Raw genomic sequence first — 72089 nt, forward strand, 5'->3', positions numbered from 1 at the left:
GAAGCATCTGTCTATTCTGCCATCTTGGCTCCGCCTCCTTGAGCTTGAATTTTGTTCATCATTTTTCACCAGTTCTGTCCAGGACCTTCTATTGTGATCCCTGTCAGAGCAGTCAATGTGGTAACTGGGCACCATCTAATTGTCCCGTGCTCAGTCTGGTGGAGGCCATGGTAGATGTGGTCCATTAGTCCTTCGGACCAATCTTTCCCTCATATCTTTAGTTTTCTTCATTCTTCCTTGCTCCCTAAGGGGTGCAACCAGTAGAGTATCCTAGATGGTCACTCACAGGCTTTTAGGGCCCCAGACACTACTCACCATAGTAGAATGTAGAATATTTTCTTTATAAACTATGTTATGCCAATTGAGCTAGATGTTAACATTTTTCATTTTCTGACTTTTTTAAAAAAATTATTGCCAGCAATTTGGAGTGAGGTGGTATCTCACTGTAGTTTTGATTTACATCTCTCTAATTGCTAATGATCACAAGCACTTCGTCATCTGTCAGCAGCCTGAATGTCTTAAGTGAAGTAGTGTACGTTCATATCCTTTGCCCATTTTAAAATTGGATTGAGATGTTGAAGTTTTCTATAAATTTTAGAGATTAATCCATTGTTGGAAATGTAGCCAAAAAATTTCCCCAATCAGTAGGCTCTCTTTTGACTCGATAATATAAATTATTAAAAGACATTTAAGAAACTCACAAATATAGTTACACACCATGTTCATAGACAGGAAAATTCATTATTATAAAGATGAATTTGATATAGTTGCATTAAAAATCTCTAAAGTTTTTCTTTTTTGTTCTTAGAAACTTGACTGGCTAATTCTACATTTTATATGGAAGAGAAAGGGCCCATATATATTTTTAATTTTTATCATGCTTTAAGTGAAAGTTTACAGATTAAGTCAGTCTCTCACACAAAAATTTATGTATACCTTACTATATACTCCTAGTTGCTTTCCCCCTAGTGAGACAGCATACTCCTTCCCTCCACTCTCTATTTTTGTGTACATTTGGTCTGCTTCTGACTCCCTCTGCCCCTTCTTCTCCCCTCCAGATAGGAGCTGCCCAATAGTCTCATGTGTCTACTTGATCCAAGAAGCTCACTCTTCACCAGTATCGTTTTCTATCCAGTCCAATCCCTGTCTGAAGGGATGGCGTTGGGAATGGTTCCTGTCTTGGGCTAACAGAAGGTCTGGGCACCGTGACCTCGGGGGGTCCTTCTAGTCTCAGTCAGACCATTAAGTCTGGCCTTTTTATGAGAATTTGAGGTCTGCATCCCACTGTTCTCCTGCTCCTTCAGGGGTTCTCTGTTTTGATTCCTGCCAGGGCAGTCATCGGTTGTAGCCAGGCACCATCTAGTTCTTCTGGTATCAGGATTATGTGGTTTCTGGTTTATGTGGCTTCTGTCTCTTGGGCTCATAGTTACCTTGTGTCTTTGGTGTTCATTCTCCTTTGTGCCTGGTGGGTTGAGACTCATTGATGCATCTTAGACGGCTGCTTGGTTGCGTTTAAGACCCCAGATGCCACTCTCCAAAGTGGGATGCAGAACATTTTCTTAATAGATTTTATTATGCCAGTCGACTTAGATGTCCCCTGAAACCATGGTCCCCAAACCCCTGCCCCAGCTATGCTGGCCTTCGAAGCATTCAGTTTATTCAGGAAACTTCTTTGCTTTTGGTTTAGTCCAGTTGTGCTGAGCTCTCCTGTACTGTGTGTTGTCTTTCTCTTCACCTAAAATAGTTCTTATCTACTATCAAATTAGTGAAAACCCCTCTCCCTCACTCCCTTTGTCCCCCCTTCTCGTAACCACAAAAGAATGTTTTCTTCTCAGTTCAAACTATTTCTCAAGATCTTATAATAGTGGTCTTATACAATATTTGTCCTTTTGCAACTAATTTCGCTCAGCATAATGCCTTCCAGATTCCTCCATGTTATGAAATGTTTCATGGATTCACCATTGTTCTTTATTGATGCGTAGTATTCCATTGTATGAATATACCAGAATTTATTTATCCATTCACCTGTTAGTTAGCACCTTGGTTGTTTCCATTTTTTGCTATTGTGAACAGTGCTGCAATGAACATGGATGTGGATATACCTGTTCGTGTAAAGGTTCTTATTTCTCCAAGATATATTCCAAGGAGTGGGATTGCTGGGTCAGATAGTAGTTCTATTTCCAGCTTTTTAAAGAAGCGCCATATCGGTTTCCAAAGTGGTTGTACCACTTTACCTTCCCACCAGCAGTGTCTGTGTGTTCCAGTCTCTCCACAACCTGTCCAACATTTATTATTTCGTGCTTTTTGGGTCAATGCCAGCCTTGTTGGAGTGAGATGGAATCTCATTGTAATTTCGATTTGCATTTCTCTAATGGCTAATGATCACGAGCATTTCCTCATGTGTCTGTTAACTACCTGAATGTCTTCTGAAGTGAAGTGCATTTGCCCATTTTTTAGTTGGCTTATTTGTAAAAGGGCCCATATTTGCATAGATATGCCTGATATAAAAGAAGAATATGGGGTGACATGACATACCAGGTATCAAGGCTTTTTAATAAAACTGTAGCTATTAAAACAACGTTGCCTTTTTTCAGGGATAAAGAAATAGACAAATGAAAGAGAATAGAGAACTCAGAAAAAGATCCACAGAAACACAGAAATCAATATCTGTCAGAAGTTTCAAAGCAGATCGTTGGGGAAAGAGGCAGTTGTCAATAACTGTGGGCAATGCTTATCTGTATGGAGGGAGGAAGATGGATTCCTAACTCAGGTTGGGAAAACAAACAATAATAAAAAAAAAGTAAACCTGATGCTTTCTTTCTTAAGCTGTAAGGTGGGCAAACAGGTGTTGAAGAATATTCTTTGTTAAAGGTATACTTATTTATTAGATATATTACTTTATGAGCGTGACACACTGCATGAAGAAAAGTTTCGAAGAAGATTACAGAGTTTTCTGACAGAAACCTGGATGGCAACACAGGATTTATTGCTGAGATCATTCCAATTCCACCTGAAGGTCTGGATCTCTAGACAGGGCGTCCTGGACACCAGGGCTACTGATTCTCATAGTTGGGCTGATCCCATGTCCCCGTAGGGCCCCTCTGAGTCCTGTTCACCCAGAGGACAGCACTAAGCATGCTCAAGAACAGGGGCACCTTCAGGAAGACCAGGAGTAGGAAGTGGACGCTGCTGAGCGGGGAGCTGTGGGGGACACGGTGACAGTGAGCTGCTTCCTCAAGTGGAAGCCCTGGAGCCTTCTGTTCCCCCTGTCCATGAGCCCAGGTCCTACGTCCACAATAATTCACACCAGGACCAACCCTGGATGGGTCCGAAGGCAAGACACCCCACTAGAAGGACTGCTGTCCATGACCATTAACTTAGGCCTGAGAATAGGAGGAAGGGCCCAGCTCTGGGGATGAGGTGAAGGGAGACTCAGGGGTCCAGGTGGGACCTGCATCTTTGCCACTGTACCCCAATGCCTGGAGAGCCTCTGCACTTAGTAGGACCTAAACAATTAGATGTGAAATTACACCACCGAGGGACATTTTATATACAAGCAAATATATATCTACATTGTTTTTCTCCGTTTTTCACACAAAAGCAAGTATTGTATACATGCTACTAGTAGTCCCCGACTTATGATGTATTTCAGTTACCACAAACCACACTAATGACCACCTTTTTTTTTTTTTGTACATCTTATTCTTAGTAACATGTATGTATGTGTGTATTAAAATATATCTCCAAGTTTATATAGAATGCTTCCAACCCCCAAAGACAAATAAAGATCGGATTTATAAAGATCCGCTCTAGAAGCCCAGTGCAGGTCCAGTGTGGGCTCAGCTACCCAAGCTGGGAGACACAGCCTGGGGCGTTCAACTTGGCCTGTGGCAGAGGGAGCCCAGAGGCTCCAGCTGTAGGGATGTGAGTCCCACCCTCCAGCAGGCCATGCCTGGACCATGAATGGGGAGGAAGCCCAGGCTGAGAAAACCTACCTCCAAGTCACAGGGACTGGGGCACCTTACCCTGGGCCCTGGCTCTGGTTGGAGTTCTGGCAGCTTGTGATGTGGGTGGCACCCGCTGTGGCCAGTGTGGTGAACAGCACAGGTAGACCTTCAGTTGTTGTTGTGTAAGTCATGGTACTTGTAGGTGTGCTTGACGTTGGTGCTGGTGCTAAAAACACACATCAGACCCAGGAGCTCTCCTCTGACCCTCCCTGCCACTCACCACCTTTGTGGCTTGATTTCATGCAGCATACTGACTTTGGAAGGGCCAGGAAAGAGAAGCCTGGGCCAAGGGAGCATTTCTAGCAGGACACAGGATCCTGCTGACACAGGCAGGGCACCGCTGAGAGCTCTAACTTCTCTCCAGAGCCCTGTGTCTAGACTGTATCTGGCATGTCAAGGGTTAAAGTCCCCACTGAGCCCAGCACCTGCCCTGTCAAGCCCTGTCTGTGCCTCCCCTCTTCTCAGCTCTTAACTATCCCCAACGTGCTCTGAGTTTCTGGGGTGCTGGTCACAGGTGGCTCTCCTCTCTCCTTTGCAGGCTCAGCTCTTAGCCCCCTCCTGTCCTGCGTCAAGACTCAGCAGAGGTGTCAGGTCCCCCAGAGAGCCCTCCCCGAGCCCATAGCAATGAGTCACCCCCCTGAGGCCTGGCGCCCCTGCTGCGGAAGTCTGCAGTACTTTGGGCATTTGTCTATCTGAGGACATATTGCCTGTACTGCAGTGGTCCCTGCCTCTGACTTTCTGCTCTACTCAGCCACAGAACGGTGTCTGATAAGTCTTTGAATGGCCGCATCTGGTAGAGAAGTGGTCCTGGAAAATGGGGCTGCCAAATGGACTTTCCAATGGACAAGTGGGTGGTGACGAGTACTTTACCGCTTTTTGAGGGGATCCCAGCTTGAGGAGAGGGACAGAAAGGCACAGTGAAGGGGACCCTAGGAGACAAAGAGAGCCCCACAGGAAGCAGGGATCTGCCAAGCCTTCTCTATGGTCTCTACAGCTCACCAGGACCCACACTCGGGCTGGCGGCCAGGCCCTTCACAGGGACGGTTTGTACAAAGGCAGAGGAAACTGGGGTTTCCCTGGGCAGCCCAGCAAGTCCAGGCTAAACTAGCTGGCCTGAGGCCGGTGATATAGTCTGGGGAAAGTATGGGACCTGGGCTTGAGGATCAGACAATAATCAGGACATGCTGTTTAGCTGGGGCTGGGCCACCCCTATGTCCCCTCCACACTGGGAAACCTGGATGGCTGTCTGTATGTGACCTCTGTTTCCTGAGAATAGATGCCAGAAGCCCCATGTCTCCCAGGCCCAGGGAGATGACGGGGAGGCCACACAACTCCAGTGGGAGCAGAAGGTGCAAGGACCCCCACTATCCTGGGGGCTCAAACTCAGCCCTCCTCACTCACCCCACCCCACCTGCCTCAGTACCTCCCAGGTCCACTGAGATGGCTAAAAAGTCAGGGCCAGGCAGATTGCTCTTGAGATCTCTCTCTCTCTCTCACGTGCACGTGCACATGCACACACACACACACACACACATGCATAAACACACACACACACACACATGCATGCATAGTTTTGCCCAAGTCTCTGATCTGAGACCTGCCCCAGCCGTTCTGACCTGAGCTTGTTCAGGTAGCCCTGGTGCTGGTGTGGAGGAGGGGCTCACCTGGAGACACAGCCACTGCCACCTGGAAGACCGGATCCAACAGTCTATTTCCAAACCACATTCTATCAATCCCACACCAGTACGCGCCTTCGCCCTCCGCTGTGACGTTCCTCACGGTCACTGTGAAGTTAAGCTGGGCCGGATGGTCAGTGATGGAAACTGGGTCCCTCCTCTCCTCTCTCTGTGACCCTCTGGTCTTCACAATCTTGTCACATGGTCTAGTAAGCGCCAGCTGTTCTCTGCACTAGTATTTGTCATTTTCCTTGAATTTCTCCTTGTACCGACACTGCACAGTTAAAGATTCTCCCACAATGCCTGTCACAGTGCTGGAGCCATTCAGAGTCACACAGCCTGGAAAACACAAGCCGAGTCTGAGCTCCACACCTGGGCAGGCCTGGGTCAGCAGTGCCCCAGGGGTCAGTCCTCCTGAAGCTTCTTCCTTCAACTCCACATCAGCCCCGCTCCAGCACATCTTGAGCATCCACCCCTGGCTCTCTGCCAACCCCAGGATTTGATCACAGTAGCCCCTTCCTCCAGATTCCAATCTCCTTTCCTGCTGCACCTCCCATCTTCCTCATTTATTCCATTTCCAACTCCCTCCCACTGGCCTTCCATTTCCAAACTCATCAGAACTATAAGAAGCCCCTCCTCTGAGCACCCTGCTTTCACCAGAAAGGCCGCCCCAGGTCTGACAATAGCACCTAGCATCTCACAGCCCACACACCTGTCTGCTCCCAGCAAGGGATATAAACCAGGGCACAAATAGGGTTGCCAAGTCCATTTGGACAGTGATGCTGGATGCACTTGATAAAATTTGTGGATCAAAAAAAATTCATAAAGACAACACGTTTGAATGAATTTTTCACAGTTTCCAGAGCTGTAGAGCCCTGGAATGTTGCATCACTCCTAATCCAGATAAAGATGCAGGCTAGAGAGCACCAGTGTCCTGTGAAAGATGCCCAGTGAGCCAACAGCAGAGCTGGGACACAACAAAAACCATTCACATGAGCAGGAGTTTTTCTGGTGACGGTCTTCATCTCATGTTTTTGTTTGCCCAGCTCTTGTGGACTTAAAAAAAAAAAAAAACAAGAAACTCATTTGTCCTTCCTAGATTTATGAACACGGTTTTTTCCAGTAGCTCTCAGATGTCAAGCACAGAGAGTAAGGTGATGTGTGTGAAGCTGATGCTGGCTACCCAGGTAGAGGACACTAGCCCTGCCCTGAGATGAGGGGTAAGTGCACCTGGGCAGCTGTGAGTGCTGCTCCCCACCACCCTTGTAATTCTGTGATCAGGTCCCAAGGTGGCTTAGTCTCTTCTATTACAGTTACCAAAAAACCAAACCCCTTGCTATCAAGTTGATTCTGACTCATAATTTTACTTGCTTTTTCAGGTCCTTAAATCCCTTCACTTGCAGACTTTGCTACCCCTTGAATATCAGCTCCAGAAGGGTAGGGCCTTGCCCTTGTTACATCTTCAATGCCTAGGAGTGCTTGACACATAGAAGCCCTCAATAAGTCCTTCACTGTGAGGTTCCTGCCCTATCCGGGGCTTCTCCAAAGCTTAGGGCCCATCCTTCAACCCATCGAGCCTCCATACTCTCCTCAACAGCTGCCCAGAGCTGCCCACAAGCTCCCTTCAGTCCTCCTTTTGGGGGCCCTGGACCTCCCCTCCTGGCCTGGATGCCCAGATGCTCAGCAGAGGGTGCAGAGAAGGCCTTCCCAGCTCTGAGGTGGGCGTGACCTTTACAGAAATCTAGCTGTGATTCTTTTCCAAGGTGAAGTTCAAAGGTACACCCTGACTTCAGCATCCCAAGAACCTGGGTTTATGTCTCAGCTCTATTTCATATCAGCTGTGTGTTCAGGGAAAATTTTCTTACCCTCTCTGGGCTTTAGATGCCTCATCTGTAAATTGATGAAAATTGTGCCCCCCTCATGTGGCATTTGGGGGCGTTAAATGAGATAATGGATGTAAAATGCCTGCCAAATAGTACCAGGTTGAACCATATGAAACTGCTGATGTTCAATTGTTTTTGGACCAGAAAGGCAGGAATGTCACATGATAGAATCTAATAAAAATCGATAACCCTCTGGCAGGCCAAAAGAAGAAAAAAGAGAAAACACAAACACATAAAGTTAGAAATGAAAGAGAAAATAACCAGAAATACAGAGAAAATCAAAAGATTCAAGACAGTATATTGCAAAAATTCTCTACAAATACACTTACAAACTTGGATGCATGTATGGTTTTCTAGAATAACATAAATTATTAAATTGACATACATTTAGTGTTTAATAAAGAAATGTCAGTCCCCAGCCCTCCGTCACCCAAGATGCTGTTCCTGGTCCCTACGTCCTAACTCTGTTCCCTACCTCTGCTTGGCTGTAAATTGTCATCTTTCTTTGCCGAGTTATGGCTCCTCTGCCTGATCTGGATGACCCACTGCCCCTGCCCACGGCTTCTTGTCTGCTGTTCTGTCTCCAGTGTCTGGCTTCTCTCTGGTTGGTCTCTCTCTCTTTCTCTCTCCTGATTCACTTTTCTTATCGTACAAGCAACACAAACAAGCCCCCCTTAAAGCACATCCTACATTTGAAATTTTGAGGGTAAAAGTATCACCAGGACTCCCAAAGGATTCTATGTCACCTGTGAAGGTGTCCTTATCCTTTAGAGATAGCAAGGATGTCAGAAAACCTTCAGTGTTATCTCCCCACTTACCTGGAACAATACACTTATTTACAAGCCTCCTCATTTGCCTTTCTGTGCTTTCTCCCACCCAGCACTTACCAATCCTCTTCCCCAATCTCACTAAACATGAACAGGGGAGACTGGAGGCCATTCTTGGGCTAGGATTTTCACTATTTCTGTAACTCCTCCTACTGGGAGGCTCCTCTGTCGTCTTAATGTTTTACATTAGGATCTCAACATCTCCTCTCACATCACTGAACAAGAAACCAGGAAGGTAAACAAGCTAAACATTCAACTCAAGAAGTTGGCAAGGATGCCCGGCACAGAAGGGAAAAAGACGGGGTAAATCTAGTGCAGACATTGGTGAACCAGGAAACAGGAAAACAGTGGAATTAATATAAACTTTGAAAAACTGATTTTTCTTTAGGAAGGAGCTAATGATAATACAGACAAACCAGTGGGGAACCAAGTTAAAAAAAAAAAGACACAAATACACAATTCAAAAGGAGAATAACCAGGATAATTTGCAAGTCTCTGCAAATAAGATTGTAAACTTGGATGAAACTGATGATTTCCTAGGAAAATATAAATTATCAAAATCATCCCAGAATAGTTTTTTTTTTATTGTAGACCAAATAAAAAAAACTTTATCAAGAAATTATTCCCCCCACAAAAGGGACAAAACTAAGTTTCACAAACTAATTCTTTTAAACCTTCAAGGAATAAACAATTCAAACTTTACTTAAACATTTGCTGAGAATATAGAAACCCAGGAATTTCCTTAATTTTTTACATAAAATCATCATAATATATGGATACTAAAGTCTGACCAGATCTCTTAATATAATTCACCACCTTCTTTGTTCACAAGAGAAAAAAACAATCATTTCCATAGATACTGAGAAGGCACCCAACACCTGTTGCTGGTTTTTTTTTTTTAATTTCAAGCTTGTTTATTAAGGATCGTTACTGAGCAGGGAATAAAGTAGAATGTTAAGCACCCGAACTTTCTGTGTGAATACCTAATGAAGAGATGGTAATACTATAAACCTGTTTTAAGTTCTACTTGTATTACAGATTTGGTGTTAGAACTTTTTAAATAAATTTTTTAAATTACATGATTAAATAAAGTCAGAAATAATTATTTATTTTGGTACTCAATTCTGAAAATGGCCCTCAGGATGGTAGGAGCTTTCTTGGGAAGTAGTAGCATTAAGTTGTCTTACAGTCTGGCAGCAGCTGCCTACCCTGGGAAGTTGTATACAGCTGTCTTTAAGAATCTTTTAAAGATACAATTTTTTTAAATAGATTGGCTTTTGAGGTTATTTAGGTCTCTGCTGAACTCTAAACAAAAATATCTTGAATTCCCTTTTACCTGAACATCATGTAGCTGCTCAAATCTGTAACAGTCACAAGAGTGTAGCATCTCCTGGTCTTGTCGGTGACAGTTCAGGGTCACCATACATAGTAAAGGTTTGTTGATGATGACTGTTGCTGGTGTTTTTAAGAATCCTTTGTAAATAGACGTAAATGGACACCTCCTTCAGACTTACTGGGAAACACTGGGCCCTTTCCCCTAACTCGGGGGCAAGGAAAGGATAAGCACTATCGCCACAGTCACAGGTGTCATCCTGGGGGACTGCTTTCTCAGTGAGAAGGAAATACAAGAAATAAATACAACAGAGGAACACAAACTCTCAGTGCTTGCAAAGCACGTGAAAACCCAAGAAAATCAATGGAAAAACTGATAGTAGGAGGATGACTGTTTCCAAAGTAACACACAAAAATTAATTGATTTCATATAGACAACTGTGTAACAAATAAAAAAGAAAAACCCTCCAATTTATGAGAAAAACAGCCAAAAAGATTTTCAACATCCCAGGAGTAAACCTAACAAGAAATGCTCAGGGCCTGTGAGAGGAAAGCTGGCATGGCTGAGGGCCCAGAAGCTGAATCCCTGGGAAGGAAGACTCCACGCTGTGAGTTCTCACCAAAGAAAGGCTCCCCACTTCTCTCCCCACAGTTTCGTTTGTCTCGCCTTCCTTCTCACCGCTCATTCATCTCCCCTCCATCACCATTTCTCCTCCTTGGAGACAATTGACCCCTGACCCTCAGGCACACCTTGGGGCTATCACCATCCAAGCGTATGTCAGGGCTCCTCCCTGCTCAGGCTCCAGTCAGCCCTGGGCTGTCCCAGCTACACCTCCGTGTCCATTACACCATGGCCCCCTCGTCCCCAGTCCCCACACTTCCTCCACACCCTGCAATGGGAGAATCATGGGGAGGGCGACTCCCCCAGAACACATGCCCCTCAGGTGCCCTCAGCTAGCCCTCTCCCATGCACTCAGAGGGCAATCTGACTCTCACCTTCCTTCTTCCCATGATGATTCTTCTGAGAACCTCTCACAAATACCCTCCTCCTCACCTGCCCCTGTACCCCATGGTCCACAAGACTCATCCAAAGTCGGGGGCTGCAGATGGTATAGTCATTCATTAGTAGAAAAAGCGCTGCCAGAGTCCAGATTTGGGGTGTCTCACAAGGCATTTCTCTTGCTTCTCTCCCCCTCACACACCCTTCTCTTCTCCCACCCTCCCAAGACAGAGTTTCAGTCCAGGATGTCCCCTCACCTGGCACCCAGAGAAGCAGCAGAGCTAAAGGCAGCCACGCAGCCCAGTCCAGCTGGGTCATTTCTCGAAGGCAGGTGTCACCTGAAGAAGCCGGGGTCCCAGCTGGGCGCCAGATTTCAGCCCTCCTCAAGAGGTGGGGGCCAAATCTCCAAGACTTACGCTTCTGCTTTTCTTTGTGCCATGGTGCTGCTTCCTTCTTCAGCCTTTTTCTTCTAGAGATGGTCAGAAAATAGAGGACACTGAAGGGGAACATCGTCCTGTGGCTGGCAGTGACACCACTTGGAATGAATATTCTACTATTTAATCTCTGTTGAATTGAGGGTCTCTAGCTATTTCCAGTCCAGGTATTTCCCCCTCCCCCCATTACTCACCATACTCACAGGCCAGCTCTGTCCACCGTCTCCCACATCCCCCCAGGACTACAGGACCTGGTGAAGTGGCTCCCTTCTGGTGTGACCAGTAACTCCTCCCTCACTTTCTTGTGGTCATGATGAGCAGCCCTGTGGGGAGAAGTTAGGCCGCATGGAGCTTCTCTGGCCCTTGGTGGTACCCACAACTAGGCTATGTTCCAGGAAGCTTCCCTAACTCCATGAGGCTCCCAGCTCTAGGCCTGAACCCCCACTTGGCACTATGACCCCAGAGTACCTGAATGGTTTCTAGTCTTGAACATGTGTCCTCAACTTGACAGAAGGTCCTCAGGTTGTGGCCTTCCTGTTTGCATACCCGCACCAGACCCAGCTCAGGGGTGGGCACAAAGCAGGGACCCCACAAACCTGTATGGTCCCGCCTTCTTTCAGATCTACATGGAGCTCAATTCTAAACACACAAATGCATTCCTTGTGGTAAGTGCCCTCAGCTTGCACTGAGTGGCCAAGGGAGGATAAGAAACCCAAGTCCTAACATGTAATATGTTCCCTGAGAGCTTGCAGTTCTTAAACTCCCAGTGTCTACCCATAGGAATCTCAGTTCCAGGTATGAAGTCCCAAGAATGTCCTTCTTTTCTGGCTCATTGATGGTCCTTTTGGAATTTTCACTTTCCTCCTTCCTTCTGGCCACATCAACACTGTCCCTGGGAGAGCTCTGTGAAAGGAAGGAGAGTTGCTGGTTTTCCTGCTGGAAGATCCCAAGGAAAGAGTGTGGTAGACACTGGAAGAATTTCTATAAAAAGGGGTTGATTAAGTAAAGCTAGTATGGTTTTTCCTTTGGGTCCTCACTTTTTTTGGTGATCATGAAAATGTACAAGAAGAGTTTTACGAGGTGATTTACTTGGTCTAATAATTGTAATGTGTCCCAGAAATGTATGCTTCGATCCAGCCATGATCCAAAAAGCGTTCCTACAATCTCAAATGTCTAAGTTAAGAGGAGAATGCACTAGCCTGGGAAACAAGAGGCTAGGTCTTCCTGTGGCTTGTCCACTTACCACCTACATGACCTTGAGCAAGACCTGTGGTCTCTCTATAAAATGCCAATAATAAAACCTAATCTATGGAACAACCAACAAGAAAAAGACAAACAGTCCACTTAAAAATGGGCAAAAAAGGGGGGGGTGCAAAGGACTTGAATAGATGTACAAATAAATGGTCAGTAAGCACATGAATATGACCTTGGTGATATAAATGATGCCTGAGATTACATGATAGAATTTTGCAAGACCAACAACTTCTCATTGCAAATACCTTTTTTCAACAACATAAATGGTGACTACACATGTGGACTTTGCCTGATGGAATACACTGGAATCAAATTGACTAAATCTGTGCAAGGGACGAGGGAGAAGCTCAATATCATCAGTCAGAATGAGGCCAGGGGCCAGCTGTGGAACAGACCATCAATTGCTCCTATGCAAGTTCATGCTGAAGCTTAATTAAATTAAAACAAGTCCAGAAGAGCCAAAGTACATCTTTGAGTATAACCCACCCGAATTTAGAGATCATCTCAAGAATAGATTAGATGCAGTTAGCACTAATGACCAAACCAGTTGAGTTCTGAGATGACATCAAGGACATCACACAAGAAGAAAGTAAAAGGTCATTAATGATACAGGAAAGAAAAAAAAAAAGATGAAAATGGACATCAGAAGGGACTCCGTAAGTTGCTCTTGAACATCAAGTAGCTAAACAAAATGAAGAAATGATGAAGTAAAAGAGCTGAATAGAAGATTTCAAAGGGTGGCTTGAGAAGACAAAGTAAAGTATTACAACGAAATGTACAAAGACCTACAGTTTTAAAACCAAAAGGGAAAAATACACTTGGCAATTCTCAAGCTAAATGAACTGAAGAAAAAATTCAAACTTTGAGTTGCAATACTGAGGGATTCTACAGGGAAAATGTTAAATGACATAGGAAGCATGAAAAGAAGATGGAAGGAATACACAGAGTCACTACACCAAAAAGAATTCGTTGACATTCATCCATTTCAGGAGGTAGCATATGACCAAGAACTGACGGTATTGAAGGAAGAAGTCTAAAATGCACTGCAGACATGGGAAAAACAGGGGTTCAGAAACTGACGAAATACCACCTGAGGTGTTTCAACAAACGGATGTAGCGCTGGAAGTGCTCACTCATCTATGCCAAGAATTTTGGAGACAGCTACCTGGCCAACTGATTGGAAGAGATCCATATTTTTGCCCATCCCAAAGAAAGTTGATCCAACAGAATGCAGGAATTATTGAACAATATCATTAATATCACACGCAAGTAAAATTTTGCTGAAGATCATTCCAAGGAGCTTGCAGCAGTACATTGACAGGAAACTGCCAGACATTAAAGCAAGATTCAGAAGAGGACAGTGAACGAGAAATATTGTTGCTGATGTCAGGTGAATCTTGGCTGAGGGCATGGAATACTAGAAAGATGTTTACCTGTGTTTTATTGACTATGCAAAGGCACTCGACACTGTGGATCATAGCAAATAATGGATAACATTGGGAAGAATGGGAATTCCAGAGCACTTCATTGTGCTCATGTGGACCCTGTATATAGAAAAAAACCAACTGGCAATTGTTCAAACAGAACAAGGGGATACTGTTGTTGTTGTTAGGTGCCGTCAAGTTGGTTCCGACTCATAGCTACTCTATGCACAACAGAACAAAACACTGCCCAGTCCTTCGTCACTCTCACAATCGTTGCTATCCTTGGGCGCACTGTTGTAGCCACTGTGTCAATGCATCTGTTGAGAGTCTTCCTCTTTTTCATTGACCCTCTACTTTATCAAGCATGATGTCCTCCAGGGACTGATTCCTCCTGAAAACATGTCCAGAGTGTGTGAGACATAGTCTCATCATCCTTGTTTCTAAGGAACATTCTGGCTGTACTTCTTCCAAAACAGACTTGTTCGTTCTTCTGGCAGTCCATGGTATATTTAATATTCTTCACCAATACCACAATTCAAAGGCGTCAATTCTTCTTTGGTCTTCCTTATTAATTGTCCAGCTTTCACATGCATATGAGGTGATTGAAAATATCATGGCTTGGGTCAGGTGTACCTTAGCCCTTAAGGTGACAATTTTTGCTTTTCAAAACTTTAAAGAGGTCTTTTGCAGCATATTTGCCCAGTGCAATGCATCTTTTGATTTCTTGACTGGTGCTTTCAAGGGTGTTGATCGTGGATCCAAGTAAAGTGAAATCCTTGACAACTTCAATCTTCTCTGTTTATCATGATGCTGCTTATTGGTCCAGTTGTGAGGATCTTTGTTCTCTTTATGTTGAGGTGTAATCTATACTGAAGGCTGTGGCCTATGATCTTCATCAGTAAGTGCTTCAAGTCCTTTTCACTTTCAGCAAGCAAGGCTGTGTCATCTGCATATCTCAGGCTGTTAATGAGTCTTCCTCCAATCCTGATGCCCCGTTCTTCTTCATATAGTCCAGCTTCTCAGATTATTTGCTCAGTACGCAGATTGAATAAGTTTGGTGAAATGATACAACCTTGACGCACACCTTTCCTGACTTTAAACCATGCAGTATCCCCTTGTTCTGTTCAAACGACTGCCTGTTGATCCATGTACAGATTCCCCATGAGCGCTATGAAGTGTTCTGGAATTCCCATTCTCCGAAATGTTACCCATAATTTGTTATGATCCACACAGTAAAATGCCTTAGCGTAGTCAATAGAACACAGGTAAACATTTTTCTGGTATTCTCTGCTTTCAGCCAGGATCCATCTGACAGCAGCAAAGATATCTCTGGTTCCATATCCTCTTCTGAACTTTGCTTTTATTTCTGGCGGTTCCCTGACGATATACTGCTGCAGCCACTTTTGAATGAGCCTCAGCAAAATTTTGCTTGCATGTGATATTAATGATATTGTTGGATAATTTCCACATTCAGTTGGATCACCTTCCTTAGGAAAGGTTGGCCAGATAGCTGTCTTACAAATTCCTTGGCATAGACGAGTGAGCACTTCCAGCGCTTCATCCATTTGTGGAAACATCTCATTTGGTATTCCATCAATTCCTGAAGCCTTGTTTTTCTCCAATGCCACCAGTGCAGCTTGGCTCCTTCCTTCAGTACCAGCAGTTCCTTGTCATATGCTACCTCCTGAAATGGCTGACCTTTGGCCAATTCTTTTTGGCATAGTGACTCTGTGTATTCCTTCCATCTTCTTTGTATGCTGCTGGAGTCATTTAATATTTTCCTTGTAGAATCCTTCAGTATTGGAACTGGAGGGTTGAATTATTTTTTCAGTTCTTTTAGCTTGAGAAATGCCAAGCGTATTCTTCTCTTTTAGTTTCCTGTCTCCTGTTCTTTGCACAAATCATCATACTTTACTTTGCCTTCTCAAGATGCCCTTTAAAATCTTCTGTTCAGTTTTTTTTTACTTCATCCTTTTTTCCTTTTGCTTTAGCTGCTTGACATTCAAGAGCAAGTTTCAGAGTCTCTTTTGACGCCCTTTTAGGTCTTTTCTTTCTCTCCTGTATTTTTAATGACCTCTTGTTTGTTCATGTATGATGTCCTTCCACAACTTGTCTAGTCTTCAGTCATTCATGTTCAGCGTGTCAAATCTATTCTTGAGACGGTCTCTAAATTCAGGTGGGATATACTCAGGGTTGTCCTTTGGCTCTCATGGACTTCTAATTTTCTTCTGTTTCAACTTGAACTTGCATACGAGTAATTGATGGTCTGAACTGCATTTGGCCCCTGGCCTTGTTCTGACTGATTGAGCCTTTCATCATCTCTTCCCATAGGTATAGTTGACTTGATTCCTGTGTATTCCATCTGGCAAGGTCCATGAGTATATGGTAAAAAAGGTATTTACAGCGAGGAAGTCGTTTGTCTTGCAAAATTCAATCATGCGATCGCCAGCATCTTTTCTGTCACCAAGGCCAAGTTTTCCAACTACTGATGCTTCTTTTTTGTTTCCAACTCTCACATTCTAATCATCAGTGCATCCTGATGGCATGTTCGATCAATTTCAAACTTCAGAAGTTGGGAAAAATCTTCAGTTTCTTCATCTTTGGCCTCAGTGGTTGGTGCATAAATTTGAATAATAGTCTTATTAACTGGTCTTACTTGTAGGTGTATAGATATTATCCTATCACTGACAGCATTGTGGAAACCCTGGTGACATAGTGGTTAAGTGCTACAGCTGCTAGCCAAAGGGTCGGCAGTTTGAATCTGCCAGGCACTCCTTGGAAACTCTGTCCTATAGGGTCGCTATGAGTTGGAATCGACTCGATGGCACTGGGTTGGGGGACAGCATTGTACTTCTGGATAGATCTTGAAATGTACTTTTTGACGTTGAATGCAACGCCATTCCCCTTCAATTGGTCATTCTCGGGATACTGCATGGCTTAAAATCAGAATAGTTGTGCGTCAAGGTTATATTCTTTCACCATACTTATTCAATCTGTATGTTGAGCAAATAATCAGAGGTGAACTATATGAAGAAGCATGTGGCATCAGGGTTGGAGGAACACTCATTAACAACCTGTGATATCCAGATTATACAACCTTGTTTGCTGAAAGTAAAGAGAACTTGAAACACTTACTGATGTAGAGCAAAGACCATAGCCTTCAGTGTGGATTGCACCTCAAAGTAAAGAAAATCAAAGTTCTCACAACTGGACCAATAAGCAATGTCATGATAAACAGAGAAAACACTGAGGTTGCCAAGGATTTCATTTCACTTGGATCCACAATCAACACCCATGGAAACAGCAGTCAAGAAATCAAAGGGTGGATTCATTGGCCAAATCTGCTACAAAAGGTCTGTTGAAAGTGTTCAAAAGTGAAGGAGTCTCTCTGAGGGCTAAAGTGCACTTGACCCAAGTCATGGTATTTTCAATCACTTCTAATGCATGTGAAAGCTGGACAATGATTAAAGAAGGCCAAATAAGAATTGATGTATTGATGAAGAATGTTTTATATACCATGAAGTGTCGGAAGAATTAATAAATCTGTCTTGGAAGAGGTATGGCCAGAATGCTCCTTAAAAGTGAGGAGGACGAGATTTCATCTCACCTACTCTGGACATGTTATCAGGAGGGACCAGTCCCTGGAGAAGGAAATCAAGCTTGGTAAAGTGGACGGTCAGCTATGGTGGGAAGATCCTCAACAAGATGGAGTGACACAGTGGCTACAACAATGGTTTCAAACATAGCAATGATTGTGAGGATGGCTCAGGACTAGGCAGTGTTTCATTCTGTTGTACATGGGATTGCGATGAGTCAGAAATTACTCGACAGCACCTATCAACAACATAACAACAAGCACAGGAAATAATGCTCATCATCATTTGTCATCAGGGAAACGCAAATCGAAACCACAATACTACTTCACACCCACTAGCATGGCTCTGATCAGAAAAACACAAAATAGAAAGTGTTGATGAGTATGTGCAGAAATTGTAACCTTTGCATATCGATGGTGAGAATGTAAAATGGTGCAGCCCACTGTGAAAACAGTTCAGTGGCTCTTCAAAAAGTGAAATGTAGAATTGCCATATGACTCAGCAATTCCACTCCTGGGTATATACCCAAAAGACTTGCAAGCATAGTTCCAAACAGATACTTGTACACCAGCATTCACTGAAGCATTATTCACAATAACCAAAAGGTGTCCATCAACAGTTGAGTGGATAAACAAAATGTGGTATACACATAAAATGAAATATTAGCCATAAAAAGGAATGAAGTTCTGATACATGCTACAACATGGATGGACCTTAAAAACATTATGCTGAGTGAAACAATCAGACCCAAAAGGACAAATATTGTCTGATTCCATGTATATATGTGTCTAGAATAGACAAATGTATAAAGACAGAAAGTAGATTATTGGTTGTCAGGGACTAAGGGGAGGCAATAGGATTATTGCTTAAGGGGTGTAGTTTCTGTTTGGGGTGGTGAAAAGCTTTTGGAAATTGACAGTGGTGATGGCGGCCCAACATGGTGAGTGTAATTGATAGCACTGAATTGTACACTTAAAAATGGTTAAAATGCAACATGACAAATGTAACTAAGCCACTGAATTGTACACACGGAGAAAGTTGAAATGGGAAATGATTTGTTACATATGCATTTACCACAATAAAAAAATACAAAAATCGTCAAAATGACAAATTTTTTGTTACATATATTTTGCTCTTCTTGTTATTGTGTGCTGTTGAGTCAACTCTGACCCATGGCAACCCTATAGGACAGAGTAGATCTCCCCAATCAGGTTTCCTAGGCTGTAATCTTTATGGGGGCAGATTTCCAGGTCTTTTTTCCCCATCAGTGATGGTGGATTTGAACCAGCAATCTTTTGGGTTGCAGCCAAGCATGTAACCATTGCCCCACAAGGGCTCCTGTGTGTATGTGTGTGTATATATATATTTAACAGTTTAAAATAATTTTTTGTGTTGAGAGTATCCACAGCAAAACATATACCAATTGAACACTGTCTACATGTACAATTCAGTGACATTGACTACATTCTTCAAGTTGTGCTACCATTCTTACCCTCCTTTTCAGAATTGTTCCTCCCCCATTAACATAAAATCACTGCCCATTAAATTTTCTATCTAACCTTTTGAGTTGCTGTTGTCGATTTTATCCCATAGAGATAGACCTTAAAAGAGCATAATGCTCAAGGCAGACATTCTTTACTAGTTAAAGCTATTTTTTGTTTTAAAGAAGACATTAGGGAATATTTTTGGTTTAAGTCTTAAAGATTATCTCAGGGCAATAGTTTTGTTGATTCACCCAGCTTCCATAGCTCCTAAAAGTCTGGAGTGAATGAGAATTAGAAATTCTGTCCTACATTTTCCTCCTTTTTATCAAGATTCTCCTACAGAATCTTTGATCAAAATTTTCAGCAATGATAGTCAGGCACCATCCAGTTCTTCTGGTTATGGCAGAGGAGGCGGTTGTTCATGGAGGCCACATATTCATTTCCTTCTCTTATTCCTGGTTCTTCTCTTCCTCTGTTGCTCCAGGTGAAAGGAGACTGACTGTTGTAGCTTGGATGACCTCTTGGAAACTCAACAAACAAGAAGGTAGAACAGAAGCACTGAGCATGTCATTAGGCCAATTAACTGGGATGTCACATGAAACCATGACGCTAAACCTCCAAATCAAGAAAACAAATCCCATGAGGTATTTGGTTGTCTTATGTATATTTTACCACAATAAAATTTAAAAATAAAAAAATAACCTATACAAATAAATAGTATAGTGTTATAAAGCTATTCAAGTGTAAGAGATTATTTAGTGTCTTTAAAAACCAAACCCCCACAGGCAGGAACAAGATCGCAGAGTAGTCAGGCGTTTCCTGTGGTTCTCTCCTACAACAAAGATCCCCCCCAAAAAGCAAGAGAATCAATATGACAATCTAGGAGCCCTGAACATCAAAGGCAAAGTTGAGGAATCAGGCTGAGTGGCAGGGGGAGGGACAGAGAGTTCAGAAGCAGCGAGGAGCTGCCGGACCTGACCCAGTGTGAACCTGCACCCCGAAGGCTGGATCCAATGGTGTGAGTATGGTGAGGCAAGCAGTGGTATTTTGGATGCATTTTCTACATCAGGAGAGACTGAGCAGTGGAGATTCCACTCATGCCTCCAGAATCAGTGAAAAGCGGCACGCAATCAGCAGAAGATAAGTGCTTGCATCTAATCTACCATGTGGAGCAAAAAACACCCCTTTGGGAAAAAACTGTCTCCCATTTACCTGACTCTTCCCCCGTCTCTGCACTGGGTCCTGAGTCAGCTTCAGTGATAACATCTTTCCCTGGGCTGGAAATAGGACCTGTCAGGTGTCCTGAGCCCTTCTCCCGGCCTTGGAGAAGGCACAAATTAACAAACAGGGGAAAAAATAATCTGCCAGCTCCTGTAAGCCAGGAACTCAGGGCAGAAACAACTCCTTTGCCTAGGCACAGGTATAAGGGCTCCACAGATTTGAATGCTTTTCACCCCTGCACAGACCTGTCTGGGCCCATTTCAACAGTGTAGGCCTTCATTAGCACAGTAAAACAGGGCATATACCTGAAGTCTAATTACAGCTGTTTCAGCTATATGGTGGAGAGGCAGATTCATGACATTTGACACTGCTCTGTCTATTAAGCAGGGTCCTGACCTACCCACCTCAGGGGCCTGAGGACTTGTGGCCCCACCCTCACCACCTAGCCACCCATGAAAGGGGCCCAAGGATAAGTGGTGCCTCCCAGTCTTTACACACAACAGCACTGGGTGCCCAAAGTCCAATTGCAAAACCCACCCACCTACATGAACTAGGGAAGAGGGACATGCTTTACTCACACACTCTCAGGGGCAGTTGTCAGGCTTCTGCCTTGCTCAGTGCATGACCCCATACTGTAGCCAGATACCTGTGTCTAAACCAATCACCCCTGCTCTTCTAAGACTGTAGGTGAGAATCTGCACCACACACTTGGTGACTGACCACCTGGACAACTGAGCTGAATCCATACAAGAAAAGTAAATGGACTCCTGGGCTCATATACCTAGTAGCAGCTCTAACCACCTGGTAACAGAATGTTAAAGCTTCAAAGGCGTCAATAATCAAAGTAGCTCACTTGAGCAGCCTATATCAAAACAAAACAAAACAAGAAGTTAGGGCACAGTAAGCAAACATCAAATTAATAAATACAATAACTTATTGATGGCTTGGAGACAATAGCCAACATAAAATCACTTAAAGAGGCAGACCATGATGTCGTCAGCAAGCTCCCAAAACAAAGAATCAAGAAATCTTCCAGATGAAGAGAACTTGCTGGAATAACCAGAGGTAGAATACAAACAATTAATATACAGAACTCTCCAAGAGATCAGGGAGGAGATCAGGCAAAACACAGAACAAGCCAAGCAGCACACAGACAAAGCATTAGAGGAAATTAAGAAGATTAAAGGAGAGCATAATGCCAAAGTTAATAGGCTGCAAGAATCCATAGAGATAGCAAACAGGAATCCAAAAGATTAATAATAAAATTTCAGAATTACATAACTCAATGGGAAGTCACAGGAACAAAATTGAGGAAATGAAAGTCAGAATTAGTGAGACTGAAGATAAGCACCTGAAACCACATATATGAGGAAAAATCAGATAAAAGAATTTTAAAACATTGAAGAAACCCTAAGAATTATGTGGGACTCTATTAAGAGGAATAACCCATGAGTGATTGGAGTACCAGAACGGGGGGGGGGAGGGGCGATAATAGAAAATTTTTGGAGAAAATGTCCCTGGTATCGTGAAAGATGAGAAGATATCTATCCAAGATGCTCATTGAATCCCACACAATGTAGATCCCAAAAGAAAGTCACCAAGACATATTATAATCAAACTTGCTGAAACCAAAAGATAAAGAGAGAATTTTAAGAGTGGCTAGGGATAAACGAAAAGTCACTACAAAGGAGAGTTAATAAGACTAAACTCTGACTACTCAGCAGAAACCATGCGGGTAAGAAGGCAATGGGGTGACATATATAAAGCCTTGAAGGAAAAAAGTTGCCAGCCAAGAATTATATATCCAGCAAAACTGTCTTTCGAATATGAAGGTGAAATTAGGACATTTCCAGATAACAGAAGTTTAGGGAATTCACAAAAACCAAGCTACGAGTACAAGAAATACTAAAGAAAGTCCTCCAGTTAGAAAATAAACAACATCAGATAACAACCCAAGACTAGAACACAGGACAGAACAACCAGATATCAACCCAGATAGGGAAATCACAAAAATAAATCAAATCTAAAATGCTCAAAACAGGGAAACAGAGACCTCATTATGTAAAAGATGACAACATTAAAACAAAAAAGAGGGATTAAAAAAATGTAGTCATAGATCTTTCATATGGAGAAGAAGTCAAGGAGATATAAAGAAAGAAAAGATTGGTTTAAACTTAGAAAATACAGGTAAATATTAAGGTAACCACAAAGGAAACTAACAATCCTACACATCAAAATAAAAAACAAGAAAAACATAAAGACTCAGCAAATACAAAAACAACAATGAAAAAGAGGAAAAGAAAATATATAAAGAAAAATGACTCAGCACAGAAAAGAGCGGAAAAAAGAAACTGTCAACAACACACATGAAAAAAGACATCACTAAACTCACCTATCTTTTTTTTAAACTCACCTATCAATAATTATGCTGAATGTAAATGGACTAAATGCACCAATAAAGAGACAGAGTGGCAGAATGGATTAGAAAAACACCATCTGTCTATATGCTGCCTACAAGAGACACACGTTAGATTTAAAGACACAAACTAAAACTCAAAGGATGGAAAAAATATATCAAGCAAACAACAAAAAAAAAGAACAGGAGTGGTGTCATGGGTTGAATTATGCCCCCCAAAAACGTGTGTATCAATTTGGCTGGGCCATGATTTCCAGTATTCCATGGTTGTCCTCCACTTTGTGATTGTAATTTTATGTTAAAGAGGATTAGAGTAGGATTGTAACACCCTTACCCAGGCCACATTCCTGATCCAAAGTAAAGGGAGTTTCCCTGGGGTGTGGCCTGCACCACCTTTTATCTCTCAAGAGATAAAAAGGAAAGGAAGCAAGCAGAGACTTGGGGACCTCATACCACCAAGAAAGCAGCACAGGGACCAGAGAGTATCCTTTGGACCTGGGGTCCCTGCACCTGAGGAGCTCCTCAACCAGGGGAAGATTGATGACAAGGAATCTTCCTCCAGAGCTGACAGAGAGAAAGCCGTCTTCTGAGCTGACACCCTGAATTTGGACTTGTAAACTACTGGACTGTGAGAGAATAAATTTCTCTTTGTTAAAGCAATCTGCTTGTGATATTTCTGTTACAGCAGCACTACATGACTAAAATAAGTGGCAATATTAATTTCTGACAAAATAGACTTTAAAGTAAAATCTACCACAAAGGATAAGGAAGGACACTATATAACAATAAAAATCTCAATATACCAGGAGGATATAACCATAATAAATATTTATGCACCTAACAGTAGGGCTCCAAAATACAGAAAGCAAACTCTAACAGCATTGAAAAGAGAGATAGACAGCTCCACAATAATAGTAGGAGACTTCAACATACCACTTTTGGTGAAGGACAGAACATGCAGAAAGAAGCTCAATAAAGACACAGAAGATCTAAATGCCACAATCAACCAACATGACCTCATAGACATATACAGAACACTCCACCCAACAGCAGCCAACTGTGCTTTCTTTTCCAAAGCACTGGGAACATTCTCCAGAATAGACCACATATTAGGCCATAATGCAAGACTTAACAAAATCCAAAATATCAGAATATTACAAAGCATCTTTTCTGACCATAAAGCCATAAAAGTGGAACTCAATAACAGAAAAACCAAGGAAAAAATCAACCACATGGAAACTGAACAACATCTTGCTCAAAAACTACTGGGTTATAGAAGAAATTAAGGATAGAGTAAAGAAATTCATAGAATCAAATGAGAATGAAAACACTTCCTACGAGAACCTTTGGGACATAGCAAAAGCAGAGCTCAGAGGTCAATTTGTAACGATAAATGCACACATTCAAAAAGAAGAGAGGGCCAAAGTCAACGAATTATCCCTACAACTCCAACAAATAGAAAGAGAGCAGCAAAAGCAGACCCTAGGCACCAGAAGAAAGCAATGATAAAAATTTGAGCAGAATTAAATGAAATAGAGAACAGAAAAACATTTGCAAGAGTTAACAAAACCAAAAGCTGGCTCTTTGAGAAGATCAACAAAATCGATAAACCATTGGCCAAACTGACAAAAGAAAAACAGGAGAGGAAGCAAATAACCCAAATAAGAGATGAGATGGGTGATATCACAACAGATCCAACTGAAATTAAAAGAATCATAACAGAATACTATGAAAAATTTTACTCTAACTAATGTGAAAACCTAGAGGAAATGGATAAATTTCTAGAAACACACTACTTACCTAAACTAACACAAGGTAGAACAACTAAATAGACCTATAACAAAAGGAGAGATTGAAAAAGTAATTAAAAAACTCCCAACAACAACAACAACAAAAGCCCTGGCCCTGATGGCTTCACTGGAGAATTAGACCAAACTTTCAGAGAAGAGTTAACACCACTACTCCTAAAGGTGTTTCAGAGCATAGAAAATGGTGGAATACTCCCAAGCTCATTCTATGATGCCAGCATAATTACAGACCTATATCCCTCATGAACTTAGATGCAAAAATCCTCAACAGAATTGTAGCTAATAGAATTTGACAACATATCAAAAAAATAATTCACCATGACCAAGTGGGATTCATGCCAGGTATGCAGGGATGGTTCAACAGTAGAAAAATAATCAACCACAATCTGTCTATATGCTGCCTATGAGACATACCTTAGACTTAGAGACACAAACAAAACCAAATAAATAAATAAAACAAAAGACAAGAATCACATGATCTAATCAGCTGATGTGGAAAAGGCATTTGACAAAGTTCAACACCAATTCATGAAAAAAACTCTGCAAAATGTGAATAGAAGGAAAATTCCTCAACATAATAAAGGGCATTTATACAAAGCCAACAGCCACCATCATTCTAAATGGAGAGAGTCTGAAAGCATTCCCCTTGAGAACGAGAACCAGACAAGGATGCCCTTTATCACCACTCTTATTCAACATTGTGCTGGAGGTCCTAATCAGAGCAACTAGGCTAGAAAAAGAAATTAAGTGTATCCAAATTGGTAAGGAAGAAGTTAAAGTATCTCTATTTGCAGATGATATGGTCTTATACACAGAAAACCCCAAAGAATCCACATGAAAATTACTGGAATTAATAGATTTCAGCAAAGGATCAGGATACAAGATAAACATACAAAAGTCAGTTGGATTCTTCTACACCAAAAAAGAGAACTTCGAAGAGGAAATCGCCAAATCAATACCATTTACAACAGCCCCTAAGAAGATAAAGTACTTAGGGATAAATCTAACCAGAGATGTAAAAGACGTGTACAAAGCAAACTACAAGAATACTGCAAGAAACCCAAAGAGACCTACATAAGTAGAAAAACATACCTTGCTCATGGATAGAAAGACTCAACATTGTGAAGATGTCTATTCTACCCAAAGTGATCTATAGCTACAATCCAATCCCGATTCCAATTCCAATGACATTTTTTAATGAGATGGAGAAACAAATCACCAACTTCATATGGAAAGGGAAGAGGCCCTGGATAAGTAAAGCATTACTGAAAAGAAGAGCAAAGTGGGAGGACTCACACTACCTGATTTTAGAACCTATTATACCGCCACTCAAAACAGTCTGGTACCGGTACAACAGATACACAGATCAATGGAACAGAATTGAGAATCCAGATGTAAATTCATCTACTTATGAGCAACTGATATTCAGCAAAGGCCCAAAGTCCATTAATTGGCGAAAAGACAGTTTTTTTTTAACAAATGGTGATGGCATAACTGGATATCCATCTGTAAAAAAATGAAACGACCCATACCTCACTCCATGCACAAAAGCTAACTCAAAATGGATCAAAGACCTAAATATAAAATCTAAAATGAAAATGATCATGGAAAAAAAAATAGGGACAACGTTAGGAGCCCTAATACATGGCACAAACAGTATACAAAACATTATTAACAATGTACAAATGCCAGAACAGAAACTAGATAACTGGGAGCTCCTAAAAATCAAACACTTATGCTCATCAAAGATGTCACTAAAAGAATAAAGACAACCTACAGACTAGAAAAAAGTTTTGGCTACAACAAATCGATCAGTGTCTAATCTCTAAAATCTACAAGATACTGCAAAACCTCAAGAAAAAAAGAAAAATAAACCAATTAAAAAATGGGCAAAGGGCAAAGCATGTGAACAGGCACTTCACCAAAGAAGACATTCAGGTGGCTAACAGATACATGAGGAAATGCTCACAGTTATTATCCGTTAGAGAAATGCAAATCAAAACTACAATAAGATTCCATTCACTCCAACAAGACTGACATTAATCCAAAAAAACACAAAATAATAAATGTTGGAGAGGTTGTGAAGGGACTGGAACACTTATACACTGCTGGTGGGAATGTAAAATGGTACAACCACTTTGGAAATCGATTTGGCACTTCCTTAAAAAACTAGAAATAGAACTACCATACTATCCAGCAATTCCACTTCTTGGAATACATCCCGAGAAATAAGAGCCCTCACATGAATAGATATATGCACACCCATGTTCATTGCAGCACTGTTCACAATACCAAAAAGATGGAAACAACCAAGATGCCCATCAACAGATGAATGGATAAATAAATTATGGTATATTCACACAATGGAATACTATGCCACAAGAAAGAACAACAATGAATCCGTGAAACATCTCATAACATGGATGAATCTGAAAGGTATTACACTGAGTGAAATTAGTCAGTCACAAAAGGACAAATATTGTGTGAGACCACTACTATAAGAACTCAAGAAAAGGTTTAAACATAGAGGAAAATATTCTTTGATAGTTAAGAGGGTGGAGTGGGAGGGAGAGGAGTATTCACTAATCAGATAGTAGACAAGAATTATTTTAGGTGAAGGGAAGGTCAACATACAATACAGGGGAAGTCAGCACAACTGGACTAACCCCAAAGCTAAGAAGTATCCTGAATACAAACACTTCAAGGGACAGAGTAGCAGGGGCGGAGGTATAGGGACCATGGTTTCAGGGGACATCTAGGTCAATTGGCATAACAAAATGTACTAAGAAAACATTCTGCATCCCACCTTGGTGAGTGGCATCTGGGGTCTTAAAAGCTAGCAAGCAGCCATCTAAGGTACATCAATTGGTCCCAACCCACCTGGAGCAAAGAAGAAAGAAGAACACCAAAAACACAAGGAAAATAGCAGCCCAAGAGACAGAAAGGGCCACATAAACCAGAGACTCCATCAGCCTGAGACCAGGAGAACTAGATGGTGCCTGGTACCACCAATGACCGCTCTGACAGGGAACACAGCAGACAGTCCCTGATGAAGCAGGAGAAAAATGGGATGCAGAACTCAAATTCTAGTAAAAAGACCAAACTTAATGGTCTGACTGAGACTGGAGGGACCCCAGAGTGAATGGCCCCCGGACTCTCTATTAGCCCAAAACTAAAACCATTCCCGAAGCCAACTCTTCAGACAAAGATCAGACTGGACTATAAGACATAAAATGATACTGTTAAGAAGTATGCTTCTTAGCTCGAGTAGACACATGAGACTATGTGGGCAGCTCCTGTCTGGAGGCGAGATGAGAAGGCAGAAACGGATAGGAGCTGGTTGAATGGACATGGGAAATACAGGGTGGAAAGGAGAAGTGTGCTGTCACAGTACAGGAAGAGCAACTAGGGTTACATAACCACATGTGTATAAGTTTTTGTATGAGAAACTGACTTGAATTGTAAACTTTCGCTTAAAGCACCATTAAAAAAAAAGAGAAAAAACAAAACAAAACCCCTGTTGCCATCAAGTTGATGCCTAATCACGGCCACCCCATGTGCTACAGAGTAGAACTGCTCCATAGGAATTTCTTGGCTATAAACTTTAAAGAAGCAGTTTGCCAGTCTTTTCTTTTACAGAGCTGCTGGCTGGATTCAAACCATCAACCTTTAAGTTAGCATCCAATCGATAACCGCTTGTGCCACCCTTAGGTCAGTCTTTTTTCTAAAGGGGGTTATATCTCTACTATCTGCAGATGTCACCCGCAACAACACAGGACCCGTGGGCCCGGCCTTGGGCCTCCTTGCAAAGGGTTCTTATCCCCACTTCTGCTGTTCTTAGTATCCCTCTGTTTCTTTCCAGCAGTGATGCTGGTCTGCTCCCTGAAGCAGTCAGAATGGAGGATGCTCGGGGAAAAAGCAACTGCTGGCTGGGGTGGACACACTGGGGCCCAGCGTTTTGCTCCTCTCATCTCACCTGACTCACAGCCCACTGTCACTCAGATGAGATGCATCCCCTCCACACTGTTCTCAGGCTTGCTGGTCTCCATGGCTCGTGCCCCTGCATGGCAGAGCCCAGTTGGGTGTTTCCTTCTGGATGGGGCAATATTTTCCCTCCTGTCAAAATGTCATTTCCTTATGGTCAGAGTAACAATCCTGAGGATGGAGGGGAGACACAAACAACCTTCAGCTCCATGCGCCCATGGACAGCTCTGCCACAAGACCCCCAGCTCTAATTGTGACCACACAGGGGCACTAGGACCCCAGATACCTTCAAAGTTGTCCTGTCTGTGCTGAGTCTGCAACCAGGGTACAGCTCCCTCAGGCTACAGCTTCCCTGCTCTTGTGCTCTCTGCTCCCAGACCCAGGAATAGGACAGCCCCCACAAACCCTCAGAGACCCTCTAATCTTTACCACACTCTGGCCCCCCACCCCCTACCCCCGCCACCCTAGTGAGAATGAGGACATAGAACTGAATGAAGCAAGTGGAACTGAGGGGCAGGAAGCTGCTGAAAGGGGAAGTGGGGGCAGTGAGAAGCAGAGATTTGACTCCACCCCCAGTGGCCATAGCGAAGGTTTCATAGCTAAGAGGGCATCTGTGAGGAGCACACGCTATGAGTTCTCTCCTGGGTCCGTGGGGATAACCAGAGGATTCTCAGGGGCAAGGGTGGGGACAGGCCTTCCTAGGGCAGGGCAGACCTGTCCTAACCTAGAGCAGCTTGTCCTCATGACAGGATGGACATTAGGCTCAGGTCCTCCTGGAAAGGGGACGAAGGGAGGACAAGGGGCAGGAACTTCCTGCTGTCTCCCCAGGTGTGTCACAGCCTCTCAGCCTTGTCATGCACAAAGCAGGTCCCTGTTGCCCTCTCCAGACTCTGCCCCCACATCCGACCATTTCCCCTTGGACCGCTTGCAAGCGGTCATCCAAGGTACAACAATTGGTTTCCATTCCCCTGGTCAGCAGCACCAGCACCTCAGGTATGGCCATCAAGATGGATCAAGGGAGATGTGAGCCTGGCTGAACCTCCCATGGTAACCAGGTCTCTACGCTGTGTCCCCTCCTACTCCCTTCACCACATGTAGCTCTGGTCCCCCTCAGACAGCACCCTGCCCTGCAACAGCCCTGCCTAAACTTCCCAGGGGCCTCCGCCTTTGCACCGGATGAATGAACATCGAGATCCTCTCCCACACCCAGCTCAGGTGGTCCCCTCATGCTGCAGCAGTCTGATTTCAGACTGACTCCGGCCTTGTCCAGACCCTGGTCTCCCCATCCTTTGCCTGGCTCACACCCTGGGGCTGGGCTGACAGTTCCATGAGCCTCCCCGATCATGTTGATCCTTTTATGTACATCCTCAGAGTTCCTACAACACTTCTCTCTGGGTCTTTTTCAGACCTGTGATCATTTATTTTGTCTGTCCCCTCTGCATTGGAGGCCCTGAGCACAGGGACAGCGTCTTATCTGGTTCACAGTCGAGCCCAGTGCTGCCCAGGGGCCTGCCTGTCACAAGTCCATGCAAGGCCTGGAGAGTGGAGAAGCAGATGAATGAACCACCCCCCAGGCCTCACCTGCCATCAGAGGGTTGGGGTCCGCATTGCTAGTGTGACCTTTTCTAGCCAGGAGGCAGGAAAGTGATCCCTGGAGATGGGGGACCCTGGCCATGCAGACATCTGCTCCCTGATCAGCCCAGATGGGCATCTGGAAACTTCCCTGGAGACTTCTGTAGACTTGCCTGTCCCTGTGCCTGTGGTGCTGCTCCTGCAGAGATGCACAGGGCTCACCCCATGACTCCTCTCTGATCACTGCCTAAATGTCACCCCATCAGAGGGACCTGAGAGCAAACCCCTGTCCCTGCCCCCTCTCCCCATCTTAGTTGATTTCACTCCATGGAACCTCGTGCTCTGCCTCTCTGTCTCTGTGTGTGTGTATGGATTTTCCTGTTTGTTCATTGTTTTCTCAGCGCGCAGAATGTAAGGTCTGTGAAAGCAGAGAGCTTTGTCTGTTTATTGGACTACAATGCCTAGATCAGGGCCTGCTACTAGTAAACCTGGTGAGCTCTTGATAAATATTTGCTGACTGAATGAGTGGGTGAAAAGACCCAGGGGTGGGGCTCCATGACCAAGGACTCCTCAGAACAGCATGACACACAGAGATCCTTGGGGTTACAAGCCCATCAGGTCCCTGGCACTGAAATCAGCCATACCAAGCAACTGGCAAAATCCTCACACTGGCGCCAGACCCGTGATGTGTGGTCTATTAGGGCAGCAAAGGTGAAGTGGAAGCTGTGGACCCGCCTCACCTGTGAAAAGAGTAAATGATCCCAAAGCAATACTTCATCCTGGAAGGATTACACACATCAGGAAGACCTTCTGAGGTTTCCAAAGTATTGGCGATGTTGTATTTTTAGTTGGAAGTTGCGTACTCATTGCTAAAGTGCACTCGTAGTCAGAGAGGACATATTTATTATTCATTTTTTTGTGTGGGGATCATGTACATGAAAAAGTTTTTAAGACATTAACAAAGAGAGTGTTCCAATAGAGACTGGGATGGTAACACAGGGTTTGTCACTGAGAGGCTCGTTCTGATTCCACCCAAGTGTCTTGAGCTTTTGGACAGGGCATCCTGGGCACCAGGGCTACTGGCTCTTAGAGCCTGGCTGACACTGCCTCCCCCTAGGGCCCCACAGAGGCCTGTTCACCCAGAGGACAGCACTGAGCATGCTCAGGAGCAGAGGCACCTTCAGGAAGACCAGGAGCAGGAAGTGGATGCTGCTGAGTAGGGACCTGTGGGGGACACAATGACAGGCAATAAGTTGCCTCCTTAGGGGGAGGTCCTGAGCCGAGCCTCCTCTTCCCCTTGTCATGAGCCCATAATCCATATCAGGGCCAACCCTGGACGGGTCCAAGGACAGGACAGCCCCACTGGAAGGACTGCCATCCCCACACCTTAACTTAGGCCTGGGGACAGGAGGAAGGGTCTAGCCATGGGGATGATGTGAGGGGACATCCAGGGATCCAGGTGGGACCTGCATCTTTGCCACTGTACCCCAAGGCCTGGAGAACCCCTGAACTCAAATCAAACCCACTGCCGTCGAATCTATTCCAACTCGTAGTGTCCCTGTAGGACAGAGTAGAACTGCCCCATAGGGCTTGCAGGGCTGTAATTTTTACTGAAGCACACTGTCACATCTTTCTACAACACAGCAGCTGGTGCGTTCTAACTGCCGACCTTTCGGTTACCAGCCAAGTGCTTAACCACCGTACCACCAGGGCTCCTTGAACTTAGGACCTAAACAATTAGGTGTGGAATTGGCAAATAAGTGAGGGACCCAGGAGAAGGGAACTCCATTCCATTCCTGGAGGACAAGCCACCCAGGTGGCACCCAAGTGGCAAAGTACTAGATGATGGATTCTTACTGCAGGCGTTACCTGAGTTTGGAGGTCTCCTGCCCGGTTGTGCTGGGCCTGGTGTGTGCTGGCAGGGACGTGGGAGGCCCAAGGGTCCTTGTGGAGCTCTCAGAGCTGGAGGCTGTGGTGAGGGCTGAGGATGAGGAACAGGTCAGGCCCGGTGCCATCCTCTGGGTCTCTCACTCACCATCACCTGTGTTACTCTGACCTCACACACAGGTGACGTCACTCAGGTGAGGTGCTCCATGGCCAGGTGGATACATTCAGATGTAAGAGTCACCCCACTAAACATGGAGATTTGAGGGGCCATGTAAAGAGCACTTGGTTCCAGATGGCATCCCAGCCCCACAGTCTCATCTTTCCTCCTTCCTGTCCACCCTGGTGAGGACTGGGTGACATTCATTCTCCATGAGGATTGATCTGGTGTGATGGGGACCCAGGATCTCAGACCAGGCTGATGTTGGAAGTGAGGCATCAGACTAAACCAGGAGGCTCAGTGGCTTCTGCGCACTGACAGATGGACCCCGACTGTTGGAGTCTCAGTGCCCCAAACCTCAGCCAGGCTTCTGGCCCCAGGTGGCTATTGAAGACTCCTCTCTGGGGAAGTGACTGGCCAGGAAGAAAATTCTGTAGAGATGGACACTGGGTGGACCAGAGGGAGTGGCCTGTGGTGAAGCTCACAGACAGAAGGCCTTTCTCTCACGCACAGCAGTATCGGGAGGTTTTAGTGCCCCACACTTACATACAAACACACACAGGGCCTGTGAGGGAAACCTCCTACCTGTGAGAGAAACCTAACCTGATGAGAAGGAACATGAGAAAATACAGTGTTAGAGATAAGAAAATACTATTAAATATATATATATATATATATATACTTAGCTAGATTAAGTTTGATTTGGCTTTTAGGAAAGAATAGGGTTCTATTAGAAAAGGAATATTTGGAGAACAAGGAGGAACATCTGAGGTAAGAAAAGTCATGAGAGCTACCTTCCCATGCTCTTTCCCTGAGGTCTGAGGGAAGGTAATTTCAGGAGCTTCTCTGGATTTCTTCTTGTGGGTAAAGGAGCCAGAGAAGCAGGGAGTGAGCACTGTCCACAGAGAGACACAGGGTCCGCTCCAGAGTGGACTTGGCCCTGGTCAGAAAAGGAAGGCAGGAAGGATCCCCAGAGCAGAACCCTCTCCACCTGGTAGAAAGCACTACCCAAAGCTCTATGGGCATATGACACATAGGAGTCCCTAAGGATAGACACACATGAACACACACACATGTACACACATTATGTTCCATGTCACTGACCCCCCAAAACTCTTCAGTTCAGCCCACTGTCCCAAAATTTTCCCCAGGGACTGATAAGCAACTCAGACTCAGGTAGTCCAAGAGCTGGTGTTGGGGAGAGGCTTACCTGGGGACACAGATACCACCACCCGGAAGATGGGATCGAACAGAAGCAGTCCGTCTTTGGCCCAAGTTACATGAATCCCACACCAGTATATGCCTTCATCCTCTACTGTGAGGTTCCTCAGGGTCACTGTGAAGTTGAGCTGGGAAGGATGGTCCCTCAGGGACACTCGGCCCTTCGCCTTCTCTCTCTCTAACCCTCTGGTCTCCACAATCTTGTCACATGGTTTAAAAAGCTGTTCTCTGCACCAGTATTTGTCGTTTTCCTTGAATTTCTCCTCATACTGACAGTGCACACTCAGAGATTCCCCCACTGCACCCATCACCATACTGGGGCCGATCAGCATCAGGCAGCCTGGAAGACACAAGCCGTGTCTTTGCTTCTCATTTGGACAGTCCTGGTTCAGTGGTGCCCCAGGGGTCGGTCCTCAGGGCGCCTCATAGTCTGGAGGGGGCAGTGGCCACAGACATGGGACTGAGGGGTGAGGATCTCTATCCCGTCAGAGGTGGGAATGGGAATCGAGGGGTCCAAGAGACAAAGGCTCAGGACAGGAAAATACTGTGTGTGTGTGTGTGTGTGTGTGTGTGATGTAACAAGACACCATTTCTGATGCAATAATTACAGTAACCATTCAGGCACCTCATTGAGGCCCCTCTGAATCTTTTTGTCCAGTGGGCCGGTGCGCTGATGGCTCCTGGGTTTTCTCAACACCCCTCCCCTCTGCTCATTCCACTGCTCCTTATGCCCTCCCCTCGCCCCTCCCCTCACCACTTCCCCTTACTCCCTTCCTCACTTTCTCCCTCACCCCCTTTCTTCACTGTCTCCCCTCACCTTCTCTCCTCACCCCTCCCCTCACCCCTTCCCTAATTTCCTCCTTTACCCCACTCCCCTCACTCTCTTCTCACACCCCCTCCCCTTGCTCTCTCCTCTTACCCCTCCCCTCATCCCCTCCCTAACTTCCTTCCATCACCCCCTCACCCCCTCCCCTCACCACCTCCTTCATTCCCTCTTCTCATCCCCTCACCCCCATCCCTTCCTTCATCCCTTCCCCTCACCTGTCCCCTCACCTCCTCTTTACCCCTTCCTCTCACTCCCTCCTCACACCTCCTCCCCATCACTCCCCTCATGACTTAGAGCAAAAGTCCCCAAATCCAAGGCTGCCCCACTCACCTGGAACACTGAGAAGGAGCATCACTGGGGGCAGCCACTGGGTCCTGCCCCACGGGGTCATTTCTCCAGCACGGATGTATCCTGCAACAGCATGGGCCCAGCGGGCACAGCCTCAAACTTCCTTTCAGAGGTCCTTGTGCCCACTTCTGCTTTTCTCTGCACCTCTCTGTCCTTCGTCCAGCACTGATGAGGGACTGCTCACCAAGGGGTCAGGACATAGGGAGCTGAGGGGAAAAGCAGCTAGTGGCTGGGGTGGACACACTGGGGCCTGGGGCCTTTTGCTGCTCTCATTCCAACTGACTCACAATCCAGAGTCACTCAGAGGGGACTCAGGCCATCCCCACCGCTCTCAGGCCTGCTAGTCTCCATGGCTCATCTCCCACAGAGCAGAGCTCAGTTGGGTGTTTCCTTCTAGGTGGGACTTCCTCCTCCTCTATCTGCAACACTGTCATTTCCTTGTAATCAGGGTGACAACCCTGGGGGTGTAGGTGAGGCCACCCATCCCTATCTAGCCTTGGTGGTGATGACACAGGGGCTGTGTCTACTCCAAACTTCCATTCCACGTGCCCAAGGAGAGTCCAGCCCCGAGACCCCCGGCTCTACTTATGACCACAGGGGGCACTAGGACCCCAGACACTTCAACAGTGTCCTATCTATGCTGAGTCCCCAACCAGGATGCATGTCCCTCTGGTTGTGACTCCCCTGCTCTTGTGCTCCCTGCTCCCTGCACCCAGACCCAGGAGCAGAACAACCCTCATAATCCCTCTAAGACCCTGGCTTTTAACTCTTGTCTTTACCCCCAGTGAGAACGAGGACAGAGAGCTGAATGGAACAGGTGGAGCAAAGGAGCAGGAAGCTGCTGAAAGGGGAAGTGGGGGCCGTAAGAAGTAGACACGTGGCCACAGTGAAGGAGGTTTCATAGCTAAGAGGGCATCCAGGACAAGCACAGGCTGTGGTGTCTCTCCTGGATCCATACGGATAGCCAAGGGATTCACAGGGGGCAAGGGCGGGGACAGGCTCAGGGGAAGGCAGGTCTGCCCTAACGCAGAGCAACTTGTCCTCTTGACGGGATGGTCTTTAAGCTTAGAATCTCCTAGAAAGGGGATGAATGCAGGACAAGGGACAGGACCTTCCTGCTGACTCCCCAGGTGTGTCACAGCCTCTCAGCCTTGTCATGCACAAAGCAGGTCCCTGTTGCCCTCTCCACACCCTGCTCCTTCATCTGTCTGTCTCCTCCTTCCTGACCTGGTCAGCAGCACCAGCATCTCAGGCACAGCCATGAGGATGGAACAGCGAGATGAGGGCCTGGCTGGACCTCCCAAGGTGACCAGATCCCTGCACTGTCCTCCTTCTTCTCCTTCCACCACATGCTGCTCTGGTCCAGAGTCACTGGTGCTGATCCCCCCAACCCAGTGAAGTCCAGACCCTCTCATTCTTCCCAGAGTTCAGTTCTGGGCTTGGCTTCTCTGGGGCCTTGTCCTGCTGTGGGGACAGGGCCCTGGTCTCCCACTGTTCTTGTCATTCCCAATCACTCTCCCTTAAATCCAAAGTGTGGTCCTTCTCAGACACTCTCATGCCCGTGTGGCAGCTCTACCTCAGCTCCCCAGAGGATGAAGGCACATGGAGATCCCCCTACAACAGACAGCTCAGGTTGTCCCCTCACACTGCAGCCTCCTGGTTCCAGAGTCACCAAGTGCTGCCAGCAACCCACTGGGGCCTTGCCCAGACCCTGGTCTCCTCCTCCTCTGCCTGGCTCACACCCTCAGGCTGGGCTGACACTTCCATGACCCTCCCAAGTCATGTTGATCCTTTTATGTACATCCCCACGGTTCCTACAACACTTCTCTCTGGGCCTTTTTCAGACCTGTGATCATTTATTTTGTCTGTCCTCCCTGCACTGGAGCCCCTGAGCACAGTGACAGCGTCTTGTCTGGTTCACAGTCAAGCCCAGTGCTGCCCCAGGGCCTGCCTGTCGCAGGGATGCACAAGGCTCACCGCATGAGTTTCCTCTGATCCCTTCCTAAATGTCACCCCATCAGAGGCACCTGAGAGCAAACCCCTGTCCCTGCCCCCTCTCCCCATCTCAGCTGATTTCACTCCATGGCATCTCATGCTCTGCCTCTATGTTTCTCTCTCACTCTCTCTCTGTGTGTGTACGGATTTTTCTGTTTGTGAATAGTTTTCTCATCTCTCAGAACCTAAGTTCATGGAAGCAAAGACCTTTGTCTGTTTATTGGACTGCAATGCCTAGATCAAGGCCTGCTACCTGGTGAGCTCTTGATAAATATTTGCAGACTGAATGAGTGAGTGAGAAGACCCAGGGGTGGAGCTCCATGATCAAGGAATCTTCAGAACAGCATGACAGGCAGAGATCTTTGGGGTTACAGGTCCATCAAGTACGCCTGGGACTGAGATTGACAGGCAGAAGTCTGAGTCTGACATGCCTGGCATGAGTCTAAGAGCTCTGGGTCTAGTAAACAGGAGCCTGACTTACTCTTGTTTCCAAACAGAGAGTCATGGCTGCTGCTCAGTCAGTGTCCACACTTGAGCCAGATCACCAACCCTGTGCCCCTGAAGGAAGGGGAGGTCAGGTCCCCTGAGGAAGGAGGAAGGAAGCACCCCACTCTACTGCCAAAACTTCTGTTTGTCCATCCTCCCAACCTTCCTTAAAGTGTCATGGAGCCACTAACCAGGTTGACTTTCCATGTAGAAGGGAATAATCTGACCTTTCAGGGAATCCTGGACACTGGCTCTGAACTGACCCCAATTCCTAGAGAACTAGCTGCCCCTTTGGTCCACAGGTAGGAGTAGAGGCTTATGGACGTTGAGCATCAAAGGAATTTTGACTCAGGTCTGTCTCCCAGGGAGCCCAGTGGGTCCCTGAACCTCTGTTATTTCCCGAGCTTGCCAGAATGCATGATTGAATAACCATATTCAGAAACTGGCAGAATCCTCACACTCGTAGCAGACCTGTGATGTGTGGGCTATTAGGGCAGAAAATGTCAAGTGGGAGCTGTGGACCTGCCTCACCTGTGAAAAGAATGAATGATCCCAAAGCAACACTGTGTCCTGGAAGGATTACACACATCAGGAAGACCTTCTGAGGTTTCCAAAGTATTGGTGATGTTGTATGTTCATTGGAAGTTGTGTACTCATTGCCTCAGTGCACTCTTAGTCACAGAGACATATTTATTATTAATCACTGTTGTGTGAAGATCATGCACATGAAAATGTTTTTCAGACAGTAACAAAGACAGTGTTCCCAGAGAGACCTGGATGGTGACACAGGGTGTGTTTCTGAGACGATCATTCTGATTCCACTCAACAGTCTGTGCTTTTGGACAGGGCATTCTGGAGACCAGGGCTACTGGTTCTCATAGGTGGGCTGATCCCACCTCTTTTCCCAGGTCCCCTCTGAGGTCTGTTCACCCAGAGAACAGCACTGAGCATCACCAGGAACAGAGGCACCTCCAGGAACACCAGGATGCAGAAGCGGACATTGATGAGAAGAGACCTGTGGCTGACACAATGACAGGCAGTGAGCCACCTCATTGGGGGAAGGCCCTTAGCCTCCTCTTCTTCCTGCCTGCCAGGTACAGGTTAACTCAGTAAAGGTGAGATGAAGAAATGCATGAATGGACCAACTCACAATCCTACCAACTGGGCTGAGCTCCAGGGTGGGGGTCTGCAGGGGTGAGGAGGACACCGTGTGGGACAGGTGGGACAAGTGGGACAGGCCTCCTCACCCTCACCCTCTCAAAGGACCCTGAGGGTCCAAGCCTAAGCTCCATCTAGAACCTGGGATAGAGAAGGGCTCCCTCATTGGAGCAGTTTGGGCCAAGTGGGTCACAGGGAACAGAGCGCCTGAGCTGGCTTACCTGTCATTGGAGCACTGGGCGGTCGTGCTGGGGGAGGCTGTGATCTCTTCTGGGGTGGCTGGCATTCTAAATTGGGTGTTGGTGGAGGTGGTGGTAGTTGGCACTGTAGCTGATGCTTGGCACACAGACCAGATAACATAACACTCTGCCTGCTGACCCACAGATCAGCCCTGTACATGGCTCTGAGCCTGGGGAGGGGGCAGCACCCTGTCCTGGGGAGTCTGAAGCAGGGCTGTGAGGAGGAGCTGCTCTCTGGATCTCTCATATCTCCCCAGGCTCTAGGAGCCTCAAGAGCCTCAGAAGCAGGTGGGGGTGACACAGGCACAGAGAGGACCTTGATCAGGCCTGGGAGGGCTGGAGTAGGGCCAGAAAGTGCCTCAGGACAAGGGTGGCTAGAGTTCACCTGGATTTTAAACACTTCCACTGCTTGTTACAGTGCTTCAGCTCAGGCCACCCCCACCCCCAATATTACTTGTCCAGAAAGGACAGGGTGGAATGGGAACTTGTACAGTCCTGTTAATATACACCATACATCTTTGACTTCTAAGGTCAGAGCTAGTTCTAAACAAAATCGTAATGTTAAGAAGAGTCTTTACTTTGGCCAAGTTACAAAGCTTCTAGAATGTGGCTTCTCTGAGTATTCTGAGGATTAAGTCAGACGATGTGCATGCTGTACTTCGCAAACTGTAGCATGCCTCATCAGGGCAGGTGTGGTTGGGGCTGTGTTGATTGTGGTACCCCAAGTGTCCCGAGTGCCCATGCTGCCTGTCCAATGGTCAGCAGAACAGAGTCCAACAGATAAACTTCAGCCAAGGCACTGGGACCTCTAAGCTGGCTTTCCCAGGAGTGTTTGCCATGTAGAAGGACTTAGGAAAAGACATTATTAGATCCAAATGTATAAATGGCAGACAGTGGGATTTCAGACACCAGGAGGGCAGTCACTTGACTGTGGGGCCTTTCCAAACCTCAGAATTAAACCACAGCAACCCAACTATGCTGGACTTCTGTCTCCCCTGAGATTGAGGATGGGATGGAGGGTGGGAAGAGGCAACGAAGTCCCACCCCAGAACTCTACAAAGAGCAGTCACACCTGGGCCCCAGGGGTCCCAAGAAAGCTTTAGCAGGGATTGGGGTCTCTGGGTCCCATGGAAGGGGACATGAGCTAGAACTAGAGACCATCGCCTTGTTCTCTATGGGCAAGAGACTGAGCTGTGCAGAGAAGAGAATGTGCCAGGAAGGCTTCATTCCATCCTGGAGAAGCCCTGGGAGCCATGAGAGATTATATAAGAGAAACCCCTTCCAACCCCAAGCGTATAGCAGGGTTCACTGACTCCTGGGGGCTCAACCACCCTCTGCCCTGACCATAGTTCAGTCACTCAAGAAAGCCCTTAAGGACCAGGACAGAGCAGGCAATGAAAGACACATCACACAGGCATCCGCTCTTACCTGGGCCAAATGACACTTTAAGCTGGGCTCCAAGATCAATTCCTGTTCTCTCAATCCCACACCAGTGAAAGCCTGCATAGTCTTCCCTGAGCTTCTCCATGGTCACAATGAACGTGTGGTTTTTCTGACTGTCCCTGATGGACATGCGGACTTCCTTCACCTCTTTCTCTGACCCAGTGGTTTTAACAAGGATTTTGCAGCTATTCCAAACAGCTCCTCGACACCACCACTTGTAGTAGGTCTCTCATCCTGGGCCATAACTACACCGCACAGTCAATGAGCCCCTCTTTGGGCCACTCACTGCTTTTGGACCCGATATGGCAGAGCAGCCTGGAAAGCACAAATCCATGTACCAGTCACCTGCCACCCTGAGGGGAGGGCCACAGCTTCCTGCAGTGGGAATAGCTCCCAAATTCAAACACCTGATGAACTGAATAACAGTCAAGGATGAAATTCATCTTCCACAAGACAGACCTTTTGTCCTTCAAAATTCCACTGGTCAAACCCCCCATTTAAGTCTCTGAAGAGCATCACTACAGATTTCAAAAGAAATAAAAATGTTGACACTGAGCAATAACAGCTTTCTATAATTCACTGCTCTCCCTGCCCTACGGCCAATATAATCTTTATATTTCAAGGGACGTCCTTTTCCAAGCACCTTGTGCTATACTGGCCTTTTGTTGTTAGCTGCCACTGAGTTGATTCCAACTCATAACAACCCCATGTGACAGAGTAGAACTGCCCCATAGGGTTTTCTAGGCTGCAATCTTTATGCGAGCAGGTCACCAGATCTCTCCCACAGAGCCACTGGGTGGGTGGGTTCCAATTGCTGACATTTCAGCCAGCAGCCTAGCGCTTAACCTTTGAACCACCAGGGCTCCTTTATATGCTGGTCTAGTGGGGAGGAAATAACAGAAGATGCATTTACATAGGGGAAGAGTAGTCACTGCCTTGACCCTTTGTCCTGACAACCCTCAGGAGGTTCAGCTGAGCATCTCTAGCAGAGGGCCATGGACAGACTCTTCCTAATGGTCCTGCTATAGTAAAGCACCTGGAAGGAATGCTTTGAAGCTGACCAAAACAGTGACGCCACCTGGTCTCCATGTGCCACGGAATCCCTATCACACAGATCCCATTTTCTTCATTACATTGTTGCAAATTCTGTTTCCAAACTTCCTAGCAATTCATGTTGAGGGAGAGAGGGTGTTGTCTTTTGTGCACCAGGAGACTATCAAAGTACTGGTTAAGAGGACAGGCTATGCCAGGAGGCTTAGATTTGAATCCTGGCTATACCTCTTTCAAGCTCTGTGAACTTGAGCAAATTAACCTCTCTGTGCCTTTGTATCCTATAAACGGGGTGATAATAATAGCATCTATCTCTATATTAGAGCCCTGAAGGCACAATAGTTAAGTGCTTGGCTGCTAACCAAAAGGTTGGCAGTTCAAATCCATCCAGTGTCTCCACAGAAGAAATACCTGGTGATCTGGTCCCATAAAGACTACACTCTAGAAAACCCTATGGGGCAGTTTTACTCTGCCACATGGAGTTGCTATGAGCTAGAATCTACTCGAAGGCGCACGACAACAACATCTCTCTATTATTATATTTTGTTGGTGATGATGATTATACTACCACCACCAGTTGTCATCAAGTCCATTCTGATTCCTGGTAAGTCCATGGGTTTCAGAGTAGAACTGGGCATAGGTTTTTCAATGGCTATGGCCTTTCAGATGTAGATTCCCAGGGCTTTCTTCCAAAGAACTTCTGGGGAGATTTGAACTACCAACCTTTCATTTAGTAGCCAAGTGTTTCATTGTTTCTGCCACTGATTATAACAACAACAACAAAAAAAAACCAAACCCATTGCCATCAAGTCAATTCCAACTCATAGCAACCCTATAGGACAGAGTAGAACTGCCCCGAAGGATTTCCAAGGAGTGGCTGGTGAATTGGAACTGCTGACATTTTGGTTAGCAGCTGGGCTCTTAACCACTGCAACACCAGAGTTCCGGGCCCATCACAGCACACGGCAAATGAAAACTTTAGACTGTATCAGACTCTTACAAAGCCAAAATTCAAAGTGGTCAGAGCTGGAGAGATTTCACCACAATTGGTACATGGTACAACACGGATGGAACTTGAAAACATTATGCCAGGAGAAAGAAGCTAGAAGCAAAAGGCCATATATTGTATGATTCCATTCATATGAAATATCCAGAATAGGCAAATCTACAGAGACAGAAGTAGATTAGTGATTGTCAGGGGCTGGCTGGAGGAGGGGAGGGAGAGTGACCACAAACGGGTACCAGGTCTCTTTCTGAGGTGATGAAAATGTTCTGGAAGGAGATAGAGGCTATGGTTGCACGACCCTGTCAATACGCTAATATTGAGATATAATTCACACACCATACAATGCAACATTTTAATTATAAAATAATACTTTCTAATTGCAGAACTTCATGCCAACACATGTTCAATAAAACAGACAACTTTCCGTGGAGAAAAAAAAAAATTGATTCAGTAACAAACAAAGACCCTGAACAGGCCAATAATCATGTAAAAAAGCTTAAAGTGATCAAAGAATTTTCTGTAATAAAATCTCTGCTGCCAGATAGTTTTATAGATAATTTTTTTAGATTCTAAGGGGAAAAAAATCCTTTCCTGTATTTTTGTTCTGATTCTAGAGTATAAAAAAGATGGAAATCTACCAGTTTCATTTGGTGAAGTTAATACGCCTCTGATGTTAAACCTCTACGAAGACAGCACAAAAAGGTGGCAGAAATGCACCCTGCTTATGAACATAGATCTGGAGTTGAGCAGTGACAGCGGGGTTCAGCCAGCAGAGGGGGTTGGTGTGGCCCATGCTGTATTGCTGTTGTTGTTTCTGATGAAGCCAGTGTTTACAAATGAGAGATTTCAAAAAACGTCAGATTTCTGGCTTCTCTTGAAAAATTAGCAGACCTGAATTCAGAGCCGACTTCTTGTGCGAAAAAATGGGATGAAGTAGAATAGGGGCTGTGCCTTTGGATGGGTCACATGCTGTCCAGATTGCTGTGGGCCTCACTGCTTCACAGTGTCTGTTTGACATGTATGTATGTACGTCATATATCAGAGAAAATCAACTAATGACTGGACAAGGCTGTTAAACGGTGTACTCAGCAGACCAAAGGAACCTCAAAATTATCCATGTCTTAATCCCCAGAACCTGTGAATGTTACTTTATATGTGATTAAATTAGGCTCTTGAGATGATCCTCTATTATCCAGGTGGACCCAATGTAATCACAAGGATCCTTAAAGAAGGAGGCAGGAGGGTTGGAGAAAGAGAAAGGGCTGTGAGGTTGGGAGCTTAGGTAGAATCATGTGGGGCCACCAGCCAAGGAAAGCAGCCAGCCTCTGGAAGCAGGAAAACCAAGGACATGAATTTTCTTCTATAGCTTCCAAAAGTAACACAAACCAGCTGACCCATTTTAGACTTCTATAAGATAAAATAATGAATCAGTGTTGTTTAATTTGTTATAGCAGCCACAGGAAACTAATACAGTTGGCCATCCCGTTCTTAGCTGCACTTTCCTTCAGCTCACCTCTGGACAGACTCCTCTGGCCTGAGCATTTGGTTTTGGGCATGATCTTTGCCACCCCCATTGAGTAGAGGCAGAGCATAGGGACATGGTCACTGAGGCAGCCGGAGGCCAGGGCAAGGGTGGACCAGAAAGAGTAAAACAGAAAAATCACCGATCAGAAGAGACAGGCAGCATTCCTGGCGGCTGCCTTGCAGGGAAACAGCCCATCTCCTGGTGGCCCAAGAAGAGGAAGAACCCTGAGGAGAGAAGGAGGTGAGAGGGTCCGACCCCCATTAAGCTGAGGCCAGTGTACTTGGTGCAAAGAAAGAGGACACTGATAGAGACAGTGCCCTAAATTCCTACCCAGAGGTAGAAAAGAATCTGGGGCTGCCCAGTGCCCCATGATGCTGATGGGGGAAGACTCAGATTGAGGAAGACTGGAGGCAAGTCCCCCACCTGAGTCTCTGGTTCGAATGAAGGTGGGAGGGGAACCTGTTCGGTTTCTTGTGTATACACTCTGACCTGACCCGGAAAAAGACAGCCCCAACAAAACGAACTGGGTTGGTTGTTGAAGTCTCAGGTAAAAGGGAGAATTCTCCCTTCCTCCAGCCTCTACCTTGTTCCATATAAGGGAAGTCATTAATACTTTCTTTTCTCTACATGCCTGACTGTTCCATCCCCATTGATGGAAAGAGATCTGTTGTGCAAACTGCAAACTCAAATATATTTTAATAAAGGGACAAATGCAGATGCAGACATCACCAGAAAATGGGTGATGACTGCAGATAGCCCTTATAGAGAGTCACCCATCAATTATAGTGTGGAAGGACACTATCCAGGACTGGTAGATCCAGACATCAAGGACGCAATAGTCCCGTGGGTATGGGCCTACAAGGTGCGAGGATGTGCCAAAAATGTTCCCCCAGTGGCAGTCAAGCTCTTACCAAGCACAGTTCCCAACTTAAGCAGTATGCCATCCAGGCGGAGGCCCAACAGGCACAGGGAAAAATCATCAACAGACACCTGAAACATAGACTGCTCAGGTTGTGTCAATCACGGTTTAACACTCCTATCCTGCCGGTGAAGAAGAAAAATGGAGAATACCAGTTCGTTCAGGATCTATGAGCCATCAACAAGGTAACAGTCAAGATCCACCCTATAGTTGTCAACCCATATTCCCCCAAGTGTCTGTCACTTTGCCGTACTGTGGGGGCTTGCATGTTGCTGTGATGTTGAAGCTATGCCACCAGTACTCAGATAAAAACCGGGTCACCCATAGTGGACAGGTTTCAGCTGAGCTTCCAGACTAAGACAGACTAGGAAGAAGGACCCGGCAGTCTACTTCTGAGAAGAATTAACCAGTGAAAACATCATGAATAGCAGTGAAACATTGTCTGATACTGTGCTAGAACATAAGTCTGCCAGGTTGGAAGGCACCGAAAAGACGACTGGGGAAGAGCTGCCTCCTCAAAGTAGAGTCGACCTTAAAGACATGGCTGGAGTCACGCTTTTGGGACTTTCACTAGCTGATGGGGCACGACTCAAAATGAGAAGAAACAGCTGCAAACATCTGTTAATAATCAGAATGTGAAACTTACAAAGTATGAATCTAGGAAAATTGGAAATCGTCAAAAATGAAATAAGCAAGGCGGGGCCAAGATGGCGGACTAGGTGGACGCTACTGCGGATCCCTCTTGCAACAAAGACTCGGAAAAACAAGTGAATCGATCACATACATAACAATCTACGAACTCTGAACAACAAACACAGATTTAGAGACAGAGAACGAACAAATACGGGGAGACAGCAATTGTTTTCAGAGCCAGGAGCCAGCGTACCAGTCAGCGGATTTTCTGGAAAAACTAGTTTCCCAGTGATGGCTCAGGGACAGCAGTCCATATCAAACCACATAAAGAAGCAGCCCATGACAGCTTCTCCAACCCCCCAAACAAAAGAATCAAAATCTTTCCCAAATGAAGATACAATCCTGGAATTATCAGATAAAGAATATAAAAAACTAATTTACAGAATGCTTCAAGACATCACAAACGAAATTAGGCAAACTGCAGAAAAAGCCAAGGAACACACTGATAAAACTGTTGAAGAACTCAAAAAGATTATTCAAGAACATAGTGGAAAAATTAATAAGTTGCAAGAATCCATAGAGAGACAGCATGTAGAAATCCAAAAGATTAACAATAAAATTACAGAATTAGACAACGCAATAGGAAGTCAGAGGAGCAGACTCGAGCAATTAGAATGTAGACTGGGACATCTGGAGGACCAGGGAATCAACACCAACATAGCTGAAAAGAAATCAGATAAAAGAATTAAAAAAAATGAAGAAACCCTAAGACTCATGTGGGACTCTATCAAGAAGGATAACTTGCGAGTGATTGGAGTCCCAGAACAGGGAGGGGGGACAGAAAACACAGAGAAAATAGTTGAAGAACTCCTGACACAAAACTTCCCTGACATCATGAAAGACAAAAGGATATCTATCCAAGATGCTCATCGAACCCCATTTAAGACTGATCCAAAAAGAAAAACACCAAGACATATTATCATCAAACTTGCCAAAACCAAAGATAAACAGAAAATTTTAAAAGCAGCCAGGGAGAAAAGAAAGGTTTCCTTCAAGGGAGAATCAATAAGAATAAGTTCAGACTACTCAGCAGAAACCATGCAGGCAAGAAGGGAATGGGACAACATATACAGAGCACTGAAGGAGAAAAACTGCCAACCAAGGATCATACATCCAGCAAAACTCTCTCTGAAATATGAAGGTGAAATTAAGATATTTACAGATAAACACAAGTTTAGAGAATTTGCAAAAACCAAACCAAAGCTACAAGAAATGCTAAAGGAGATTGTTTGGTCAGATAACCAATAATATCAGGTACCAGCACAATACAAGGTCACAAAACAGAACGTCCTGATATCAACTCAAATAGGGAAAGCACAAAAACAAACAAATTAATTCTAAAAAATAAATAAATAAATAAAATAATACACATAACAAGGAATCATGGAAGTCAATAGGTAAAAGATCACAATAATCAAAAAGAGGGACTAAATACAGGAGGCATTGAACTGCCATATGGAGAGTGATACAAGGCGATATAGAACGATACAAGTTAGGTTTTTACTTAGAAAAATAGGGGTAAATAATAAGGTAACCACAAAAAGGAATATCAACTCCATAACTCAAGATAAAAGCCAAGAAAAACGTAATGACTCAACTAACATAAAGTCAAACATTATGAAAAGGAGGATCTCACAATTTACTAAGAAAAACGTCTCAGCACAAAAAAGTATGTGGAAAAAATGAAATGGCCAACAATACACATGAAAAGGCATCAAAATGACAGCACTAAAAACTTATTTATCTATAATTATGCTGAATGTAAATGGACTAAATGCACCAATAAAGAGACAGAGAGTCACGGACTGGATAAAGAAACACGATCCATCTATATGCTGCCTACAAGAGACACACCTTAGACTTAGAGACACAAACAAACTAAAACTCAAAGGATGGAAAAAAATATATCAAGTAAACAATAAGCAAAAAAGAAGAGGAGTGGCAATATTAATTTCTGACAAAATAGACTTTAGACTTAAATCCACCACAAAGGATAAAGAAGGACACTATATAATGATAAAAGGGACAATTGATCAGGAAGACATAACCATATGAAATATTTACGCACCCAATGACAGGGCTGCAAGATACATAAATCAAATTTTAACAGAATTGAAAAGTGAGATAGACACCTCCACAATTATAGTAGGAGACTTCAACACACCACTTTCGGAGAAGGACAGGACATCCAATAAGAAGCTCAATAGAGACACGGAAGACCTACTTACAACAATCAACCAACTTGACCTCATTGACTTATACAGAACTCGCCACCCAAGTGCTACAAAATATACTTTTTTTTCTAGTGCACATGGAACATTCTCTAGAATAGACCACATATTAGGCCATAAAACAAACCTCTGCAGAGTCCAAAACATCGAAATATTACAAAGCATCTTCTCAGACCACAAGGCAATGAAACTAGAAATCAATAACAGAAAAACTAGGGAAAAGAAATCAAATACTTGGAAAATGAACAATACCCTCCTGAAAAAAGACTGGGTTATAGAAGACATCAAGGAGGGAATAAGGAAATTCATAGAATGCAACGAAAATGAAAATACTTCCTATCAAAACCTCTGGGACACAGCAAAAGCAGTGCTCAGAGGCCAATTTATATTGATAAATGCACACATACAAAAAGAAGAAAGAGCCAAAATCAGAGAACTGTCCCGACAACTTGAACAAATAGAAAGTGAGCAACAAAAGAACCCATCAGGCACCAGAAGAAAACAAATAATAAAAATTAGAGCTGAACTAAATGAATTAGAGAATAGAAAAACAATTGAAAGAATTAACAAAGCCAAAAGCTGGTTCTTTGAAAAAATTAACAAAATTGATAAACCATTGGCTAGACTGACTAAAGAAATACAGGAAAGGAAACAAATAACCCGAATAAGAAATGAGAAGGACCACATCACAACAGAACCAAATGAAATTAAAAGAATCATTTCAGATTACTACGGGAAATTGTACTCTAACAAATTTGAGAACCTAGAGGAAATGGATGAATTCTTGGAAAAACACTACCTACCTGAACTAACACATTCAGAAGTAGAACAACTAAATAGACCCATAACAAAAAAAGAGATTGAAACGGTAATCAAAAAACTTCCAACAAAAAAAAGTCCTGGCACGGACGGCTTCACCGCAGAGTTCTACCAAACTTTCAGAGAAGAGTTAACACCACTACTACTGAAGGTATTTCAAAGAATAGAAAAAGACGGCATACTACCCAACTCATTCTATGAAGCTACCATCTCCCTGATACCAAAACCAGGTAAAGACATTACAAAAAAAGAAAATTATAGACCTATATCCCTCATGAACATAGATGCAAAAATTCTCAACAAAATTCTAGCCAATAGAATCCAACAACATATCAAAAAAATAATTCACCCTGATCAAGTGGGATTTATACCAGGTATGCAAGGCTGGTTTAATATCAGAAAAACCATTAATGTAATCCATGACATAAATAAAACAAAAGATAAAAACCACATGATCTTATCAATTGATGCAGAAAAGGCATTTGACAAAGTTCAACACCCATTTATGATAAAAACTCTTACCAAAATAGGAATTGAAGGAAAATTCCTCAACATAATAAAGGGCATCTACTCTCATGCAAAGCCAACACCCAATATCACTCTAAATGGAGAGAACCTGAAAGCATTTCCCTTGAGAACGGGAACCAGACAAGGATGCCCTTTTTCACCGCTCTTATTCAACATTGTACTTGAAGTCCTAGCCAGGGCAATTAGGCTAGACAAAGAAATAAAAGGTATCCGGATTGGCAAGGAGGAAGTAAAGCTATCACTATTTGCAGATGACATGATCCTATACACAGAAAACCCTAAGGAATCCTGCAGAAAACTACTGAAACTAATAGAAGAGTTTGGCAGAGTCTCAGGTTATAAAATAAACATACAAAAATCACTTGGATTCCTCTACATTAACAAAAAGAACATTGAAGAGGAAATAACCAAATCAATACCATTCACAGTAGTCCCCAAGAAGATAAAATACTTAGGAATAAATCTTACCAAGGATGTAAAAGACCTATACAAAGAAAACTACGAAGCTCTACTACAAGAAATTCAAAAGGACATACTTAAGTGGAAAAACATACCTTGCTCATGGATAGGAAGACTTAACATAGTAAAAATGTCTGTTCTACCAAAAGCCATCTATACATATAACGCACTTCCGATCCAAATTCCAATGTCATATTTTAAGGGGATAGAGAAACAAATCACCAATTTCATATGAAAGGGAAAGAACCCCCGGATAAGCAAAGCATTACTGAAAAAGAAGAAAGTGGGAGGCCTCACTCTACCTGATTTCAGAACCTATTATACAGCCACAGTAGTCAAAACAGCCTGGTATGGTACAACAACAGGCACATAGACCAATGGAACAGAATTGAGAATCCAGATATAAATCCATCCATGTATGAGCAGCTGATATTTGACAAAGGACCAGTGTCAGTTAATTGGGGAAAAGATAGTCTTTTTAAGAAATGGTGGTGGCATAACTGGATATCCATTTGCAAAAAAATGAAACAGGACCCATACCTCACACCATGCACAAAAACTAACTCCAAGTGGATCAAAGACCTAAACATAAAGACTAAAACGATAAAGATCATGGAAGAAAAAATAGGGACAACCCTAGGAGCCCTAATACAGAGCATAAACAGAATACAAAACATTACCAAAAATGATGAAGAGAAACCCGATAACTGGGAGCTCCTAAAAATCAAACACCTATGCTCATCTAAAGACTTCACCAAAAGAGTAAAAAGACTGCCTACAGACTGGGAAAGAATTTTCAGCTATGACATCTCAGATCAGCACCTGATCTCTAAAATCTACATGATTCTGTCAAAACTCAACCACAAAAAGACAAAGAACCCAATCAAGAAGTGGGCAAAGGATATGAACACACATTTCACTAAAGAAGATATTCAGGCAGCCAACAGATACATGAGAAAATGCTCCCGATCATTAGCCATTAGAGAAATGCAAATTAAAACTACGATGAGATTCCATCTCACACCAACAAGGCTGGCATTAATCCAAAAAACACAAAATAATAAATGTTGGAGAGGCTGCGGAGAGATTGGAACTCTCATACACTGCTGGTGGGAATGTCAAATGGTACAACCACCTTGGAAATCTATCTGGCGTTATCTTAAACAGTTAGAAATAGAACTACCATACAACCCAGAAATCCCACTCCTCGGAATATACCCTAGAGATACAAGAGCCTTCACACAAACAGATATATGCACACCCATGTTTATTGCAGCTCTGTTTACAATAGCAAAAAGCTGGAAGCAACCAAGGTGTCCGTCAATGGATGAATGGGTAAATAAATTGTGGTATATTCACACAATGGAATACTATGCATCGATAAAGAACAGTGACGAATCTCTGAAACATTTCATAACATGGAGGAATCTGGAAGGCATTATGCTGAGCGAAATGAGTCAGAGGCAAAAGGACAAATATTGTATAAGACCACTATTATAAGATCTTGAGAAATAGTAAAAACTGAGAAGAACACATACTTTTGTGTTTACGAAGGGGGGAGGGAGGGAGGGAGAGGGTTTTTTATTGATCAATCAGTAGATAAGAACTGATTTGGGTGAAGGGAAAGACAACACTCAATACATGGAGGGTCAGCCTAATTGGACTGGACTAAAAGCAAAGAGGTTTCCAGGATAAAATGAATGCTTCAAAGGTCAGCGGAGCAGGGGCGGGGGTCTGGGGAACATGGTTTGAGGGGACTTCTAAGTCAATTGGCAAAATAATTCTATTATGAAAACATTCTGCATCCCACTTTGAAATGTGGCGTCTGGGGTCTTAAATGCTAACAAGCGGCCATCTAAGATGCATCAATTGGTCTCAACCCACCCGGAGCAAAGGAAAATGAAGAACACCAGGGTCACACGACAACTAAGAACCCAAGAGACAGAAAGGGCCACATGAACCAGAGACCTACATCATCCTGAGACCAGAAGAACTAGTTGGTGCCCAGCCACAATCGATGACTGCCCTGTCAGGAAGCACAACAGAGAACTCCTGAGGGAGCAGGAGATCAGTGGGATGCAGACCCCAAATTCTCATAAAAAGACCAGACTTAATGGTCTGACTGCGACTAGAGAAATCCTGGCGGCCATGGTCCCCAGACCTTCTGTTGGCACAGGACAGGAACCATCCCTGAAGACAACTCATCAGACATGAAAGGGACTGGTCAGCAGAGGGGAGAGAGATGCTGATGAAGAGTGAGCTAATTGGATCACGTGGACACTTGAGAGTGTGTTGGCAACTCTTGACTGGAGGGGGGATGGGAGGATAGAGAGAGAGGGAAGCTGGCAAAATTGTCACAAAACAAGAGACTGAAAGGGCTGACTCAATAGGGGGAGAGCAAGTGGGAGAAGGGAGTAAGATGTATGTAAACTTACATGTGACAGACTGATTGGATTTGTAAATGTTCACTTGAAGCTTAATAAAAGTTAATTAAAAAAAAATGAAATGAAACATATAAACATCAATGTCCTAGGCATTAGTGAGCTCAAATGGACTGGTACTGGCCATTTCGAATCAGACAATCATATGGTCTGCTCTGCTGGGAATGACAACTTGAAGAGGAATGGCACTGACTTCATCAACAAAAAGAACATTTCAAGATCTATCCTGAAGTACAATGCTGACAGTGATAGAATAATATCCATACACCTACAAGGAAGACCAGATAACACAACAATTACTCAATTTTACCCACCAACCACTAAGACCAAAGATGAAGAAATTGAAGATTTTTACCAGCTTCTGCAGTCTGAAATTGACCAAACATGTAATTAGAATGCATTGATAATTACTAATGATGGGAATGTAAAAGTTGGAAACAAAAGAAAGATCGGTAGTTGGAAAGCATGGTGTTTGTGAGAGAAACGATGCTGGAAATTGTATGATAGAATTTTGCAAGACCAATGATTTCTTCATTGCAAATACCTTTTTCACCAACATAAACAGAGGTGATACCCATGGACTTTGTCAGATGGAATACACAGGAATAAAATTGACTACAACTATGGGAAGAGAAGACAGAAAAACCTCAATATCATCAGTCAGAACAAGGCCAGGGGCTGACTGTGGAACCGCCAATTACTCATATGCTAGTTTTTTTTTTTTTAGTTCACATTGAAACTCAAAAAATTTAGAAAAAGTCCATGAGAGCCAAAGTACAAACTTGAGTATATCCCATCTGCATTTAGAGACCATTTCAAGAATAGATTTTATTAGTCAGTTGCAAAAGGACAAATATTGTATAAGACCACTATTATAAGAACTTGAGAAATAGTTTAAACAGAGAAAAAAATATTCTTTGATGGTTACAAGGTGGGGGAAGGGAGGAAGAAAGGGAGGGAGAGGGGTTTCCACTAATTAAATAGTAGATAAGAACTACTTTAGATGAAGGGAAAGACAACACACAATACAGGAGAGGTCAGCACAACTGGACTAAAACAAAAGCAAAGAAGTTTCCTGAATAAACTGAATGCTTCAAAGGCCAGCGTAGAAGGGGCGGGGGTTTGGGGACCATGATTTCAGGGGACATCTAAGTCAATTGGCATAATAAAATCTATTAAGGGAACTTTCTACATCCCACTTTGGAGAGTGGTGTCTGGGGTCTTAAACTCTAGCAAGCAGCCATCTAAGATGCATCAGTTGGTCTCAACCTACCTAGAGCAAAGGAGAATGAAGAACACCAAGGACACAAGGTAATTATGAGCTCAAGAGTCAGAAATGGCCACATAAGCCAGAGACTACATCATCCTGAGACCTGAAGAACTAGATGGTGCCCAGCTACAACCGATGACTGCCCTGACAGGGAACACAACAGAGAACCTCTGAGGGAGCTGGAGAGCAGGGGAATGCAGACCTAAAGTTCTCATAAAAGACCAGACTTAATGGTCTGACTGAGACTAGAAGGACCCTGGAGTTCATGGTCCCCAGACCCTCTGTTAGCCCAAGACAGTAACTATTCCCAAAGCCAACTCTTCAGACAGGGAATGGTCTGGACAATGGGATAGAAAAAGATGCTGGTGAAGAATGAGCTTCCTGGATCAAGTAGACACTTGAGACTATGTTGGCATCTCCTATCTGGAGGGGAGATGAAAGGCAGAGGGGGTCAGAAGCTGGCAGAAAGGACATGAAAAGAGAGAGGGGAGGAAAGGAGTGGGCTGCCTCATTAGGGGGAGAGCAATTAGGCGTATATAGCAAGGTGTATATAAATTTTTGTATGAGAGACTGACTTGATTTGTAAACTTTCACTTCAAGCACAATAAAAAAAATTAAAAAAGAAAATATAGTAATAAAAAAAAAAAAGAAGAAGGATAGATTTGACTCATTGAATGCTAATGATTGAAGACCAGACAATTTGTGGAATGACATCAAGGACATCATACATGAAGAAAGCAAGAGGTCATTAAAAAGATAGGAAAGAAGGAAAAGACCAAAATGGATGTCAGAAGAGACTCTGAAACTTACTCTTGAGAGCTGAGCAGCAAAAGCAAAAGGAAAAAATGAAGAAGTAAAGAGCTGAAGAGAAGATTTCAAAGGGAGACTCGAGAAGACAAAGTATTATAATGACATATGCAAAAAGCTGGAGATAGAAAACCAAAAGGGAAGAACATGCCCAGCATTTCTCAAGCTGAAAGAACTGAAGAAAAAGTTCAAGCCTCGAGTTGCAATAGTGAAGGATTCTATGGGAAAAATATTAAACGACACAGGAAGCATCAAAAGAAGATGGAAGGAATACACGGAGTCATTATACCAAAAAGAATTAGTTGATGTTCAACGATTTCAAGAGGCAGCATATGATCAGGAACTGATGGTACTGAAGGAAGAAGTCCAAGCTGCTCTGAAGGCACTGGCAAAAACAAGGCTTTAGGAATTGAAGGAATATCAATTGAGATGTTTCATCAAACAGATGTAGCGCTGGAAGTGCTCACTCATCTATGCCAAGAAATTTGGAAAATAGCTACCTTGCCAACCAACTGGAAGGCATTCTTATTTATACCTGTTCCCAAGAAAAGTGATCCAACTGAATGTGGAAATTATAGAACAGAATCATTAGTATCACATGCAAGTAAAATTTTGCTGAAAATCATTCCAAAATGGCTGCAGCAGTATATGGACAGGGAACTGCCAGAAATTCAGGCTGGTTTCAGAAGAGAACATGGAGCCAGGGATATCATTGCTGATGTCAGATGGATCCTGGCTGAAAGCAGAGAATACCAGAAGGATGTTTACCTGTGTTTTATTGACTATGCAAAGGCATTTGACTGTGTGGATCATAACAATTATGGATAACATTGTGAAGAATGGGAATTCCAGAACACTTAATTGTGCTCATGAGGGACCTTTACATAGATCAAGAGGTGGTTGTTCGGACAGAACAAGGGGATACTGAGTGGTTTAAAGTCGGGAAAGGTGTGAGTCAGGGTTGTATCCTTTCACCATACCTATTCAATCTGTATGCTGAGCAAATAATCCAAGAAGCTGGACTATATGAAGAAGAACAGGGCATCAGGATTGGAGGAAGGCTCATTAACAATCTGCTTTAGGCAGATGACACAACATTGCTTGTTGAAATTGAAGACTACTTGAAGCACTTACTAATAAACATCAAAGACCACAGCCTTCAGTATGGATTAAACCGCAACATAAAGAAAACAAAAATCCTCACGACTTGACCAATAAGCAACATCATGATAAAGGAGAAAAGATTGAAGCTGTCAAGGATTTCATGTTCTTGGATCCACAATCAACAGCCACGGAAGCAGCAGTCAAGAAATTAAAGGGCACATTGCAATGGGCAAATCCTCCGCAAAGGACCTCTTTAAAGTGTTGAAAAGCAAAGATGTCATCTCGAAGACTAAGGTGCACCTGACCCAAGCCATGGTATTTTCAATCACATCATATGCATGTGAAAACTGGACAATGAATAAGGAAGACCGAAGAAGAATTCATGCTTTTGAATTGTGGTGTTGGCGAAGAATATTGAATACACGGTGGACTGCCAAAAAAATGAACAAATCTGTCTTGGAGGAAGTACAACCAGAATGCTCTTTAGAAGCAAGGATGGAGAAAGAGTGTCTTACATACTTTGAACATGTTGTCAGGAAGGATCAGTCCCTGGAGAAGTACATTATGCTTGCTAAAGTACAGGGTCAGCAGAAAAGAGGAAGACCGTCGGTAAGATGGATTGATACAGTGGCTGCAACAATGGGGTCAAGTATAACAATGATTGTGAGCATGGCACAGGACTGGGTAGTGTTTCATTCTGTGGTACATCGGGTTGCTATGAGTTAGAACCAACTCAACCACACCTAGCAACAACATCATATCCTGCTGTTGACCTTGTCACCCGCTTTTTCCAGGTTCATGCTGCTAGACCTGAAGAATGCCTTCTTTTGCATCTGAATGGAGAAGAAAAGTAAGGAAATATTCACCTTGGAGTGGGAGGACCCAGTAGCAGGACAGAAACAGTAGTTGTGTTGACAAGCCCTCCCACAGGGCTTTAAAAGCTGTTGTACTGTGTTTGGATCAGCTTTGGCCCCAAAACTGAGACACCTGATCCTGATCAATGTAGCCCTCCTGCAATATGTGGACCACCTACTTACCACCAGTCACAGTGAGTATGACTCAGTCCAGAACACCATAAAAGTTTTGAATTTCCTGGGAAACATAGGGTATCAAATCTTGGAAGAAAAAGCTCAGATCAATCAAAAGGAGGTGATTTATCTGGGTTTTAAAATCAGTCAGGGAGTGTGAGAACTCCTGGCCAGAAAAGACACTATCTGGAAATTGGCAGCCTTTACCAACCAGAGATGAAACCCTGGTGGCATAGTGGTTAAGAGCTATGGGTGCTACCCAAAAGTCAGCAGTTCAAAGCCACCTTAGAAACCACATGGGGCAGCTCTACTCTGTTGTATAGGGTTGCTATGAGTAGGAATCGACTCAACAGCAACAGGTTTGGGTTTTGTTTGTTTTTTTTTTTACCGCCTGGAGACAACTCCAAGATATTTTGTGAATGGCTGGGTTTTGCTATATCTGGATCCCAAATTTCAGAGTTACTGCCAAGCCTTTGTACCGAGCCTCAGAGGGAAAAGACACAGACCCCACAGAATGGACTGGGACAGAGATTTTGATACCATTAAAACAAAGTTAATAGAGGCCCCAGCCTTAAGACTCCCTGATATGAATAAATCTTTTGATTTTTTTGTACATGAGTCTGCTAGAATGGTGGCTGGGGTACTTACTCAGACTCTCGGGACTTGGAAGCAGCCAGTGGTGTATTTTTCCAAGTAGTTAGACCTGGTCACCAGAGGATTGCTGGTGTGCCTTCAGGAAGTAGTAGCTGCAGTATTAATCATCAACTCACCCTTGGCCAACCTCCCTGGGTGACCATGCCCCATTCAGTTCTGAACATCTTAGAACAAAGAAGGTCACACTGGATCTTCCCAGGGTGAATGGCCCAGTACCAAGCAGTGTTGTTAGATGACCCAGCCATCCTCCTATGAGGAACTGCCAGTTTAAAATCAGCCACCCTACTTCCCATTTTTCTAAAGAAAGAAAAGGAACATGACTGCCTAAAGACCATTGACCTGGTGTATGCCAGTTTGCCTGACCTCACTCATCAGTCACTCCAAAACCCAGACCTTGAACTGTTCACTGATGGAAGCAGTTACATGAAACAAGGAGAAAGAAAAGCTGGATATGTGGTGGTCAATTTGAAGGAGGTTCTAGAGGCTAACATGCTTACCCCAGGTACCTCTGCCCAGAAGGCTGAGCTCATGGCATGCCACACACCCTTAAAATGACCAAAGGTAAGCAAGTAAATATTTATACTGATGCCAAGTACATATTTGCAGTATTACATGCACAAGGGGCAATCTGGAAGGAAAGAGGGCTCCTAACAGCAGGAAAGAGGATACCTAAGAGCAGAGCTCCTAAGAGAGGGCCCCTGACAGCAGTAAAGATATTGAATATTCTCAAGAGATCTTAAAACTTGGACAAGCCAATCTCCTACCCACCCAGGTAACAGTAGTGCACTGCAGAAGTGGACTGGTGCCTTTGAAGTTCTTTTGGCTACCCCCAAGGCTGTTAAACTCAATGTACTCAAAGCTTGGATCCACCATACTCAAGTAAAGAAAACCACCCCAGCAGACACCGAGGGTGAAACTCTCCAAAACTGTGAGAATGGAACTTGTGAGCCTGTTGAGGAACTTAAATACTTATTTTCTCAACATCCTCCATCATGGGTGAGATCCCCCGAAGACTCTTAACACTGTTAATAACCTTGGTGTCAATATTCTGTTTCCTATACCTGTATACTCTACTTGAACAGGTTAGATTGCTGTAGACCTTTGAATCAGAAGAATCAACCATAAACAGGGTAATGTGGTTATTCCTAGAAATCGGCCTATCTGTAAATGCTGGATGGGATTTCAATGTTCTTAATAGGTTGCACCAGGCAGTTATAAAGCATACTGCACAAGCTAGCCATTGCTAGATTTTTTCTACACTCCCCTTCATATGTAGGGCAAGGATTACCAATAATACCTGTACCATTCCAACTAGTTTACTGGCTGAAAGAAGAGGGGGCACAATTAATAAATAAAAACAAAACCCTACACGGTGTCCAGTACACCACTGTGAGGTCTGACTGTCCTGCAGCTTGGTGCATACGATAGAATCCGACCTATATAATGCCTGAACAGTAGGACAGTGGCCAGGATGCAATACTACCTGGGACTATGCTAGCCAAACATGGACTAAATTCAATACCAACATCTCTTTCAAATGGGACAGCACTAGCATGGTTATGTCAGAAAAACTAGGGTACAAAGTAACTGATCAAAGCATTATAAAAGCAGTCTTCCCATTTCCCCTCTACAACCTACCCATTAAGACACCAAGGGCTTTACTGGTTATGTGGGCATTCAGCCTATAGGACATGGCCACTTAATCATACTGACACACGTATGCTGGGCTGGATATGGGCAAGAGACATACATTTGCTTCACCTAAAGCGGTTCCATATTCCACCAGAAGTATCCATAGGTTTAAAAGAGAAACTATAGATATTATTAAGAGTGCTTAGGAAAAGGCACAGAGGGTGGTACTCCCAATGCTTGGGACTGGGAAGAATTATGATGACATTCATACCCTTACCAGTTCATTAAAAATGTATCTCTGTTGCTTGAAACGGTAACCAATACCACTAAAACCTTGACCCAGACTTTGCAGTCTGAAGTAAACGCCATTAAAACTATGGTCCTACAAAATCACATTGCCTTAGATTTAATGTTAGCTTCTTTCAGAAGAGTTTGTATGTATATCAATGCCAGCTGTTGCTCTTTAGTCAATCCATCTAGACAGATTGAACACAACCAAGAAAAGCTGAGCCCAGTAGTCAGACAACTACAATGAGATCGTGTGACCACCAAACAACTTATGATGCTTTGGGTCCTGATTTTAGCTGGCTGACATCATGGTTGCCCAACCTAGGGTAGTTAAAATCATTGGTTATTTTTTTATTGTTAATAATGGTCATAGATATATGCTCCTGCTGTTGCGCACAATGTGTCCCTGCCTGCATATCCTGGTTAAAAAGGCCAACTCTTCAAGCCTATGTCCAGTATGTGCCCCTCCCAACAAGCATGCCAAACAATTCCGAGCCGAGGCTATACTTCAGAACGAACAGTGTTCCTAAGTGACCAGTGTCCAAAAAAAGACAATGAGGAAATAATACAGAGCTCCCCAGACGGCAGAAAATTCCACTGCAGCTTGCTTGGCCAGCCTTGCCATTTCCAGTTCCATTGCTTGGCCAGCCTTGCAATCTGCATCAGAATTCCAGTTCCTTTGCTTGGCCTGCCCTGTGAAAATTCTGGGGCCTTCGTAACTTTTTCCACTCACCCTCTCGAAGCAGTCTTGGTGGTAACAGCCCCAATTGCTTCCTTCCTTGCACACCAAAATAAAGGTACCTTTACACTCTCCCACTTCAGTCTCTCCTTCATGGCCGATAGAATTCACACCCAGCAAAACCTGGGGTTTCTACCTGTTAACCCCTCACCCCTTTCCTTGCCCCCTTCCCTCACTCCTCCCTCACCCTTTCTCCTCACCCCATCCCTCACCCCTTTTCTCATCCGCCCTCGCTCCCTTCTTTCACCCTCTACCTCACCCCCTACCCTCACTCCTCCTTTCCCCTACCCCCTCATCTCAAAATCAGAGCAGAAGTCCTGGAGTCCAGGGCTGCCTAGCTCACCTGGGACTCAGAGAAACAGCAACACTGAGGGCAGCCACAGGGTCGCACCCCATGGGATCATTTCTCCAGCACAGATGTCCCCTGCAGCAGCACAGGACAGCAGACACAGCCTCCAGCCACCTCACAGACAGGCCTTGTTCCCACTTCTACTTCTCTCTGAGCCTCTTTATTCCAGGGCCAATGTGGGTCTGATCCCCGAGCAGTCGGTTTGGGCAGGACTCAGAGGAAAATTAGCTGGTGGCTGGGGCTGTCGCCTCAGGGTTTGCTCCTCTCATCCCAACTGACTCTCAGCCTGGGGTCCCTTGGACACAGCCCCTCCCAACTGCTCTCAGGCCTGCTGGTCTCCATGACTCATGTTCTCACACAGCAGTGGGGCTGCAACCTCCTCTCTCTGTGAAAATATCATCTCCTCATGGTCAGGGTGGACAATTCTGGGGGTGGAGATGAGACTGCCCTCCCTTCTCTGACCTTGATTTTCACCACCAAGGGATGGTGTCCCCTCAGACATTCAGCTCCACCCACTGCACAGAGCTCTGCCCCCCGCCCCGTAAAAACCTAAATGCTTAGAGAAACACCAAAAATTAATGTAACAGATTATTGTGAGTAGATACAATTCAAATCAGATAGCAACACCCAAACATATCAGGAATGAGCTCCATTCCAAAGAGGGGATGGTGAAAGCAGCTTATATAGGTCATTGTTACGTTAATCTATCAAGAGAGAGCATCAGAGCACAGCACAGAGTTTCAGGGTCTGATTACAGAAACAGAATCACCAAGGACACAGCCACACATGCTAAAACACAGCCTCCGATCAGACCCTGCAGTTCCTGCTTCTGGAAGCTAGCTGCATTCCCATAGACCATTTTCCAGAAGAACCCAATACCTGAGACCAAATGGTCTCTGCTGGCTATTTATTGTTTGACCTGAAGGTGACTCCAGGGAAACAGTTCTTTCAAGGTTGAAAAGGACACCTGAGGGCAGGTGGCCTGAGTGGGTCGGCCCAATTCCATGGATCCAGAAATCTGGATTCCAGGAGCCCCCAACTCTAATTCTGGCTTCACCAGTTGGCACTAGGACCTCAGCCATGTTCACTGGTGTCCCATCTTGTGCTGAGTCCCCAACCAGGGTGCATAGCCTTCAGTCTGTGGCTTCCCCCCATTGTGCTCCCTGTTCACCAGAACCAGACACAGAGCCACATTCACACACCCTCCAAAACCCTCCCCTTCGGTTTGTGAAAGCTCCCCACTTGTGATATTTCTGTTCTAGCAGCACTAGATAACTAAAAACTAGGACACAGATGTAAATTTGAGGTTTCTTATTACAGAACCTGGATTCATGAAATCCTGATATTCTAGGGGTTCTGGTTAGTAGTTATCCCCTCCTGTGTGGGTGCCTCAGTAAATACAATTCCCCGCTTGTTCATGCTCACTTTTATTGTGTGTTCCTGTGTGTGGGCTGGGTTTGGGGGCTGAAAAAGGAAGTCTCTTTTTGTCCTTGTAGAGCCTAGAGAAGCCACTAAAACTCTACCTGGCCAGGAGGGTCGAGTCAGGCCATCTGTCACTCAGTTTGTTTGTCAGTAACAGGTTGTCCTGCCTTGTATGCCTCAAAATACAATCAGCTCTCTATGAGCAGGGCCCCCACGTTCCTGTGAGCTGTAGGAAGGGGAGTAGCCACACTCTTTCCTGCCTCCTCAGCTCTGGGCTTTAAAAGGTCAGTAACAGTCAAAACCATCCTTTGTTCCATGCCCTTCAAATAAGACCCTCACTTCTTGTGTGGCCCGCAAGGCCCAAGTGGTCTGGCTACTACATGGTTCTTCAGTTTCACCCTGGCTACCCACATGGCCCTTACACACTAGCCACCATGCTTTTCTCTGCTCAGGGCCTCAGCACCTGCTGTTCCCTCTCCTGGGTCCTTACCAAGATCTTCTCGCTCTTGAGGTCTCAGTGCAGATGTCACCTCCTCAGAAAGGCCTCCTTGATCACCCTTCGTACATAGGTCACCTCTGCTTTTCTCAGTCACTGAACCCTGCTGTTTCCTCCATAGTTCACCAAACACTGTAAACATGTTTTCTTTCCTTGGCTTCAATCCCTTTATACCACCAGGGTATACCTTCCATGATGGCAGCATCTTGGTATATCTTGTTCACCATGGAATGACCCAATGCCCAGCTACAATATGTAGCAAATGATCAGCTTTTAATAAATATTTGCTGAATGAACAAATGATGAGTAGGTGAATGAATAAGGGTTGATGTGGCTCCAGAGACTGTCCCTAGGCAAGTGTCCCAACTATATTAGTTGTCTATTACTGCATAACATATGACCCCAAAACTTAGCAGCTTAAAACAAGAAACATTTATTATCTCATATTTTCTGAGTCACAAATCTGGGAGTGGCTTAGCTGGACGGTTCTGACTCAGGGTATCTCTTTCATGACGTTGTAGGTAACATGTCAGACAGGGATGCATCTTCTGGAGGTTTGTCTGGGGCAGGAGGATCACCTTCCAAGAAAGCCCACTCACGTGGCTATTGGCAGGGGGCCTCAGTTCCTCACTGGGTCTTGGTAGGAGGCCTCAATGCCTCACTCAATAGAGCTGCTTCAATATCTTCATGACATGTAGTTAGCTTCTTCCAGAGCGAGTGATCCAAGAGAGCAAGGCACAATCTCTTTTATGATCTGTCTTTGGAAGACAGATACCACTCCTTCTGCCATATCTACGAGATCGCACTGACCCACCCAGACGCAATGTGGAAGGAGACTACAGATGAGTGTAAATATTTGACCTGGGATGTGGATACACAAGTTTATTCACTTCTTAAAAACTTCACTGAATTGTACATTTATGATTAGTATAATTTCCTGTTTGCACTTTATACTTTGACAAAAAAAATTTAAAAACCAAACATGAGATTATAGCTCTGAAAGTTTGCTTGATTTTCCTTTGTTGGTTATTATTTACTGATCTTCTTTCACATGCCAAAGAGTTTAAATATATCAATCTCTCCTCCTCCCAACTCCCTGTCCAAGAGTTCAGAGAGAGTAAACAACCTGACCAAAAGCTTTTTGGAAGTGATGGTGTCAAGATCTGGATCCAGATTTCTCAAGACACTGATCCCCAAGGGTCTTCCCACCATCCCATAACTCTGTAGGGGAAAGAGTGGCTGAGGGATGGCAGAAGGAAGAAGCACCATCTTCAGACCCAGGAAACAGGATGAGGAAGATTAGGCAGCTGGTGGCCACAGTAACCCAAATCAAAGAAGTAACCCAGTCACTGTTTCCCGTGTCTTCCCCACCCACCACCAGCTTCCCCCTCCCTCTTTCTTCCCCTGACCCAACCTCATAAGCCCTAGCGCTTCTTCCATTCCAGAAAACACATGACAAACTAAGAGCAAACTAAAAGCATTCCTGCCAATTCTTGGCTCTGCAGAGAGGTTGGAACTGGTAGACAGTGCAAAGCCACAGTAATTCAGGAATGCACCTTCAGCTGATCTTTGAGTATGCAGGTATTTGACCTTCTGGCAATTGACTTCAGAACTCACAACCTACACACACACACCACACACCACACACCACACACCACACACCACACACCACACACCACACACACACACACCACACACCACACACCACACACCACACACCACACACCACACACCACACACCACACACACACACACACACACACGGACTGAACTCAGGAAGGTCCGAGTGAAGGCTCAGTACAGGAAGACAAAAAAAGCCCGCCAGTTCAATCCTCTTCTCACCTTCGAGGTGGCCTTCCCACAGATATTTCCTGGAGTTGACCATGCCTTCCCACAGACATTGCCTGGAATCGATCAAATGTTTGTTTTTCAAAGAGCTGGGTTTTAGTTACCTAGTCCTGCCTTAAAAAAAAAAAAAAAAAAAAATTTTTTTTTTTTAGTCCTGCCTTAACAAAAATACCACGAATAAGTGGCTTTAAAAAATAGATATTTATTTTCTCATAGTTCTGGAGACTAAAAGTCCAAATCTGGACCTCAGCTATGTCCATTTCTTCTGTGAGCCTCTCTCCTAGTTTCTGCTGTCTTCCAGCAATCCTTGGCATTCCTTGGTGTACCTTGGCCAAGAGGCAGTCCAGGTGTGGTTAATGAGGAGGTGGATAGGGTCAGGAGGTAGCCCAGGTAAGGGAAGTTATGAGGTGGGAGGGGCCAGTAGAAAGAAAATGAGGAGGGGAGAGGGCTCAGGAGATAGCATAGGTATTGAAAATGAATAGGTAAGGAAGGGTTAAAAAATGCCAATTTGTGCTTAATGAGCAGGTGGGAGGAGTTAGGAGGCAGCCAGGTGTGAGTAAAGAGGAGGTGGGGCGGAGGCTGTAAGGAGGTTGCTTAAGGGTAGTTAATGAAAACTTAGCAGAAGTCAGGAGGAAGCCCAGGTAAGGAAAGTGATGGTGGAAGAGGGGCCAGAAGGATCAGGTGTGGGTAATGAGGAGGTGGGCCATAGCATGCCACAGCCAAAGAATAGGAAGAGAGGAAGTGGGAGGGGTCAGGACACAGCCTGTGTATGAGAAGTGGGGAGGTGGGAGGGAAGAGGACAATGCTCAGGTGTGGGTAATGAGCAGGTGGTCAGGGTTAGGAGAAAGCCCAGGTAAGAGAGGTTATGAGGTGGGAGGGTCCAGGAGAACATGTAGGTGTGGGAAATAAGTAGGCGGGGTGGGTCACTGTCTTAGTCATTTAGTGCTGCTATAACAGAAATACAAGTGGACGGCTTTAACAAAGAGAAGTCTAACCTGTCACAGTCCAGCAGGCTACAAGTCTGAATTCAGGGCTCTGGCTCCAGGGGAAGGCTTTCTCTGTCAGCTCTGGAGGAAGGTCCTTGTGGTGCATTGGTCTTCCCTTGGTCTGGGAGCATCTCAGGGCAGGAACCTCAGGTCCAAAGGACATGATCTGCTCCCAGTGCTGCTTTCTTAGTGGTATGAGGTTCCCATGTCTCTCTGCTCACTTCTAGCTTTTATATCTCAAAGAGAATGGCTTAAGATGCTATCTAATCTTGTAGACCTCATCAGTGTAACTGCCACTAATCCATCTCATTTCATCATAGTGATAGGATTTACTACACGTAAGGATATCGCATAAGAAGATAAAATGGTAGACAGTCATACAATCATACAAGGGAATCATGACCTAGCCAAGTTGACAGATATTTTGGGGGGACACAATTCAATCCATGACAGTCAATGGAAACCAGAACATATAAAGAAAATAAAGTGGGAGGGGTATGGGAAATGAGAGGTGGAGGAGTTTGGAGAATGCCCACATGTGGGTAATGAGGAGGTGCTAGGGGTCAGGAGGCAGCCCAGGTGTGGTTAGAGAGCAAGTGGGTGGGGTCAGGAGGCAGTCTAGCTATGGAAAGTGCTGAGGTGGGAGGGTCCAGAAGAAAGAGTAGGCATGGGTGATGAGGAAGGAGGGATCAGAAGGAAGGAAGGAAAGATTGAGAAAAGTTATAAGAACAGCAGGTGCCAGTAATAAGGAAGTTAGAGGGCTAAGGAGGCACCCCATCATGGGAAATGATGAAGTGGGAGGGGCCAAAAGAACTAGCAACTATGCTCCACAGGGTTTTCAATGGGTGATGTTTGGAAGTAGATCACCAGACCTTTCTTCCAAGGTGCCTCTGGGTAGACTTGAACTGCCAACCTTTCAGCTGATGCAAACTATCTTAAAGAAAATATTACAAGATAAAATTTGAAAGAATAACATGACCAACTGAAATTCATCACAGGGATATCCGGGTGATTCACATGGGAAATATTTTAACATAATTAATTACTTTGATAGTTCAAAGGAGAAAAATTGTAATCTTCTCTATAGAAAAAAAGGCATTTGACAATATTCAGTATCCATTTCTGACTTTAAAATAGCCCTTAATAAAATAATAATATATGGTTCCACTTTGATTTCTCTCTTGCCTCTTCTGCTCTCTCTCTTTCTCATCTTTCACCAAGACCAGTATCACACATAACAAGGTACCACCAAAGACTAAGAGATGAGCCAAAGAGGCTCACTAACGACCTCAGACTCTTGGCATCAACCAGAGGCTTCAACCAACGCATCCAGGATTCAGTGCCATCAGCAAGAGAAACATGGAAGAGACACAAACGTTGGAAAGAGGGAGCAAAATCGTCTATATTTGCAGGTAATGCAATTTTATACCCAGAGAACCCAAGACAATCAACTCCAAACTATTCCAACTAATGAGTTTGATAGTCGCTAAAGCAGTACATAACCATCAGTAGCATTCCTATGTACAAATAACAACCAGATCAAAAATACCTTGGAAAAAATAATCTAATTTACAAGAAATAGAACCTCCTTCCCAAATAACAATATCAAAAAGGACATTAAAAAAAAACTAGAAATAATACCTAACAACGAATATGCAAGGCCTATATTAAGAAATCTTTAAAATTCTATTGCAAGACACAAATATAGTGAATGGAAAGCTGTCCCTTGTTTTCTCAATATTGTCCATGTGTGTCTGTGTAGGTGTACACACACACACACACATGTGCCTCCCTCCTTCCTCTTTCAGGCCCTTCTTGGCTCTGACCCTAAAGCTGATCACAAAACGGAAAAAATTGGGGAAGGAAAGCAATGTGTGGCTCCTTAGAATTTGCTCGAGGTTCTCCTACTGACCGCTGTTTAGTTGGAAGTCCCCATATTATGAATATATGTTGTTATCAGCTGCCATGGAGTCAGCTCCGACTCATGGCAACCCTACGCATGACAGAATGACATGTTCCCTGGTCCTGCACAACAATCAGGATCTTTGGCATGCTTGAGTCCATTGTTGTGGCCACTGTGTATTTCAAGTGCCTCCCAAGCTAAGGGGCTCATCTTCCAGCCCTATATCAGACAATATTCTGTTGTGATTTTCAGAAGTAGATCAACTAGTCTGTCTTAGTCTAGAAGCTTCACTGAAACCTATGTACCATGGGTGGCCCTGGAAGTGTTTGAAATACAGGTGGCATAGCTTCCAGCATCATAGCAACACACAGGCCACTAGAGTGCAACAAACAGATGGGCGGTGGTATTATAACTTGCAAATATTTTATTTGCTTGCTTACTTGCTTTTTTAATATAAGCTCCATGAGGGTAGTCACTCTATTTTTGTTCTTCTCTATATTCTCAATGCCTTTAACAGTGCTTAGCACTCAAGTAAATTAAAAAAAAAGAAAAAGCCAAACCCATTGCCGTTGAGTCAATTCCAACTCACAGCAGCTCTGTAGGGCAGAGTAGAACTGCCCCATACGGTTTCCAAGGAGCAGCTAATGGATTTAATTGCCGATTTTTTGGTTCGCAGCCGAGCTCTTAATCACTGTGCCACCCGGGCTCCCCTGGCATGTAGTAGGTGCTCAGGAAATATTTGTTGAACAAATAAAGGAATTACTTTGAGAGGCCTCACACAATTCCGTAGGGGTTGGGGACTGAGAGAGAGAAATGCCGATTTGTCCGTGACACCACTTTCATTACCAGGTAGTGTGGTCATTTGTGGATGTGATGGAGAGTATCTGGCCCCGTCAGAAACATTGCCAGGGTCACCTGTGCATTCTCAGGAGCCCCGATAGTACCATCAACCTTGATTCAGTCCCAGAGACTTTCTTGGGCACTTCTCAGCTTCCTTCCTTTGCTACCCGTACTTGGTGCCAACTGTCCTTCTTACATTTTGCCCGAACCCTGACCCTCTTCAGTCTTGTTGTGTAGCAACCCAGCGGCACCTGAAACCAAGGTCAGCTGGATCTCCAAGAGACCAAAGAAAGACTCTGGAACCAGCGATCATGACATATGGTTTATTTGGAGAGCTTACTTACGGTACAGTCGGTCCAGCGTGGAACCTGGGCCAGTTTAACACTCCACAACCATCTAGCAAGGGATACAGCTTATATACCATTCCAGCCGGGACTAAGGCTCATTTGTTTTTCTCCCAAGTTCTTGGGCAGCCAGGGTTCCCAGGTACTTCATGTCCAGGCCCAGATGTTTTTACTTTTGTTGCTAAGGCATTCCTCAGCCTTGGCCACTGGCCCAGTCACACCACTCCCAGCCTTGTACCTTAGCCCAAGTCCGTGCCAAGTTCATTCCCAGCATGCTTCAGGGAAGAGCAAAGCTGACTCCATTAGGAGGGAATGCATATAGTTGAATAGCATTACCCTACAGGTCTCAATACTTGAAATTGAGAAGTAACTGAAGGACAAAAAAGGAAGTAGAAAAGGAAGAAGCTCAAAGGAGAGTCAGACAAGATGAAGGCAGACGATCTTTGCTGAGGTCTAGGTTTGCTGCTATTTGTGGATCAGGTATAGAGGGAGGAACAGACTTCCAGGAGACCAAAGCTCAGATTGTTCCAGGTTCCTTCCTCACATGATGGTGACTAAGAAATTCCAGGAGACCCTCCTGCCTGGGTCCCCTGACTCTCTTCTGTATGTTTATCTGTAGCTTGAGGCAAGGACCCTGCTCCCACCTATAGAAAAGGGGAGGAACAAATTCCACTTGCCCTCCCCTTTTTCTGTCCTATGGGGTGGCTATGAGTAGAAATCAACTCAACGGCAATGGGATTTGGGCTCCTCTGACTACCTAGTTACTGGGACTCTGAATTCAGCCACTCCTGTCCTAGGAGGTTCGGTTTCCTCCTGGAAAGGACTAGGCAGAGAGCTGGGTTATCTATGGAAGGGGTGAACCACGTTCTGCTTTGTATGTTTTAGCCACAGAGTCTCTGGTGGGGAGGGGTGAACACAAAAGGGGCTTTAACTGTGCTGGTAATACTTCATTTCTTAAGTAACCACAGTATGGGGCAGTTCTACTCTGTTGCATGGAGTTGCCATGGGTCAGAATTTATGGCAACAGGTTAACAGGTTTAGTAGGAGGTTAATGTAGCTAATAAAGAACCATTGACCATATTAAACTATTGACACATGAAAAAGACTCTTTTGCCGCTTCCAAAGTGGGTCTGTAATTATATTTTATTCATTCACTCACTCAACAAGTATTTATTAAGTATGTACTATATGCCAGGTCTTCTGTTAATCATTTAATCCTGACAACAATCCTATGTGGTAGTTACTATTGCTATTACCTCCATTTTACTGATAAGAAAATTGAGGCTTGGAGAGATAAAGTAACTTGCTTGAACTCTTTCACCTATTAATGGTGGAGCCAGGCTTTGAACCCAGGTGTTCTGAGACTGCACCTCCCCTGGCTTAATGATTACTACCTCCATCTGAAGACCAAGGAGGAGTTACGTAGAAAGAGCCCTTCACAACTCAGCATGGAAATCTCAAACCTAGAGGTTACTTAGCTGTTCCAAAGCACCCTGGATTATTCTAGGCATGTTGTACACTAACATTGTTCTTCCTGTATACCATTGAGTCAATTCCGACTAATAGCGACCCTATATGATGGAGTAGAACTGCCCCACAAGGTTTCCTAGGCTGTGATCTTTTCTCCGACTGAGTCGCTGGTGGGTTCAAACCGCTGAAGTTTCATTTAGCAGCCAAGTGCTTAACCATTGCACCATCAGGGCTCCTTACATTTACATTACATATGGTAATTTCTGAGGCAGAATAGAATAGTAGATCTCTATTCAGCTTCACTCAAAAATCACTACTTACCACCTATTGGATCTGTGTGACTAAATTATGACTGCCTCCATTTCTTTACCTGTAAAATGAACCTGATCAATTTGCCCTCCATTTACCGTAGGATTGTTTTGAGAAACAAGTATTAAAGGGGATTCCCATATACGACACAAAATGTAATTTTTGCTAAGTAAGGATGTAGCTTTCTTACATCTCATCCTTTTCCCATCCCCCCATCCTCCCTACCAGGGGTGGACCAGACTCCAGTGGCAGCTACTCCTGATGCGTTGCCTCTTCTTCCTCAGTCCATGTTCCTTGTCATCAGTTGACTGAAGAAGACAGACAGCTATTCGGAGATTTCGGATAGTTCTGCACATTACGCTGATGACACCTGAAAATGAATGGCTCTAGCATTTTAGGCACATTTGGGGATGGCCCTGAATCAGTCATTCTCAACTGGAAGAGGGAGTTGCCTCCCAGGGGACATTAGGCAATGTCTAGAGACATTTTTTGTTGTCACAACTGGAAGGATGCTACTAGCAACTAGTGGGTAAAGGCCAGAGATACTGTTAAACAACCTACAATGCACAGGACAGCCCCTACGACAAAGAATGATCCACCCCCCGAATGTCAACAGTGCTGGGGTTGAGATACTTTGCCCTAAAGATGGGGTAGGGGGAAGGAACATTCTCCCAGTGGACAAAACGTCAAGCTGCACACCTGGTTGCTCACTTTGCCTGAAGGGGAGTCAGCCAGAGTCACAGATCTGCATGGATTCCAAGGAAGTCCTAATGCTCATCCAAATGGCCAAGGAAATTTAAGCCGTGATTATGGCCAGAAGCTCCAATGTTTTTCTCAAGAGTTCATCGGAGCTGCTGCAATTGTAAAAGGTCTCTGAGAACTTCCCACCAACTATCTCAGTCTACATCAACAGAGAGAGGGTTCCCTAGAGCTTGCCAGGGAGCCCCTCTGAGTCGCTCTTTGCCTACGCATGCTTCTGCCACCCCAGAGAATAATTGCTTCTCTTCTGCCTTCCAGTTGCTGGCAAGTTCTTCTCACTGGGAAACCATAGTGGGAAGGTGATTTGGGGAAATGCAACTCTTGAATTTTAGTCTGTGATGCAGAAAAGTCCTTAGAAGGGGGTGATGGTAATGTCAACTTGACCGCAGATGAGCTTGTCAACTCAGCATCCATGTGTGCCCCTTGTACCCATGTGAACTTCCACATTAAGAAAAGAATAACATGCAAGTCTCCCCAGTCAATTTTCTGCATGCAAATCTCCATCTCAGAGTTTGTCTCCTGCATATTTGATGAATAAGCCAATGTGGCCATTTTATTTCCCATAATAGCCTCCTTCCCAGAAGATTGACTCTTTCTGCATCCTGCTCTCAAGCCCTGTGGTTCCATTTCTTCAATGCCTCAACCAGACTCACCTAGGAGCCAAGCTGGGAACAATCACATGATCCTTCCTCCCTAGCTCCTGTCTTCTCTGGGCACCTAGCACCATGTGCCGGCAGGGGCTTGTAATGATTCCCAGCAATGGAGATCTTCTCATCCCTGGCCAACTCAGCCCCTCCCAGTGCTGCCAGACCACTTTGTAGGCATCTCAGTTATTGCACTTGCTATACTGGACAACCGTCAGGTCTTTGGCGCATCCAGAACAGAAACTCAGGCAGGCCAATGTGTGGGGTTAACCAACACTCCAGAGAGACTGTTACACCTTTGTTTTGCTGCCTATCTTCCTTCTTGTTCTCAATTCTAGTCATAAGTCAAGAACAAACTATCCAGATGCCTGAGCCCCCCACAACTGAGTAGGTCTGAGTTGGAGCCTGTCTTAGTCATCTAGTGCTGCTATAACAGAAATAACACAAGTGGATGGCTTTAACGAAGAGAAAGTTTATTCTCTCACAGTCCAGTAGGCTACAAGTCTGAATTCAGGGCATTGGCTCCAGAGGAAGGCTTTCTCTGTCAGCTCTGGAGGAAGGTCCTTGTGATGCATCAGTCTTCCCTTGGTCTGGGAGTGTCTCAGCACAGGAGCCTCAGGTCCAAAGGACATACTCTGTTCCCAGCACTGCTTTCTTAGTGGTATGAGGTCTCTATGTTTCTCTGCTCACTTCTCCCTTTTCTATCTCAAAAGAGATTGGCTTAAGATACTACCTAATCTTGTAGACCTCATCAGTATAATTGCCACTAATCCATCTTATTACATCATAGTGATAGGATTTACAACATATAGGGATACCATATCCGAAGATAAAATGGTAGATAATCATACAAGGGAATCATGACCTAGCAAAGTTGACATATATTTTAGGGGGTTGGGGGGACACAATTCAATCCATGACAGAGCCCAAACATCTGTGCTCCTTAAAAGTTTCTCAAGGATGGATTCATTCATTAGTTCATTTGTTCATTCATTCATCTGTATATGTAGCACAGTCAGAATTAAGAAACACTGTCTTAAAAAGGGGGTGCTTTTGTTTTTGTTTATTTTCCTGACACCTAACATTTTTTTTTTTAACATAGAATATGTTAGAAAACAGAAACTTGGTTTTTATTTAATAAATAAGGGCATGTATCAATGAATTGGTCCAGCCAGGACAGACCCTCTCCGTTCCTGCCCCAGGGGTTCCAGTTTCTGAAGTCCCAGTCCTACTCTCCTGGGAGGATGGGAAGGAACAGGGCCAGGGGCAGCCACGTAGTCCTGCCACCTCTCCTCGGTGACAGCAAGGCCAAACACCCTCCAAGGACCCGAAGTCAGGCTAGGAAGTGAACACTTTGAACTTGCTTAATCCTGTTTGAGTTTCCCTCATTCACTTCCTAGGATTGCTACAGCTACTTCCTAATTTTACATATTTGGAGAAACAGGGCATCATTCTTTGAGAGGACTAGGTCACGGTTTGTGGTGGGGCTGGCTCAGGTCTTCCATGTAGTTGGGGAAGAAGAAGGGTCTGACCGGGTCAGATGGGTGCTCACAAGTGTCTGTGAGGAGCTGGAGGAATTGAAGAAGAGCTACAGGGAGAGGGTTCAAAGCCATGATGGCGACTCGCTGGCTTTGCACCTGTTTGATGAGAAGGCACCACGCAAGGCTCACCTCCAACTACTGGAGAAACGGCCATGCCCCAAAGCTCCTCCCAGGAGGCTCCACCGCAGGGCCTCCCAGACCACCCTGCCTACACAACTGCTGTCCTTCCCTGCTCTCCTCTGAGGTCTGAGTCACCCTGAGCAGAGGCCCACAGTGCAAAGATCATAAGGAAGGGAAAGTTGCTTTT

General features: G+C 44.5%; 2 protein-coding genes across 2 annotated transcripts; both read right to left on the reverse strand.

Annotated features, from left to right (window-relative positions):
- Positions 1–30805: 30805 nt before the first annotated feature.
- Positions 30806–34708, reverse strand: LOC126063235 (CMRF35-like molecule 6). The gene is made up of 4 exons (XM_049861459.1): positions 34340–34708; positions 33173–33523; positions 31788–31899; positions 30806–31142 (listed from the first exon to the last, which is right to left on the reverse strand). The coding sequence occupies exons 1-4, from the start codon at positions 34398–34400 to the stop codon at positions 30995–30997; spliced, it is 672 nt and encodes a 223-aa protein (XP_049717416.1). The 5' UTR covers positions 34401–34708; the 3' UTR covers positions 30806–30994.
- A 2952-nt stretch (positions 34709–37660) lies between these two features.
- Positions 37661–40012, reverse strand: LOC126063190 (CMRF35-like molecule 5). The gene is given in 4 exon segments (XM_049861373.1): positions 37661–37853; positions 37989–38024; positions 38218–38283; positions 39648–40012. Coding segments are annotated over 4 exon segments (660 nt in total).
- Positions 40013–72089: the final 32077 nt, after the last annotated feature.

Source organism: Elephas maximus, chromosome 19, assembly GCF_024166365.1.
Source record: "Elephas maximus indicus isolate mEleMax1 chromosome 19, mEleMax1 primary haplotype, whole genome shotgun sequence".
In the NCBI taxonomy this organism is placed as follows: Eukaryota; Metazoa; Chordata; class Mammalia; order Proboscidea; family Elephantidae; genus Elephas; species Elephas maximus.

Excerpts from the sequence above, each read along its gene's own strand:
- LOC126063235 (XM_049861459.1), bottom strand. The coding sequence starts at position 34,400 with ATGACCCCGTGGGGCAGGACCCAGTGGCTGCCCCCAGTGATGCTCCTT. Across the intron at positions 33,524-34,339 it reads GCTCCTTCTCAGTGTTCCAG|GCTGCCTGATGCTGATCGGC; the intron begins GTGAGTGGGGCA and ends TGTGTCTTCCAG. Across the intron at positions 31,900-33,172 it reads GGTGGTATCTGTGTCCCCAG|CCCTCACCACAGCCTCCAGC; the intron begins GTAAGCCTCTCC and ends CCTCATCCTCAG.